We start from the raw sequence: 64,912 nt of genomic DNA, 5'->3' as shown, positions 1-64,912 counted from the left end.
AGGGCAAATTCACCATAACCTTCGAAAAATAGGGGCATGGACACAAAAGCCCCATTCTATATATGCTATCTTTAGGAGTAGGGATGAAAACGGTCAGAAACGGTCGGAAAACCCTCAACTGTTTTCTACTTCTACATTTGGATACGAAAACGAAAGTGAAAGCAGTAAAGCCAGACACGAAAATGAACGCAAACTTACGGAATATCGAGAATTTTGAAAACGAACCAAATCAAGTGGAATTATGTCGAACACGGTCGGTATACGTAAAATCAATACGGAATACCGACCCATAGGACAAGTTGTAACCCCCTGTGTTTTCCTCATGCTAAAATTCAATTAAAAAAAAATGAAGTTTTTAAAATTTTACAACAAATTTAAACTTGGTTAGCTTATTTTCTGCAAAACTGATTTGAAAATTTTTTCCAAAAACCTTCCATTAAAATCACCATATGCATTTCGTGTGTGATGTGCTTTATGGAATTTATTTGTGGCACCAAAAATATTTACCTTGAATCTCCAACCCAAACCCCTTCCTAGAATTCAAATCAAATCACTTCAAATCCCCCTCCTTGATTTTCTTGGAATTACAAAAGTTGTCACAAATACAAAATCCATCTTGGGCTAATTTATCCTCCCTCCTCTCCCTACGCTTGGCAAAACAGCTCACTTGCCCCGATGGCCGCTCAGCATGGCAGGCTGGCAGCAGCCAACTCGCACGCTGCAAGCTGCAAGTGCCAGCCGCCAGGCGCCAGGCGCCCTTCTCAATTTAGTCCCACCTCGCTTAGACAGATGGGAGTGAGGGAGCCTATGGTCTATATAATTACAACCAGGCGCATACTCGAAGCCACTGCATAGCGCTCCTTGCCTCGCCTGCCTTGATTGTGGGCTGTCTAGATTGGAATTCCTATTGGGCCAAAAACGGGATATTCCGTATTTCGAAAACGGGATATCCCGAATAAAAAGCGGAAAAGTAGAAAACGGTCAGAAAAACACCTAAACCGTTTTCGAATTTGGCATATCGTATTTCGTACCGATTTCGAATTTGTCCAAAAATACGAATTCGAGCGGATTAAATGTAGAAAACGACGCGGGACGGTACAGGATGTATTCCGACCGTTTTCATCCCTATTTAGGAGTACCGGCACCACCTAATTACCTAGACAAAAACACATAAAACATGACTCCAAAATGATTATTACGACTTAAAGGTAACTGCATGTTTTGGGGGCGAGACTGATCCCTATTTTCAAGGACCATACAACTGAAGCCCAAATTTGACAATAAAATTTGTGTTGCATCCGAATGGTTAAGATATTCCACTTCCAGTGCTATATAGAGTTCCAAATTCAGTTTTTAATCTGCAGTTAGGGCCTGTGTGGGTGGGTTGGGACTTGGGACTAGATATAACAGGATATAGACTTATAGAGGGAGGTGACATAATTTCCCTTTAAATACGATGGTATTGGTTCTGTTAGCTATAATCCTGTGTGTCCATGCATGTGTCTGCCGACTTCTCCTGAGTTACACTGGTTAGACCTTTGAAGTCCGGGGGTCAATGAAACCCCTGTCACCAGTCCAGGTTTGAAGGCTGGCACAAACTACTTAAGGGCAAAATCAGGGGGTCGTCTCTCCCCATGGTCGAGTCTTTGTCCATGCATGTGTCCAGGTTCATGATGTCTAGGTGCAGTCTTTAGTACTAGCAGATTTTCAGCTAGTAGTTAAGGAGAATAATAGGAAATTATAGGAGTTATGCCTGCAGTAATTAGGAGGATATCATGGACAGGTGTATATCAGCTATATATATGAGAAAATGGTTAGCGCTGAGAGCCGCATCAACCAAAAGAAGAGAGAAGGGAGTGATTTCCTAGTGTGTGTTTTTGATAAACACTGAAGACATATGGAGTGATTTCCATGTGTGTGTTTGTGATAAACACTGAAGAAAGAGAGGAGGTCATTTCCAACAGGCTCTACCAAATAAACAAGAGATTATTGTCTATATAGCAAATGTGCTTCTGTCAGTGTGAGTATCTTCTCCATACTCCCTTAGTCCCAAATTAAATCAACTTCTAGAGTTGTCTTATGTTAAGCTATTTTAAGTTTAACTGACTTTGTAGAAATGAGAACAAATATTTACAACACCAAATTAGTATCATTTAGATGCACCATGAAACATATTTTCATACTATACTTATTTGGTGTCATATATGTTGTCCTGTTGATAGTCTTCGTTATAAGGTTGGTCAAACTTAATATAGTTTGACTTAGGACAACTCTAGAAGTTGATTTATTTTGGGAAGAGGAAATAACTTAGGGCATGTCAAGGGCTAATTGCTAGCTAGCTAAAAATTAGCCAAAATTGGCTCTAGTGCATCCAAACAAGAGGGCTAATAGGTGGGCTAATTTTTTAGCCAAATGTTCAACTAGTTGTTAGCCTGTCATTGATATAGTTAATCTGCACCCTGTCATTGATAGTCCCAAACAAACAATTGGTCAGACTTCATGTGGACTCTAACGAAGAAGAAGAGTCCGCTCTGTACTGAGTACTGACAGCACAGTCCTTGTTTCCTGAGCACTTCTTGATTGGTCTCGTGTTTCCTATCGAAAACCATGATCATTTGCATAAAAAGGAAAACTACAATGTTCATAGAAATTGCTATGGTTATTCAGTAGTGATGTAAGCTACCTTTGGCACCTGATGTCACCAAATAATGTTAACCAAACTATTAAGTTGTAAATCACTGTGCTTTTGTATTCAATGTAATTGCCACTGTTTTTTTTCCAAAACACCCATTACTTGTTTGGATTTAGGGGTATGGGCTTGGGCTACTGGTTTCCAAATGATGATTAGGACTATCCCACTTCATGTGCAAGTTGTAACCCTGCCCCCTATCAGAAATAACGTATAAGCGGGGATTCTTGTTTTAATCTTATAAAAAAATTATTCTAGAATTGGTAATTTTTATCTTTGTAGCTACCTGGATTTCTTAGTACTACAGCAAAATAACTGCAACCTAATAAATACATGAGAAAATAAAAATTACTACAAATTGCTCGTCATACTTTTACCCAAAGATAAGCCGCTATTGTTTTATGATGTCCATTTCTGTTTTGCAGCATAAGGTGAACCATTCAGTTGAGGATTCTTGTTAGTGGGTAGAGTTGCTACTTCAGTTTGTCAGACAACAGTGAAGAATGTTCCATTTCATGATGGGTGGAATAAAAAGGAAAAGCTATTTATGTGGACACGAGCTGAACTGTGCTCCTGATGCAAGTCATTAAATCTCCTCCATTACTGAACCTCTGAACTATCTCATCTAATAATTTTATTTTACTCCTACTGTCTAAATGGCTCCACTTTTGAGTCATGGCTACAATCCTTTTCCCATGAGATTGTATCTGAATTTAGTACTCAGGTCAAATGGTATGTACACGCAGGTGGTGTAATCATGTCCTTCTAGATCAGGAGTCTTTCCTGCGCATTGCTGCAGGTCTGAACTTTGTTTTCCCTTTAGAATCTGTATAATAAATGAAATGGATCCATTGATGATTTGCTCAAGAGGTTCGTGATGAACAGATGACATTAGAAAAGCTTGACACCTTCTACGGATTACTAATCACTGCAACATAATCATGAGTTACGAAATTGGAAAACATTGTGCTTTGCTGGGGCAAAGCCGCCAACGATGGCTTAGAGATTTGTTCTGTTCATTTGGGAGATGGTTTACGGTTCAGTAGTGTTTGATTGGAACCAACGCAAAAGGAATCACACCGGAGAGTGGGCAATCACCTGAGTTCCAAACCATGGGGGTTCAGCGTCGGAGCGATGCGGCACGCTTGGCCGCCTGTCGTGCCAGTCCCCTGCTCCCAGCCCGGCGGCGGCGGACTAGGAAAAATCAAGTCTCAACTCTGTGCCCGCATCATGTCAGTGGCTCACCCCATCGTCCCTGCGACTTCCTCTTCCTCCGTGCGCGTAATGTCGCCGCTACCAAGCGACGCGCCGACGCCCCTCTCCGTCGTCTCCTCCGGTTTCGACAGCCCCTTTGAGAGAGGGTTTCTTCTCCAAATCCTCCAATGCTAGAGCTCCTCCGTCTCGACACCTGAAATTTTTTTGCTGTGGGGCAAAGGGCAACTACAGGTGCAGAGCCTGCAAGCGGTGAAGAGACCTGATAGCGGCGCAACCGCGCGCAAGTCCCCAGTCCAGCAGCCCCCAGCCTCTCGACGTTGCCATCTCCGGTAGGCTGGTAGCTGCAGTTGCAAACTTGCAACACTAGAGCATTTTTTTCTAATACAAAAACATCGAATGAGAATCCAATATCGAAATTTCTTTATTTGTTAATATAAACTACTACAACTTAGATTACAAGCATCATCTGAAAAATTTGTAGCCTAGGGTACATGAATTCAACATTATCCAATTGTTTTGTACCGTTTCGATAGATTTTCAAACAAAAAAGTCAGCATTGTATTTCAATAATAAATTAGAAGAAGAGCTGAACCTTTCCCTAAACTTAGAATCACCAGTCAGCACACTGCAGCCAATGTATCACCAATATGATTTTCTTCCATTCTCATATACAACATAGTGTTAAGCCGACCAAACATGTGATGATATGGGAATCAATAATATCTATAAGGCACGTAAAAAAAATCAAAATACATGGAGATGCTAGTTTGATCATAACATCATTTGCATGAAGTTCAATACAGAAGGCAAATGTCTCGAACAAACAAGTATTATTAAAGCAACTGAACCAACACAACTCATATATGGGTCTAACGAAGATACTCAAGGCAAGCGTTTTGAGTCTGCAAGTGAAATTCAGATGTAACAACAATTCATGACTTAATGGACGAAAAAGGGATTAAAACGTACAAAAAACATAGTTCTTTCACAGACACACCATACAAGCATAGTACTGCAGAAATAACCATCTGGCTGTCCCCCATCCTAGACGCGAATCTCTGGAACATGCTGCATCTTCTGGTGCATCCCATTCGTTAGCCACTGTGTTCTAAATTCCCCGTGCAGGTAGAGAAGCCAAAGCTTCTTGAGGGAGAGAAGGGATTCGATGCCTTGAGGGACCTTATCCAGCTGCGCTAGGGACATGATGTACAGACCTTCGATGCATGGAAGAGCACCATGTCCAATCTCCAGCTGCTCGACGTTAGGCATTTTCTTCAGGACGAGTGTTTTCAGGTGAGGAAAGCACCCTGCAGAAAGAACCAAAGTGCTTGCACTATTCACCCTGTTAAAGCTCAAATAAGTGAGGTTTGGCACGTGTGGAGCAAGGACCCCCAATGGATCTTCACCAAGCTGACACCAGCTAAGCGCTAAATATTTTAGATGTTTCCCATGGTTGCGAAATATTGGATATTCCAGAGTCTCATCAGCCCAGCGCCCCCTTACAATTAGTCTGTGGAGCTTGGGAAATTTCGGTGCAAGGGCTTGGAGGCAAAGTGTCTCATTCACATCACTTGCAGAGATTAGGAGGCTGGAAAGAAGTGGCATTGTCGAAATGGTCGCAAAAAGATTAGCGCAATCTTCAGCACTAACATTGTCGATCCATATGCTTCTGAGTTGCATCAGTTTCTTCAGCTGTTCAGCCAAGTCTTTGCTCGCCTGCACTGTCTCAAGAGTCTGTAGTTCTTCAAGGTTCAGCAGACCTTTAGGTGCTTGCACTCCAATGAAATATCTGAACTCTGACTGCTTCTCATCTGCAAACCTGTCAGCCAAAAGGTGCCTTAGTTTCTTGACCTTAACAATCCCTCGTGGCAGCTTTTCTATTTGAGTTTGTTTAATGTCCAGAGTGTGGAGGTTGAAGAGCTTCTCGATGGACTCTGGGAGTGACTTGACTTTGGTGCGCCTTAACCCAATATACCGAAGGTTAAAGAGGTTTCCTATAAATGCTGGCACCTCAGTGATCTCAGAATCTTGCAGCTCAAGAACTGTCAAATAGCTTGATTGAGACATAATTGAGGACAACATGTCAGGGGAGAATGAAATTATTCCCTGCGCCACAAGAGTTCGAAGACATGGAAATTGAACCTTAGGTGACGCATTGACATTCCACCCACATAATGACAAGCGACGGACATTCTTGTCCACCTGTACCAGTTCACCATATTCGTTTGCGGAACCAAACTTCTCTTCTTTGGCAACACAAAGTGCCAGGTCCCGCATGATATCATGCATCTTGCAAGTGCTAACCCTGCCAAGCTCATCATAGTCTACAACTTCAAGCATATTACGGTGGATCAGTTCCATGAGATTTCCCTCAGCCACTTCCTCTGGTGTATTCTTCTCTTTGCTCAGAACAAAACCTTCTGCAACCCAAAGCCGCACAAGGGTTTCGCGTGACATGGGGTAGTCTTCAGGAAACAAGCTGCAATACAAGAAGCAATTTCTGAGGTCTCCAGATAGATCATGGTAGCTTAGATTTAAGATTGCTCGGACATGATCATTGGTTGACAACTCACTCCGAAGCTGGTTGTATGTTTGATTCCAAATGTTTATTTGTGGTCTTGATGACAACAAGCTGCCAATTGTAACAACTGCTAGCGGCAGGCCATGACACCTTTTCACTATTTCACCAGCAATTTCCTGAAGCTCCTCGGGGCATTTGTGGTCCTTCCTGTTGTGAAAAGCCCTTCTACAGAAAAGTTCAAATGCATCAGGCCCACACAACGGTTGGAGCTCAAGATGGTGGTCAAAGGAAGCAATAGCACCAACATGGTCCTTTCGTGTTGTAATGATGATGCGGCTTCCTTGGAGCGCCTGGAAAGCATCATGTATTTTGAAGTATACTTCTTGCTCCCAAACATCATCCAGTACAATCAAGCATTTTCTATTTTGGAGTTTTCTCTTTATTGCTTCCTTCAAGTCATGTACGTCCATTTTGTCAATCTCTCTTGGCACTGGAGGTTCCATATGCCCAATCTTCCAGAGTAGCTTTCTCAACAGAGACTCGACTGTGTAGATCTGTGACACAACGATCCAAGCATGTACCGGGAAGTTGACTTTTTCACGTTCGTAAATATTTGTAACCAGTGTAGATTTTCCCAGCCCACCCATACCAGAAACAGTTATCACAGTGCTTCCCTGCTCTTCTGAGTAAACCCATCCAGTCAGCAATTTTCTATTTTCTTCAATTCCTACTAGATCTTCATCTTTGACAAATTCTGGGAAGCTATCTTGGGAACGCTGTCTTTCAATCTCAGCGAGTTGGTCGGGGTGAGGGACAAGCTGGGATGGCTGCAACCATTGCTCCTTCATCTGAATAACTTGCTGGATCTCCCCTTCTATCGCAGCTACCTCATCAGCAATGTCACTGAAAACAATGGCATAGTGTGTACCCTTGACGAAATACTTCTTCAGGAACCCTTCTTCCTCTAGTTGAAGAAGATGGTATGAGTACTTGTCTACTACATCCTCAACCCGGTAGGCCACCTTCCGGACCTCCCCAATCCAACTCTTGACAAGCTCATCTGTAAGGTAGACTGTGCCAATCTGCTGTATAATTTTGCCCATGAATATCAGTTTCATCCTTATTTGATCCACTTTCCATGGAAGTTCCTTCAGAGCTTGAACTTTTTCAGACAGCTTATTTATAAGGGCATTGGCGGGTCCATCCCCTAGACCAGAACCAATCTTAGTGACAGCAAGGAGCACTGCTTCTGCCATAAATTTGTGCTGAACAATAAAGACACAGTTTGTCATGTTGTAGGTAAAGCAAATTTGAATTGAAAGATATGAGCTGAACTCATAGGTAAAAAAAAAAAAATCCCCCCTGGTCCCCAGCGATTCTACTCTGCCTCATTATCTTTCAGCAAATGGGGTGTTGTCTCAGCAAAACTTAAAGCATATATGATAGGAAACTTTAAAATATAATGTATCGCACATGCAGTGTATCAATACCATATGCCATTGCCAAATGGACCTCGTCTAATACAATTTGGCATAGAACAGAGAAGTTTTGCTCATTTTCCTGAAGAGGTAACTAAAATAGTGGAATCTAATACTTTTATATATATATAATATCTATAAAGATGTAGCAATTATCAGCATCTAGAAATGAAAAATTATGCAACTGAATAATGGATCAGAACAAGGTAAAACTGTAGAGAGAGCCACTTGGTGGCACACTTGGACAGAAGATCCAGTTGCTACCCCATTTTCTAGATACCCACAACTGTAACATATTCGTTTATTTGCTTCCAGATTTTCTTTAGGCTAAACAGATCTGGGCAACCATGACTAACAATTGATGGCCGTGCTAGTTTCGTATTCGTAAAGTTGCTCCCGGGAGAGACTCAATTGACAGCATCAACTTGCATGCCAGCGAGTATAACACTAGCCTAATAGGATTGCCTGGAACATCAGGGCTACCACCACCGTGTTCAGGAGAGGAAGAACAAAACATAAATAGGGCAGTGTTGGCTAATTTGACTAGCAAATGCGCACCTGCTGGAGGCTTAGTCCAGAGAGGAACGAACGGGAGGACGAATCCGGCAGTGAGACCAAACCTGCGGCATTAAACAAGAGGTGAGCAGGTTAGACGCGGTTAGGGAATGAGAAGGGCAGTTCGGCTATCATGTATCAGTTTCCTTTCAACGCGCGCGCCGCCGCCCCCCGCCCCGCTTGGCCATTCCGGCGCTTGTCCGTAGACCATCGATGATCGATCTCGGCGGCGCATTCCGTCGAGCACATCGCGGGCACAGGATGACGCAGGAGTTTGGGAGTTGGGATGAACCGTGAACGGGTGGATGGAGCGGAACATGTGGTAGGATGGTCATCTCGTGCGCTAGCCAAGAGCTTGATCCGTTTAATTTGCAGTCAAGATCGAAAGGACAGTGATCTCGACTGTCGAAACAGGAGATAGATCTGGTGAACTAGTAGCGTTGACCCGACCGAGATGCAGACTTTGCAGTAGAGAACAGTGCTAGAACAGAGTCTGCAGACACGACCCGTGACCAATTAACGGCAGAAGCAGAACAACTAACAAAGACACGTCCAGCTTAACGGCAGATTGTATTCATCATCATCCATGACGCTGCTGAATATAATCTCGATGAGTTGCAGGCAAGAACTCGTACGCACCTGCAGTCGATCGCAGCAGATCTGCCGTGAGAGCTAGCGATGCCTCTCACGCTCGGAGTTCTTCACTGGTGACTGGTGAGGGAGGCACCATGACTTGGAGATGGGAGATGCATACAAGACAGCACAGCACCTAGAGTCTTGCGAACTCTACTGCTTTTTTTTTAATTCCTGATGAATTGTCTAGGAAGACCTGGCAAAGTCTACGGGCCAGACCAACCGCTGCTGCTGGTGCAGTCGCCATCGGCACATTTTCTCTGCACGTGCAGGCGCCAGTGATGTTCGATGCCTCGTGGGAGGAACCGGGTCCTACCACTCCTACCAACAGTTGCTTTCATGAACAACCCCTGATTAGGATGTGCTTCAGTGGCTTAACTATTATTAAAAATCAACTGGATGTTCTTATCGATTAGGATGTACTGTAGTGGCTTTATATTTCTGCAACTGTGGAATTATTTTGTGTACATAATATTGATGTTCCATCCGTATTATTATATCTTGTGTGTATTGTCTTTTAGATTTGCATCACTTAGGGCTGTTTGGTTGGACTACCAGAAGTTATCTGGCTCAGGCAAGATGTCCCATGCGTTGGATTTTGATATCCTAGGGTTCAGATCTTTGCTCCAAAAAGTCCCTTACTTCTTGGCTCTGGTTCGTGGGTTCATTTAGTACGTGTCCTTTTGAAAGAACTCTTCAATTCGGTTAGCGCGTGTTTAGTTGCCACCTTAAATTTCAAAAAAGTGCTACAGTAGCCATCACATCAAATCTTATGATATGTGTATGGAGCATTAAATGTAGACGAAAAAAAACTAATTATACAATTTGGTTGGAAATTACGAGACGAACGTTTTAAGCCTAATTAGTCCATGATTGAACACTATTTGCCAAATAAAAACAAAAGTGCTACAGTAGTCAAATTCCAACTTTTCCTCCAACTAAACACAGCCTTAGTTCATTATTTTTATAACAAGAACTCAATATTTTGGAGTTTTCTCTTTATTGCTTCCTAAGCCTGAAGGACCGGAAACGGCGACCAGAGGGGGGGTGAATGGGAGCCTCAAATTTCTTTCGAAATCTTCAACCACTGTCCCAATATCAATCCCCAAAAAGCATACACGATAGACTTGATGACCACAACCCTAGAGAAGGGTGGATGCTCCCTTAGAACACAGCGGGTCACCACAAAGCAAACGGAACACAGATCGGAGCCCAAACGAGCAAAGAACAGCACTGCCCCTGCAAATATCGGACACGTCCGGTATTATGTCGGACACGTCCGGTATGATCTCGGACACGTCAGGTATTTTCAGCAGCAAGCTGACCAAAAGAGAAAAATCCAAACCCCGTCAAACGGTGTCCAAAAATCATAAAATTTTAACCATAGCTCTTTAGACACCAAGGGAAGATCTCCACCAAATTTCAGCTCAAAACTCCAAAGTGAGAAATATCGGACACGTCCTAGATCATATCGGACGCGTCCGGTATGAGCGAGCAGTTTCTCGGGAAAAATCAAATCAAGCCATAACTTGATCAAATCAACTCCAAATGACTTAAAACTTTGCACAAGGGTTCACAAGCGAGTAGAAAGGCAACCTCTAAAGGATCATGGCCCGAGACAAACTCTAGCTCCGTGAATCGAAGGAATTGAAGAATCCCCCCAAAAATAGGTCAAGAACTAAAATTGTCCGGATCTGCGATCTCGTGAGGAATTAGTGGATTTTCTTCGGTGGAAAGCTTCTACTCATGTCATTGATCGATCCAAGGCAACAAGAACGAACCAAAACCATCACAAAACGAAGAAACAAGAGGGGAAACAAAAAGGGACAAAAGGAGCTCATGAAGAACACCAAAATCACATCAAGAACACAACTAAATCATGAATCCCGGAGGGCATACGGTGGTTACGGCCATCGATTCCTTCAAAACCAAGTCACAATTTGAGTTGTGGACCTCTCTCATACATGGAAGCAAACTAGAGGAAGAAACCCTAAAGGAGAAAATGAAAACTAAAGGAGGTGAGGGAGATGGGGACTCCCTCATCCTATTTAACAGGGCTATTACACATTCCCAGTTTTGCCCCTGGATACAAATGAGTTGAACCGCTAAGCCCAAGGGCGTTGTTGTCGAACCTAGTGTAATCTTGATTCGACGGCCACCGCGCCTTCTCACCGGTAGCTTCGCCTCGACGTGAACTCCCTGATGCCGCCACGTGCCGTCCGTCCCTCCTCGGAACCTCCGCCCGGGTTTTGAGGCCCAAACCCATAAACCGTCCGCGGGTAGCGTACTCCATACGCGTTCCCCGCCATCCGACGCGTGTCACCGCCGTCCTCGACCGGTCGGCCCGCCAAGTCCTCCTGAGCCTCGCTCGACTCACGCGTCCGCCGTCTTGACCCGATCAACACCGTCACTCCATGTCTTCTTGCACTTATCGATGTCCCAAGTGTCAGCCACCGCGGCTAGTCATCCAGCCTCTGGGTCCCTCGGTCCAAGCCTCACGTCCGTCCTTCACTGCTCCCGGTCTGTCGGCACGGCATGTCCTCCTTGACCTTCACCTCGCCGTCGACCACCGCATCCAAGCTCCACACCTGCACAACACAAGCCAAAAGACATGTCGCACACATAGCTTTCGCCATGGTAAGGTTAGTCACCACTCAACCCACTTCGTGGATCACATTGACAATCACTCATCATAAAACGAACACACAAGGGTACTTGTCAACCTTGTGTTCGCAATCTCCCCCTTGATGAGTGCATTGTCAACACTAATACACGAACAGCTTGAGCAAAAGAAAAAGAAAAAGAAGAGAAAAGAAAGAACTCACCCAAATGACCAAAAGCCAAAGAAAAGCCAAGAACTGGGTCATTTGAAAGTGAGCAAAACTTGGTCCCCAAAGACATGGGCAACGGCTCGACGCAACCAAGTAAAACAAAACTAGCCCTCAAGAAGAGGCAACGGGCTCAACGCCACTAGCAAAGCTCGAAAAGCCGAAAACTGCTAGACCCTCCAGAAGAGGCAAAGGCTCAACACATCTAGCAAAACACCTCAAATGCAAAACTGCTAGACCCTCCAGAAGAGGCAAAGGCTCAACACATCTAGCAAAACACCTCAAATGCAACTCACCCTGAACAAGTGCAATCTCTCTCAAATGAATGCATATCTCTCAACTTTAGGTGAATCTCTCTCAAATGAATGCATATCTCTTAACTTTAGGTGACATTGTGAGTGTGGAAACTTCTCCCCCTTGTTGACATATGCACTTATCAAGCTAGAGCCCAAGAATTGCAACTCCCCCTCAAAACAAGCTAGGAATGCAGAAATGCGCGAATGCAGAAGCTTCAAGATTATAGCAAGTAGATTGAAAGAATGCTCTAGTGGATGCTGTCATGTATATATAGCAACACATACAAGTGCTAGCAAAATGCTCAAGGTGACCAAATGAAACGAAATATGGCATTTAAGCAAGTTTGATCAAGTTTGAGCAATTTTAAAAGAGGGTTCACCACCAAAGGAGCACATAGCAAAAATAGACAGGAGATCGACCTTGTGCTACACATGTATGCAAAGTGAACTACCCCAAACAAAGTTCACACATCATGTCATGAGACAAACTTGTGGTTTGATCAAATTTTAGACACCAATTGAAATTTATCGGAGTTATGTAGCGTATTACCAAAGTTTGTTAGACAAGTGTGTGCGGGAGGTTATCTGTGCCATCAAAACCTGACTTAGCGACCATGTCAAGCCTATGCCAAAGGCAATCAGAAGCTTAAGACAATGATCTCGGTATCCATTACAGAGCTCAAGTTCACCAATAAGTGCAATTTGGAGCTGTCTCGATACTCTGACATAGGATAGTACAGACCCATCCCGATCTTTTCAAATCACAGAGTTTGATTTTCAAGTTTTAGCACAAATTCTAGTTTCTCAAGCAAGTGTGTAACTCAAAGTATAAGCCGTAGCAACTAAGCATATACATGAAGCAAGAAAAAGATCTTGACACATTCTACACATGCTAGTGCCACAAGTAGTGGTGAACACATTTCATGTTTCAACAAGTTTTAATCAAGTTCATAGTTTGGAAAACAAGCTTGGCTCATAATATGCATCAATTGATCAAAAGGAGCCTAAGCCAAAAGCACATCATTGTGTATTCATAACATCCCCAACAAGAGCATAGTGTCAATCTAGCTACTATAAGGATGAAGCTCAGGATGCAATATGATACATGATGATATGATATGCAAGAATGATATAAAAACAAAAACAAAGGCTAAACTATAAAGAAAAGCAAAACTAGAATACAACAACCAAAGTTCCCCTCCTCTAAAAAGGGAAACAAACTCCAAGCTCCCCTCGCAAGCGAGCAAACTGGGCTTGGTCAAGTGGTTTGGTGAAGATATCTGCGAGCTGGTTTTGGGTATCAATGTGGTGCAGATCGATATCACCTTTCTCATAGTGGTCACGCAAGAAGTGAAAGCGAACTTCTATGTGCTTTGTCTTTGAGTGAAGGACTAGGTTTTTGGCTACACTTATGGCACTGGTGCTGTCACAAAACAAAGGCACTCGCCTAAACTCTAACCCAAAGTCTCTCAGAGTAGCTATCATCTAAAGCAACTGGGAACAACAAGCAGCAGCAGCAACATACTCAGCTTCTGTGGTGGATTGGGCGACGCTAGACTGCTTGCGAGAAGACCAAGACACAAGAGAAGATCCAAGAAACTGACAAGTCCCCGAAGTGGACTTCCTCTCAACACGACAACCAGCATAATCCGCATTAGAATACCCGCAAAGAGAAAGAGAGGAGGAGGCTAAAAACCAAAGACCAAACTCAGGTGTGAAACAAAGGTACCTGAGGATCCGCTTGATGGCTTGACGATGAGACGTGCGTGGAGAAGACTAAAAGCGCGCGCACAAGCAGACTGCGAACTGGATGTCTGGTCTCGTCGCTGTTAGGTACAGCAGGGACCCGATCATGCTTCGGTATTCCTTCTGGTCCACGGCTTCTCCCTCCTTGTCCTCATCCAGGGCCATCGTGGTTGACATGGGCGTCGAAAGAGGCTTGGCCTCACCCATATCAAATTTCTTGAGCACATCCTTGGTGTACTTGCCTTGGTGCACGAACGTCCCCTCACGAGTTTGCTTGATTTGCAGCCCGAGGAAGAAAGTCAATTCACCCATCATGCTCATCTCAAATTCCCTGCTCATAGTATCTGAAAACTTGGCAACAAGAGCATGAGAAGAGCCACCAAAGATTATATCATCCACGTATATCTGAACCAAAAGGATATATGTGCCTTGCTTGAGGAGGAACAAAGTCTTATCTACGGAACCCATCCTAAAACCCTTATCAAGCAAGAAAGCTTTTAAACGCTCATACCAGGCTCTCGGGGCTTATTTCAAACCATACAAGGCTTTGTGGAGTTTAAAAACATGGTTGGGGTACTTTGGATTTTCAAAGCCAGGGGGTTGCCTAACATAAACCTCTTCCTCTATGTACCCATTCAAGAAGGCACTCTTCACATCCATTTGATACAGCTTGAACCCTTTCGAAGCTGCAAACGCTAAAAGAATCCTAATGGCTTCTAGACGGGCAACAGGAGCAAAGGTTTCTTCATAGTCTATTCCCTCTTTTTGGCAAAAACCCTGAGCCACTAATCTCGCCTTGTTTCTCACCACCACCCCATCCTCACTCTGCTTGTTCTTGTAAACCCACTTTGTACCTATGGGGTGGCACTCTGGTGGAGGTGGAACTAAAACCCACACTTGGTTCCGCTCAAAGTTCTCTAACTCCTCGTGCATAGCATTAACCCAATCGGCATTAGATAGTGCGTGTCCAATATCTCGAGGCTCAAAAGAAGCTACGAAAGCAGAATGAGCGAAATGGGAAATATGATAAGACTTGGAATGCGTTACCCTTTCGTCGATGTCGCCGATCATGGTCTGAGGAGGATGGCATCGCTGGATATGTCGAGGTGCACCCAAAGACGAAGTCGCCTCCCCCTCATCCACAGCTGGGGCCTCCTCAGTTGATTGAGGAAGCGGCTCGCACGGACCCCATGAAGTAGAGGTGGAGGGCTCGGGGCCGTGAGCCGAAGTGGTCGAAGCTGGTTCGATCGGGGCAGCCGGTTGAGATGGCTTGGGATCATCCCAATCGACGTCATCGTCATTCTCAACGAAAATGCTGTCACCCATCTCTTCATCACCTGCACGTTCAAAGACCGAAATAGAAGAGGGCATGGTTTCGTCGAAGGTGACTTCACAAGTCTCCATGACACGGTTAGTCTCAAGATTAAGCACACGGTACGCATGTGAATGAGAAGCATAACCGAGAAATATACCGTCCGAAGATCTAGATTCAAACTTGTCAAGATTACCTTGCTTAAGAATGAAGCACCTGCAACCGAAGACTCGAAAATGACTCACCTTGGGTGGACGCCCAAACCGCAACTCGTAGGATGTCTTCTTTAAGAAAGCACGAAGAAAAATGCGGTTTGAAACATGGCAGGCGGTGTTGATGGCTTCGGCCCAGTAACGCCTAGGAGTCCTATGCTCATCGAGCATCGTCCTGGCCATTTCAACCAAAGTCTGATTTTTGCGCTCAACAACACCATTCTGCTGAGGGACATAGGGCGAAGAAAACTGATGTTTAAGACCCAAGGAAGCATAGAAGGTGTCAAACTGAGAGTTTTTGAACTCAGTGCCATTGTCACTGCGGATAGCTCGTATGGCATTCTTTGGTAACTCAGTTTGCAACCTCAAGATCAAGTCATGAGCATGAGAAAACGCTTCGTCCTTGCCCTCCATGAAAAACACCCAAGAATAGCGAGAAAAATCATCCACGATCACAAGAACGTACCACTTCCCTCCCTCTAACCGAACCCGAGCCAGACCAATAGTGTCCATATGGAGTAGCTCACCGGGTCTCGTGGTCATGACCTGAGTCACTAGAGGATGGGAAGCAGCCACCATCTTTCCGTGGCGACAGGGATGGCATACCAAATCCTTCTCAAACTTGAGTTTGGGCAATCCTCGGATCATGTCAAGAGAACTCAACCTCACTAGGAGATCGAAGCTCAAGTGACCAAGTCTCCTATGCCACTTCCACAAATTAGAAGAAGATCCGGCAACCAAACAGCGAGAAGAACCGAAAGACTGAGAGAAATCAGCTCTGAAAACTCGACCGAAAGGAACGATCTGACAAACTAGATGTCCCTGAGAATCGAGCACACGAGAAAGTCCAGTCTTAAAGCGCACCTCAAACCCATCTTGAAGGAGTTGTGAAATAGAGAGCAAATTGAAATGCAGGCTTGAAACCAAAGCAACGTCCTTCAAGATAAAAGACTCATTGACCCGAATGGTCCCACGAGACAGCACCTTACCTTTGCTATTGTCCCCAAATGTGATGTACTCCTTGTATTGCATGGGGTCGAGGCTGGAGAACCATTTGGAACTTCTGGTCATGTGGCGCGAACAGCTGGAATCAACAAGCCACGTGTTCTCCAGGCCTTCGCTCTGCATCAATAGAAAGACAGGGGGTGAGCAAATGGCACAACACTGGGGTTAGTGAAATGAGGAGAATACCAGTGTTGAGTCATTTGCCCTGGAAAAGTGTTAGGAAAAACACCATACATGCCATGTCCCATTAGAGAGAAGCGATCACCACGTGGGGAAAACGTGGTCCGCTAGAAGTGTGGGACTGAAAGCCACCGTCGCGAGGTCCAGAGTCATATAGATCATGACTTGGGCCATGCCGGGCACGACCACCATGTGGTCTCGCCACCTGAGGCCTAGCACCTTGAGGCATTGCACCTCTAGGCCTAACACTGTGCCTCTGAACAGGCAGTACATGTACGCCATGGGGAGGACGGTACATGTTCTGGTTGTTCAACTCGTACTCGCGCCGCTCATCTCTCTTCCTCCTAAAGCAAAACTCAGCCAAATGACCATCTCTATGGCAATAGTCACAGTGGTACCTCACCTCTCTCTTAGGTGGTGGTTGACTCACTCTCTTGTGGATGTGGTTCACTCTCTGAGGCTTTTTGGCTTTAGGAAGGGGTGCACTAGAGATGTTGGGTAGAGTATCGAGTGAGTTCCGAAAGTGGTTCGGTTTGGGAACCCAAACTTGCTTGGATGGTGGAGCTTTTGGTGGTTCTTCAAACACACCATCTTTGATCATAGGCTTGGTAGGCTCTGGTGGAGGGATCTTGATCAATTTGGGAGTGTTGGTGGGTTTCTCACTTGGGTTCAAACCACTATGTTCACCAACCTTACCATAGACATGCTCACCTTTCCTACCTATAGCAAAGCCTACTCCCGATGAGTTAGTTCCCCGCCTGAACTGGCTCACCATCATGCCCAACTGGGGCTCACTACACGACACCCAGCTCAAGATGGACCGAAGTTGTGTGTTTTCTTCCTCGGTTCCCATCTTGTCGTGCCTGCAGGACTCAAGCTCCAACACCAAAGCTTCACATCGAACACATGTAGTGGTGGTGCTATCTGAGTTGGCCTTCTCAAACTCAGCAAGTTTGGCAACCTTCTCTGCCAACTTAGATTGCAAGCCTGAGCAGGACTTGCATGCACCGAGCAACCTAGAACGAGACTTCAGCTCATCACATTCATCAAGCAAAACAGCATACTTGGATTGCAAGTCAGAGAGGTTAGACATGTGTATAGCGCACTCATCGCACTCTTCCTCCTCTGACACCACTACACCACTCTTGGCAAGCTCCAACTCCTTCAAAGCAACCTCTAGCTGGTCCTTAAACTCTTTTCTCTCGTGGGCAGCACGCTTAAGCAACTTATCTTGACTTATCAATGTATCATTCATAGTATCAAGCTCAAGCATAAGTGAGTCAAGTGTGGGCGGTACCTCATTTTCGTCGTCGTTGACGTCGACGTCCTTTTTGAGCTTTGCTCCACCGTCAACCGCCATAGTGCAAAACCCACCATGGTTTGCACCGGCGACAAAGCAGAGACCGTTGAGCTTGTCATCACGCTTCTTCTCGGACTCATCGTCGGTCGAGGGAGAAGAAGAGTGATCATCGTCGGAGTCGTCGTCGAGGTCCCTGAGGGAGGCGAGGAAGGCGCGTTCTTGAGCTTTGGCCTTCCTGCGGTACGCCTTCTTGATCGCCTCCTTGTCGAAGCCGCCCTTGGCCTTGTGCTTGCCGGAGGTGTAGTCGCGCTTATCCTTGCGCTTGCCGGAGTCGTACTTGTTGGTGAAGGGCTTCTTCTTGGGGCAGTGCGCGTCAAAGTGGTCTGGATCTCCACATCCATAGCATCCCTCCTTCGGGCCACCACTGTGTCGGCGGTTCAAACGGTTGTTGTGAAACCGAGAGAACCGACTGATGACGAGTGCCAACTCATCATCCCCAAGAGACTCCAACTGCTCCTCTGTGACTGACATCAAGCACGACAAAGAGAAAGAAGCTTGTGAAGGGTTAGTCAATGAACTTGAACCACTACCTGAGACCAAAGCCATGGTTGGTGCAGAAGGATTCTTGAGCTTGGCTTGGGTTTGGTAGTCGATCTCTATGGACTTGAGCTTGCTGAAAAGCTCGTCGACGGTGAGGGTGTCGTAGTTGGCCGACTCGATGATCGCCGACACCTTCACATCCCATACCTTTCGATCAAGGGCATAGAGAAGCTTGAGCGCCCTCTCATGATCACTATAAGGTAGGTTGGCCTTGTTCGCTTTCATTTTGTTGACGATAGTCTGAAAGCGGGAAAACATGGCATCGATGGACTCGCCATCAAACTAAGAGAAGTTCTCGTACTCGCGCTTGTACGTCTCGTAGAGTCTGGTCTTGACCTATGCGGTCCCCTCGTGATAGCTCTGAAGCCTCACCCAGATCTCTTGAGCTGTAGTACAATCGGAGACACGCTCGAACTCAGAAAGCGAAAGACTCGAGAAAAGCACACTGCGAGCTTTGCTATTTGCATTGTGCCGATCCTTGTGATCCTGGGTGGTACGGGCCGCAACAGGGAGCACAACGTAAGTAGCATCCTCGCAAATTTCCCAGACGAGCCAATCAATCCCCTGGAGATGCGCAGACATGCGGATCTTCTAATAAGGATAGTTGGACCCATCAAAGTGCGGTGGTTTGCCGGAACCACGCTCCATGTCGCCTTCGTGGATCACGGACCGATTAAGGTGGAATGGTCCTTAACCGGCTCTGATACCAATTGAAGGACCGGAAACGGCGACCAAAGGAGGTGGGTGAATGGGAGCCTCAAATTTCTTTCGAAATCTTCAACCACTGTCCCAATATCAATCCCCAAAAAGCATACACGATAGACTTGATGACCACAACCCTAGAGAAGGGTGGATGCTCCCTTAGAACACAGCGGGTCACCACAAAGCAAACGGAACACAGATCGGAGCCCAAACGAGCAAAGAACAGCACTGCCCCTGCAAATATCGAACACGTCCGGTATTATGTCGGACACGTCCGGTATTTTCGGACACGTCCGGTATGATCTCGGACACGTCAGGTATTTTCAGCAGCAAGCTGACCAAAAGAGAAAAATCCAAAACCCCATCAAACGGTGTCCAAAAATCATAAAATTTTAACCATAGCTCTTTAGACACCAAGGGAAGATCTCCACCAAATTTCAGCTCAAAACTCTAAAGTGAGAAATATCGGACACGTCCTAGATCATATCGGACGCGTCCGGTATGAGCGAGCAGTTTCTTGGGAAAAATCAAATCAAGCCATAACTTGATCAAATCAACTCCAAATGACTTGAAACTTTGCACAATGGTTCACAAGCGAGTAGAAAGGCAACCTCTAAAGGATCATGGCCCGAGACAAACTCTAGCTCCGTGAATCGAAGGAATTGAAGAATCCCCCCAAAAATAGGTCAAGAACTAAAATTGCCCGGATCTGCGATCTCGTGAGGAATTAGTGGATTTCCTTCGGTGGAAAGCTTCTACTCATGTCATTGATCGATCCAAGGCAACAAGAACGAACCAAAACCATCCCAAAACGAAGAAACGAGAGGGAAAACAAGAAGGGACAAAAGGAGCTCGTGAAGAACACCAAAATCACATCAAGAACATAACTAAATCATGAATCCCGGAGGGCATACGGTGGTTACGGCCACCGATTCCTTCAAAACCAAGTCACAATTTGAGTTGTGGACCTCTCTCATACATGGAAGCAAACTAGAGGAAGAAACCCTAAAGGAGAAAATGAAAACTAGAGGAGGTGAGGGAGATGGGGACTCCCTCATCCTATTTAACAGGGCTATTACACATTCCCAGTTTTGCTCCTGGATACAAATGAGTTGAACCGCTAAGCCCAAGGGCGTTGTTGTCCAACCCAGTGTAATCTTGATCCGATGGCCACCGCGCCTTCTCACCGGTAGCTTGGCCTCGACGCGAACTCCCCGATGCCGCCACGTGCCGTCCGTCCCTCCTCGGAACCTCCGCCCGGGTTTTGAGGCCCAAACCCGTAAACCGTCCGCGGGTAGCGTACTCCATACGCGTTCCCCGCCATCCGACGCGTGTCACCGCCGTCCTCGACCGGCCGGCCCACCAAGTCCTCCTAAGCCTCGCTCGACTCACGCGTCCGCCGTCTTGACCCGGTCAACACCGTTACTCCATGTCTTCTTGCACTTGTCGATGTCCCAAGTGTCAGTCACCGCGGCTAGTCACCCGGCCTCTAGGTCCCTCGGTCCAAGCCTCACGTCCGTCCTTCACCGCTCCCGGTCTGTCGGCACGGCATGTCCTCCTTGACCTTCACCTCGCCGTCGACCACCGCATCCGAGCTCCACACCTGCACAACACAAGCCAAAAGACATGTCGCACACATAGCTTTCGCCATGGTAAGGTTAGTCACCACTCAACCCACTTCGTGGATCACATTGACAATCACTCATCACAAAACGAACACACAAGGGTACTTGTCAACCTTGTGTTCGTAAAGCCATGTACGCCCATTTTGTCATTCGCTTGTCTGAATTCTGGAGGAATCTGGATGGTTTAGAAGAATGCTGGAGGAATTTGTGAGAGAAAAACACTGTTCCGGATGAAAAAATAAACGGATCAAGCCAGATTTAAGGGCACGCGAACGGGGCACTGGAGGTTCCATATGCCCAATCTTCCAGAGTAGCTTTCTCAACAGAGACTCGACTGTGTAGATCTGTGACACAACGATCCTAGCATGTACCGGGAAGTTGACTTTTTCACGTTCATAAATATTTGTAACCAGTGTAGATTTTCCCAGCCCACCCATACCAGAAACTGTTATCACCGTGCTAGCCTGCTCTTCTGAGTAAATCCATCCGGTCAGCAATTTTCTATTTTCTTCAATTCCTACTAGATCTTCATCTTTGACAAATTCTGGGAAACTGTCTTGAGAACGCTGTCTTTCGATGTCAGCGAGTTGCTCATGGTGAGGGACAAGCTGGGATAGCTGCAACCACTGATCCTTCATCTGAATAACTTGCTGAATCTCCCCTTCTATCTCAGCTACCTCATCAGCAATTTCACTGAAAACAATGACATAGTGGGTACCCTTGACAAAAAACTTCTTCAGGAACCCTTCTTCCTCTAGTTGAAGAAGATGGTATGAGTATTTGTCTACTACATCCTCAACACGGTAAGCCACCTTCCGGACCTCCCCAATCCAAGTCTTGACAAGCTCATCTGTAAGGTAGACTGTGCCAATCTGCTGTATAACTTTGCTCATGACTGTCAGTTTCATCCTTATTTGATCCACTTTCCGTGGGAGTTCCTTCAGAGCTTGAACTTTTTCAGACAGCTTATTTATAATGACCTTGGCAGTTTCATCTCCAAGAACGGAACCAATCTTAGTGACAGCAAGGAGCACTGCTTCTGCCATAAGTTTGTGCTGAACAACAAAGACAGCAGGTCATATTGTAGGTAAAGCAAATTTAAATTGAAAGATACCAGCCGAACTCATGCAGTCACTCATAGGTTAGAAAAAAAACAACTCCCCCTGTTCTTGTTGATTCTACTCTGCCTCATTATTTTTCAGCAGATGGGGTTTTGTGTCGGCAAAACTTAAAGCATATATGACAGGAAACTTTAAAGTATAATGTATTGCACATGCAGGTAACATGTATCAGTACCATATGCAATTCCCAAATGGCTAAATGGACCTCATCAAATATAATTTGGCATAGAAGAGAGATGTTTCGCTCATTTTCCTGAAGAGGTAATTAAAACAGTGGAATCTAATATGTACTTACTCTTTTAGACATAATAATCTATTTATAAAAAGACATGTAGCAATTGTCAGCGTATAGTATAAATGAAACATTGCGCAACCAACGGATTATAACAACACAAAACCATATTAAGAGCCACTGGCAGGACGCGGGACACTTGGACAGAAGATCCAGTTGCTACCCCATTTTCTAGACATCCGCAATTGTAACATATATGTTTATTTGCTTGCAAATTTTCTGAAAGATAAAAAGATCCGGGCAACCATGGAAGGACCATCAATTGATGTCCGTGCTAGTTTCAGATTCAGGGCGACGTCTCCTGAAGTTGCTCCCTGCCTAGTGCCAAGACTCAGTTGATATGCGATCAGGAAAATGAACTCAACGTGTCTGACAGAGAGCATAAAACTAGCCTAATAGGATTGCTGAGAACATGGTCCCTATTGTCCATCAAAATTATCTCATTTGCATCCACAAAAAATAGGGATAGTGTTGGCTCGTTTGTCAAGCCAATGCGCACCTGCTGGAACCTTAGCCCAGAGCGGAACGAGGGGATGAATCCGGCGAACCTGCGGCATTACACAAGAGGACGGAGGAGGTGAGCAGGCAGCGAAAAGTGCAGACGTAAGAAGAGTAAGACGCGGTTAGGCATGAGAAATGCATGCATCTCCGGCTCTCCGCTACCATGTATCCATTTCCCTTCGACGCACGCGCCGCTCCCGCGCTTGGCCGTGCCGGTGCGCAGCCGTAGCCCATTGATCTCGGCGGCGCATTTCGTCGACCAGGCGCAGTGCAGGGACCGGATGACTGGAACTGGATGACGCAGGAGGACGGCAAGGGGTGGGGGAGGAATGGACTGGAAGGATGCTCATCTTGTGGGCCAGCAAAGAGCACAAGAGGCTGCCACAGGCCAGAGCACACAGCTGACCGCCTGACGTGCGTCGGTGCGCGCACTGCACTCCCACACTACACTACCGATTGGTATTTAACTAATTTAATTTAGATTTAGAAGTCTCAAGACAAAAAAAACTAATTTAATTTAGAACTCCCCCCTTTAAATTAGAGTTACTTTATTTAGGTTTTTTCTAAGGTAAACTTATATAACTTGGACCAACAAAATAAAAAACACGTCATTAACTACATCATCAAATTAGTTACATTAAATCCTTAATAAAAATATGTCTTGTTACCTGGTCAAAGTTAGAAAAGCTCAGGTTAAGATAAACTATTTCAAACATATAGTTTTCAAAGCATGTATCATTGCTAGATGCGTGTAAACCCATGGTGCAGTAAAAAAAACACATTCTAGGTATAAGGAGAAAAAAAACTTTGTCTTCAAACAGTGCCTAAGTACATCCTTCTTTTATGAGAGAATTCCTTATTTGACATCAGACAAATGACTCGTTCCTTTTTTGGCCCTCAAAAATTTTTTGTTCCCTATTTGACACCGAGTTCAACTTTCATTCCTTATACGACACTCCGTTAGATTTTCCATCCGGGAACCGTTAACTGCCCTGTGAAAAGACGATTTTGCCCATATGGTGTTGAGATGACAATTAGAAAACCTAAAGTTTTTTTTTTTGAAAAAAAAAGAAACAGAGGCTCCCTACAACAAGAGCCTCTGTTTCTTTTTTTTCAAAAAAAAAACTTTAGGTTTTCTAACTGTCATCTCCAACACCATATGGGCAAAATCGTCTTTTCACAGGGCAGTTAACGGTTCCTGGATGGAAAATCTAACGGAGTGTCGTATAAGGAATGAAAGTTGAACTCGGTGTCAAATAGGGAACGAAAATTTTTTGAGGGCCAAAAAAGGAACGGGTCATTTGTCTGATGTCAAATAAGGAATTCTCCCTTCTTTTATCTCCGTTCTTTCAACAACCGGTGGACATGATCAATTGATCGAAGACGATAAAACTTTATTAGCACAACCATAGCTAGCCATTCGTTCAGTGGCTGTCGGCTAATAACCATACCTTGTACAAGTCTACTTCTCATGCCGGCTCTAAGGTCAGGAAAGATGGGACTACTACCACGTCTGATCCGCGGACCATCGTAAGTACCCAAATCCACCAGGCGAAGTTTAGGATTTATCCGAGACACTACCGAATCAAGTAATAACAGAAAGGTAGGATGAACTCAAGAGTCAGAACCTGAACCTCTGGTCTGGTGTTAATTAAGTCGACCTAATTGCACGACAGCTACCGTTTGCAATCAAAGGTCACTCGAAAGGACAGTGATCTTGAAATCAGAGTTGCAGACTTTGCATTAGAGGACTAGGGAGTGAACCAACGGTGCTAGAGCAGAGTCTGCAGACACGACGACCCGTTGAAGCCGTGACCAATATATTAAAACAACAAACAAATTAAGGCATGCATGCGATGCTGAATTTCCATGAGTTAGCTGCAGGCAAGTACACGTACTACGCACCTGCAGTTGATCGCAGCAGATTTTCCGTGAGAGCTAGCGACGATGCCTCTCACGCTCACGCTCGGAGCTCACTCGTGAGGCGGGGGTGGGACGACGGACGATGGGAAGGGAAGACCATGACTTGGAGATGCATATAAGACAGCACCTACACAGTCTCGCGCACTCTACTTCTTTTTAATTTCTGGGCCAACAAGTCTTTTGCACCCAACTCCCATTTCGTAAGCTAAAAATCTATCCTGAATTGTTTAGGAAGACCTGGCAAAGTCTACGGGCCAGGGCCAGACGCCATCGGCACGTTTTCGTTCTCTGCGTGTGCAGCCGCCCATGATGTTCGATGCCTTTGCCTTGTGGGTGGAACCGGGTCGGTCCTACCACTCCTACCAACGCTTCCTTCCAGGAATAACCCCTGAGCTTTAGTGGCTTCATTATATTTCCTTTTAAAAACCAACTGGTTGTTCTTATCGGTTCATTCCTTTAATTTGTATTTCTGCCAGTGAAATTATTTTGTGTATATGTTGATGTTTCATTCGTATTATTTAGGGTAAAGTACACTTTTCAACCTCTAACTCGCATTGTAGTTCAATTTTCAACCTTCAACTATGAAACCGGGTAACAGACACCCTCCAACTGTCAAAACAGGACAAAATTGATCCTTACTGGTTTCAAAAGCGGTTTTCTATTTTCGAGAGACGCTGAAATTTTATATTATTTTTTTGAGCATCTTAACGTCCTCAAATAAAATTTTATATTATTTTTTTGTTTGCCAATCAACAAGATCTAAACTTGGTAATAAAATATTTGTTTCCACATGTTTGGCATCGTATGCTTGGAAGAATGGCAGGTGATAAGCCAATAACCAATATCAGCCAAATCGAATGATCTTGAAACCGCCTTGAACCACGAGTCTGCTCTCTTCTTCCTGCGCGCCTCATCCAATTTCGGGCGGAAGAATGTCGTGTTCTCCGTATGCAAGCCTGCAAATACCTGCTCTTTAGTCCAGATTCCTGCAGCTAACCCAGCAGCATATGCAGCTCCAAGGGCTGTGGTCTCTGTCCGCTGGTCTAATAACAGGGCTGCCTAATAAATCAACCTACAGTAGGAAGTAACAAGCTATCGTCAGTCATCCAATGCAAACTTTAACAGTTTTTAGTTTTTCACAATTGCAAAGAAAATAAATGAGAAAGATCAGTGCCAGGTAAGATCACACAAGAAGTTAAGAACACATATCGCTAACCAGACAAACGTGGATAATGTGATTTTTTTTAGAATTATTTTTGCTTGACAGTCCATACTTGTGTTCAATTTGCAAATGAACAAGACAATCAAGGATGAAAACATAGTTTGGACTTCATACAGCGTAAAAAGATTTTTGTACTACTTGAATCTGACAGTCTACTGCTGTCATGCATAATTTGTCACACCAGATTGAACATTCAATTTTATTGAAGAAACTATATAATTTGCACAATTTGCACATACCTTATAATCCAATGCATAATTTGCCCAGCTGCCCAAGCATAGCAGCATGCTGATCTCCAAGACACCCCAAGATGGGGACACCTGGAAAGGGGAACTCTTTGGCGACCACACCAATTTTCTCTGAATTACTGATAATCTTTGGCAAAATCTCAATAGGAACTCCTAATACGTCAAGTGTTGGCTTATCCCACCAGCAACACTTCCTGTACGGTTCCAAATCAACTCCTAATGCATGTTCTTAACATAAACTAATTTGCCTGGCCAAAAAGATTTATGGATCTTTAAATGAGCCTGAGGGCAGTAGTACCATGAAACAAACCACACTATCAGGCTTGTCGTTGACGCTACAACTTTTTACAAAAGATCAAAATTAACAAGTAATGAAATAACTAGAGGAAATTCCTTACTGAATCTACTATCCTGTACTAACATTTTCCTTCCATATCAGAAAGTTATGTACTAAATCGTTGCATAAAACACTACATTGCAAAATATCATTCCAGTACCTTCTCTATTAGCATAAACCGTTGGCACCTATCATGTGAGTACAAAAGGTCAATCGAGAAAAGAGATCTATTAGCATAAACCGTAGGCACCTATCATGTGAGTACAAAATATGAAGCAAAACTGTCTAGCTATAGTGCTCTATTGTGTACTGCTCTTATTCAGCAGCATTGTCCTTTTATTTTGCATATTTGAACACAAGATTTACCTTCTCTATTGGAAGAAAGGTTTCTTCGTGCTGCCTCTTAGTTACAGCTGGAGGAAACGAGTCATCTTCACCATTGGCTGAGGTGCTGAACCAACCATGCAAAAAAGTGTAAGCACGCATTACATGTGCAGAAACCCAAAGGAACAGAGCAGACTAATGTCTCAAAGAACTGTGAACATAGGTGTAGGTAGATCAAATGTGTCGAATACCTTGCATGCACCGAGCCTGTCTTCCATAGAAGCTACCCAGTCTATGCAAAAAAAATGGATGCAGCAGGCATCAGATTAAGCTAGTAAGAAATCAAACATAGCCCAAATCAATAATTGCTCCCCAAAACATCATCGACACGAAACATCAAGAAGCCCGCACACAGCTTCTAGCAAACATTTGCCGGTGAAGCCTCTGCATCACTGTAAAGAAGTTCACGCCTGGTACCAGCAAATACGGCCAAACAAAAAAGGGTCCCAAGAAAAAAAAGGGAAATCAAAATACCTCAATACTGCAACAGCACTGCTATGCAGGCAGCAGCGTCCATCTATTCGGCTGCCCAGCTTCTTCCTTGCTTCCGGCTGCTACGCAGACAACAGCCACCAATACATGTGCCACCCTCCTCGTAAAAAAACAATTCATGTGCCAAAAAGTGTAGGTGAAGAAAATACACTTCTATTCCCTATAAAAAAACATAGGCCCAGCTCACTACCTATCAACATTTTGGTTAACCATTTAGTGAACACAACTAATCCTTTCTAGAGGTGCAAGATTATAATGGGCTTCATTTTGTTGTGCTGTTCTGAACCTTCTCCACCTAATATAAGTAAGCTACAATCCCATAGGTGTCATCCAAGATTATGGAGCCAAACGCAAGTACACAAAAGGCAGATACAGAAAAAGAATTTACAAACCATAAGAGATGGAGCACTTACTGTCAGCACCAAGTAAACAAAAATGATTCAAGACAATGCACCCTGTAAACAAACTTTAACTAATACTAATATCAAGAAGATGCCTAAAAGAATATGGCAAGGAGAAAAAAAATACAAACTGCTCTTTCAATTCCTTAAATTGTTTAGATTTTGTTTCAAGATCTTTCATCCGGAACTAACTTCTGAATATCGCTTTTCAGCTTATTCAATATCAGCTGAAACCAAAAGCTGTTGAATTCTTGCTAGTAGTTGCCAAGACTATTCTGCAGCTGGCCATAAAATAACTTATTCTATGGTCACCTTGATTTACGATAATGTTTGTACCAATTTAGGATAACGACAATACACATTTACGATACATGGGTTACTATAATTCAAGATGATACTTACCATAATGCTATAGTAAATCACTTATGAGGGAGTTTCCATAATCTCGTAAATTAGTATATATATATAGTTCCCCTGCGCCAATCAACATTACAGGCTTGACATAGTCATAATGCCCCTAAAAAATATCATGACAAAATTTGTGCTTTTAGTTAATTATAGGCTTGATAACTTGGTCGTGTTATTTCACACATACGAACTTATGAGGCATCAACATTACAGACTTGATAACTTGCCAATAGCAGATTATATTATAACAAAACGGAAAGACATACGGGAGGTCCTAACCTAATCATCAATCTGCGTCTCCTCGAAGTGTGGGTGGCCCTTGAAGAGGTTGTACGCCGCCAGAAGGGTGCAGGTCACGATCCCGGCGTAGGTGATCTTCTCCCACTTGCCGTCTCATCTGCGAACGCGGAGAACAAAGGGCCCAAAACCCAAATCAGAAACTGATCGGGTCTCCCGTCTCGCAAACCACGGCGGCGAGATGTGCGCACAGGCGTCGTCGTGGATGGAGGATGACATGGCGGTGCCTCAACATGGCGGCGTGCACCACCAGCGACCGGAGGCCGGATCTCGCCGCCGCCGAGGCCATGGGTGGTGCTGCCGCCAGCGGCGCCGCCCCCGCCGCCATAGGAGAAGCAGACGAGCAGCTAGTCGTGCACGAGGCGGAGCACCCTGGTGATGACGGCGAGGCCTCCTCGTAGATCATATGGCGAGGCCTACGTAGACAACAGCCCATAGGATCGCGCGTGGGGGCAGTGGCGGACCCAGAGATTGAATGGAGCCTGGGCGAACCTCAAGAGAGCAGCGTTGCGGATAGTTCCAACCCAGAAACTAGGATGGATTCCATGGCTAAGGCCTGGTTAAGATTGTGGTTAAGAATCAGTATTCGACACTGTAGCATTTTCGTTTGTATTTGACAATTATTGTTCAATCATGGCCTAACTAGGCTCAAAAGATTCGTCTCGTAATTTACAATCAAACTGTGTAATTAGTTATTTTTTTATCTACATTTAATACTCCATGCATGTGTCCAAAGATTTGATGTGATGGAGAGAGAGTGAAAAAACTTGCAATCTAAACAAGGCCTAAAGAAGAGAAAGAAGAAAATTATTTCTTATATAATAAACTATGTGTCGGTGTTTCGAACAAACATAAATTTACATTTATTACGCGTTAGACTCGGATGATGTACTAAAAGACACAAGATTTATATTGGTTCGGACAGAATGTCTCTATGTCCACTTTTCTGCTGCTCGTGTTATTAATACCGAAAAAGGTTCGTAGTAGGTACAAACGGTCGAGAGAGAAACATGTTTCAAGTCTCTAATGGATAGGTTGAAAGGATGCCAAAAGTTCAGTTGCCGCTTGACTATGTGTTGTGTGTGGAATCGACCCCTCCCTTTAATGGGGCGTCCTGCCCTCCATTTTATAGACTAAGGGGGAGCATGGATTACAGATGAGAGAAAGAGGAAAAAACCAAAGATAGAGAAGGTCCTTCGAGGGTGCCGTGTCTTCCTTTTCCCTTGAGCCTGCCCTGCTGACATGGCAGACCACGCCAGGGATAGTATATTTCGCTCATTCTGATGGGGCCGGGCTCTAGCTTCATTTCAGCGAATGGTCACTGAAAGCATCTAGGCTCCTAGTTGGGTTTCGGTGATTAATGATAATACAAGATTACTATGACTAACGTGTGTTTTGCAGAGGCAATTAAGTTAGGTCATGGTAATGGAGATCAATTGGGCAATCAAGGTTGTCATGCCCCTACGATGGAAATCGTTTCGGTTTTCAAAGGATGGACGACAAGGTTAAGGATGACTAGTGCTAAGTGTCGATTGGAGTTGGAGAGACACTTAGAGTAGTTTAGGACTTTGTTTTTCCTTTGGTTGTACTATTAAGGGGGGTATGGACGGGTAGCTTGACCTAGGTGACTCTAGTGAGTTAGGTATGGTGCACACTTGTTAAAACTAGCACTAGGTAGCTCCTCAATATGCCTAAGATCCATTAGAGCAAACTTCATTCACATATATCGAGAGTTGGAAATAAATGGAGGGTCAAATGCTGACCGGACGCTGGCCGCAGGGTCCGGTCAGTTCATTTGATCAGGGAAATTGTGTTCGGTGCGACCGGACGCTGGAGAGGTCAAATGATCGGACGCTGATGTCCAGCGTCCGGTCGACTCCAGTAAGGTTCCAGAGAAGGGAATCTATGACCGGACGCGTCCGGTCAGTACTGACCGGACCCTGGGGGTTCAGCGTCCGGTCGAGTATAGTAAGGTTCCAATGAGGGTTTAATGCGACCGGACGCGTCCGGTCAGTGGTGATCGGACCCTGCCAGCGTCCGGTCAACACTTTATCACTGGAATGCGGGTTGAGCTGACAGGAGCGTCCGATCAACATGACCGGAGCGTCCGGTCACCCCGCAGAAGCTCATAACGGTTCGTTTTTCAGGCTGCCTTATAAATAGAAGCTCCACTCGTATGTGGAGTTACTTTTGCTCATTTCAACAGCTGAGAAATACGTTTGTGAGTGCCAAGAAGAGCAAGGTCCTAGTAAGGTGATTGAGATTCGTGAATCCAAGAGAGTAGCCTCATTAGTGAATCAAGAGTAGCAAAGTGTGCATCCACCGTTCTCATTAGGCTTCACGTGGTCAAGTGAGAGTTCGTGCTTATTACTCTTGGTGATCGCCATCATCTAGACGGCTTGGTGGTGATTGGGAGCTTGGTGATCACTCGGCGGAGTTTGTGGGTGACCCAACTCAAGTTGTGAGCGGTTTTGGGTGATTCGCCATGACGGAGTGTCGAAGAATCAACCCGTAGAGAGCACTTGATCCTTGCACGGATCAAGGGGGTGCTCCAACGAGGACTAGTGGGGAGTGGCGACTCTCCGATACCTCAGCAAAACATCGCCGCGTTCCTCTCTCTCTATTTACTTTGAGCATTTACTTTGAGCAATTCAATACTTGTCTTTACATTCATAGAATTGCCATGCTAGAGTAAGTTTGGAACATAGGTTGCAAGTCCGTTGTGCGTTAGATTAATAGAAACACTCTTCTAGGCACAAGGGGTTAATTGGGCTAACCATAGGATTTGATTATTGCAAGAAAATTTAGAATTAGCCCAATTCACCCCCTCTTGGGCATCTTGATCCTTTCAATTGGTATCAGAGCCTCGTGCTCATGTTTTTAAGCTTAACCGCTTAGAGCAAGATGTCTCACGGGGATGGACCTCCTCCTATCTTTGAGGGAGATGACTTTCCATATTGGAAAATCCGCATGGAGGCATACTTAGAAGCTCTAGACATTGGTATTCTTAGAGCCGCCTCACAAGGCTTTCCAAAACCTCGGGATGCTACTAACCTACAAGGCGATGAGGTTAATTATGAAAAATAGAATGCAAAGGCTCGCAACACCATCTTTAGAGGCTTTTGCAAAGATGTGTTCAACCGCGTAAGGAACCACAAAGACGCCCATGCACTATGGTCGGATGTTTGTGCGCTCCATGAGGGAACCAAGAGTGAGCGTGAGGAACGTTATCATCTTGTGATTAAAAAGCTAAATTCATTTGAGATGCTTCCCAAATAATGTGCTAATGAGATGTATTCACGTTTGAATGTTCTTGTAGAGGAAGTCAATGGGCTTGGACTTACTCAAATGTCACCATCCGACATTGTAAGAAAGATCTTGAGTGTCCTCCCCATTGACAAATATGGGCATATTGTGACCATGCTACACCAAGGTGATCTTTCCACCGCTACACCGACACAAATCTTGGGAAAGATCAATGCTTATGAGATGTACATGCACATCACGCCATAAGATGGCTCATCCTCTACCAAGAAGAAAGAGAAGGACTTAGCATTCAAAGCTAGCCAAGACAAGGGCAAAGCAAGACTTGAGTATGAGAGCTCAAGTGATGAAGGAGATGAAGATGAAAACCTTGCTCTCATGGTGAAGAAAGCCGCCAAGATGCTAAAGAAGCTAAACAAAAGTGGCATCAAGTTCGACGGCAAGAAGAAGAAGTTCTTCACAAGCTCTATAAGAAAGCCAATCTTTGAAATGGATTGCTTCAATTGTGGTGAACTTGGTCATCTAGCACATCAATGCCCCAAGCCCAAGAAAGACAAGTTCAAGAACAAGAACAAGGGCAAGAAAGATGACTCAAGTAATGAAGATGAAGATGAGAAGAAGAAGAACAAGCCATACAAGAAGAGAGATGGCAAAAAGAGGGACTTCTACAAGAAGAAGAAGAGTGGAAAGGCCTACATCGTCGGTGATTGGCTCATGGACATTGATTCATCTAGTGGATCATCCGATGATGATAGTGACAATGAGAAGGTGGCCGCCATTGCCATTGATCTTTCATCTTCACTACCACCATTGCCATCATCCTCTACACACCTATGCCTTATGGACAAGGGTGAATGCAAGGTAACTAAGAATGATGATAGTAGCGGTGATGAGCAAGCTAGTGATGATAGCGATAGCGATGATGATGATTCACCTTCATATGATGATCTTATCAAAATACTAAGAAAATACACTAAGATCATTAGAAAGAGTAGAGCTACAAATGAAAAGCTTGATGCTAAAAATGATTCACTCTTAGCAAAGTGCGATACATTGGAAAAGTCTAATGATGAGCTTAGAGAAACTAATGATGCTATATCATCCAAACTTAAGGAGCTCAAATCTTCTAAGAAAGAGCTTAAAGATAAACATGATAAACTTGAGTGGGTGTACAATGAGCTCATCACTAGCCACAACAAGCTAAAAGATGAGTATACAACTCTTAAGATCAATCATGATACTCTTGTTATTGCTTAAGAATTTTTACCAAATGAGCCACATGATGCTACTAACCATGTTGTTAAGATTGATATAGCTACATCATGTGATGATTTAATTGATGAGAGCATTGAGCAAGGATCTAGTAGCAAAGGCAAACAAGTGGTTGAGTGCAATGACTATGATGAGTATGTCAAGCTCAAGAGTGATAATGAGAAGCTCATGAAAGATCTTGAAGAGATGAAAAGCCACAACACCATTGTGCTAGAAACTCTTGATCATGACAAAGAGTTGATCCTTGAGAATGAGAAGCTCAAAGAAGAAAACAAGAAGCTCAAGGAAGAGAAGAAAGATGATGCTCTAAAGGAAGAAAATAAGAAGCTCAAGTTAGAGAAAGAGCATCTCAAGATTGGGTTGAGCAAGTTTGCTAGAGGGAAGCACCTCCAAAGTGAGCTACTCATGAACACCGTCATGAAGATGGATAGAAGTGGCATTGGATATGTGGCAAGTGTAGAGAAGAAGAAGGCTCAAGTTCAACAACAACAATCAAAGCCAAAGCCAAAGCCAAAGAGATGTTTTGAGTGTGGACAAGAAGGCCACTTTGCTCATGAGTGCCAAACTCCACCGCCACCACCCTTGCCCAAGCATGCTAGACCCTTTGCCTTTAATGCTCACTACATGCTTAGAAAGGACTCTAGTGGAAAGATGAAAGTCATGTTTTTAGGTCCCCCTAACAAAAATAGGCCTAAGAAGATTTAGGTGGCTAATTCACTTGTTGAGAAGGTGAAGGACCCTCAACAAGTTTGGATTCCTAAAGCTTGAATCTCTTGTGTGTAGGTGAACTACAAGACCGGTGGAAGTTATTGGGTTATTGATAGTGGTTGCACTCAACATATGACCGGTGATCCTCGTATGTTCACCTCACTAGATGAAGAGGTAGATGGACAAGAGAAAATAACATTTGGAGATAATTCAAAGGGCAAGGTTAAAGGATTGGGCAAAGTGGCAATATCAAATGATCATTCCATCTCCAATGTGCTCTATGTTGCTTCATTGAGCTTCAACTTGCTATTCGTTGGACAATTGTGTGATCTTGGCTTCCAATGCTTGTTCATCGAGAAGGAGGTTGTTGTATCCAAGGTAGATGATAATCAAGTGATATTCAATGGATTTAGATATAACAACTTATATATAGTGGACTTCACCTCCGAAGATGCAAATTTGAAGACTTGCCTATTCACCAAAACAACACTTGGGTGACTATGGCATAGAAGACTTGCTCATGTTGGTATGAGTTCACTCAAGAAGCTTATGAAGAATGACTTGGTGAGAGGGTTGAAGGATGTGAAGTTTGAAAAGGACAAGCTTTGTAGTGCATATCAAGCCGGCAAGCAAGTTGCAAATACTCATCCAACCATAGCTTTCATGTCAACCACAAGAGTGCTAGAACTCCTACACATGGATTTATTTGGACCAACAACATACAAGAGTTTGGGAGGGAATCTCTATTGTCTTGTGATTGTTGATGACTATTCAAGGTACACATGTGTATTCTTTCTTCATGACAAATCCAAAGTTGCATCTTGCTTCAAGAAGTTTGCCAAGAGAGCTCAAAATGAATTTGAAGTGAAGCTCAAGAAGATAAGAAGTGATAATGGAAAAGAATTTGACAACACAAACATTGAAGCATATTGTGATGAAGTTGAGATCAAGCATGAAGTCTCTGCAACTTATACTCCTCAACAAAATGGTGTAGTTGAGAGAAAGAACCGGACTTTGATCACTCTTGCAAGGACAATGCTAGATGAGTACAACACCCTCGAAGCTCTATGGGTGGAAGCAATCAACACCATATGCTATGCATCAAACCACCTATTCCTTCAAAAGTTCCTTGGCAAGACACCTTATGAGTTGCTCAATGGAAAGAAGCCAGACTCCTCCTTCTTTAGGGTGTTTGGTTGCAAATGCTACATCTACAAGAAGCGGCAACACCTAGGGAAGTTCCAAAGATATTATGATATTGGTTTTCTTATTGGTTACTCATCAAAGTCCAAAGCATATAGAGTATTTAATCATGCCACCGGCTTGGTTGAAGAAACATATGATGTGGAATTTGACGAATCTAACAGCTCCCAAGGAGCACATGAGATCTTGATGATATAGGTGATGAACCATTGAGGGAGGCTATGAAGAACATTCCGGTTGGAGACATCAAGCCAAAAGATGATGAAGATGATGTACAAGTCATTGATCAACCTTCTTCATCAAGTGCGCCACAAGATGGTGAAAAAGATGGGAGAGTAGAAAATGAAGATACTCATATCTCGCATGAGCAAATGGTGGTACAAGCACAACAAGTTGATGCTCCACAACCTCCTCCTCAAATGGTCAATAGAAGAAATACATCTCTCCTACAAGATCATCCACAAGATCTCATCATAGGGAGTCTATCAAAGGGTGTAATGTCTCAATCTCAAAAACTTGCTTCATTTATTGCTCATCACTCTTTTGTCTCTTGCTATGAGCCTACCAAGGTAGAAGAAGCTCTTAAAGATCTGGATTGGATCAATGCCATGCATGAAGAGTTGAATAACTTCACTCGCAATGAAGTTTGGACTCTTGAAGAGCGACCAAAAGGTGCAAGAGTCATTGGAACAAAGTGGGTGTTCCACAACAAGCAAGATGATCAAGGTGTTGTTGTGAGCAACAAGGCAAGACTAGTTGCAAAGGGATTCTCCCAAGTTGAAGGTTTCGATTTTGGAGAGACCTTTGCACTGGTTGCAAGATTAGAAGCCATCCGTATCCTACTTGCATATGCATCACATCATGAAATGAAACTATATCAAATGGATGTGAAAAGTGCTTTTTTAAATGGCTTTATTAATGAACTAATCTATGTTGATCAACCTCCTGGGTTTGAAGTCCCTAGATATCCTAATCATATTTATAGGTTGTCCAAGGCACTATATGGGCTTAAGCAAGCCCCAAGAGCTTGGTATGAGCGCCTTTGGGACTTCCTCATTGAGAAGGGCTTCACCATTGGGAAGGTCGACACCACACTATTCACCAAGAAGCTTGATGGGCATATCTTCATTTGTCAAGTATATGTTGATGATATCATCTTTGGATCATCAAATAAAGACTCATGCAAAGAATTTGGTGAATTGATGTCGAAGGAGTTCGAGATGTCCATGATTGGTGAGCTTACATTCTTTCTTGGTTTTCAAGTCAAGCAAATGAAAGAAGGCATCTTCATCTCTCAAGAGAAATACACAAAAGATCTTCTCAAGAGATTCAAGATGGATGAATGTAAGCCAATCAAGATACCAATGCCTACCAATGGACATCTTGACCTAGATGAGGGAGGTAACCCGGTTGATCAAACTCTCTACCATTCTATGATTGGTAGCTTATTATATTTAACCGCATCTAGGCCTGACATCATATTTAGTGTGTGTATGTGTGCTAGATTTTAAGCTAATCCTAAGGAAACACATTTAATTGCCGTAAAAAGAATCCTTAGGTATCTTAAGCACACACCAAGCATTGGCATTTGGTATCCCAAAGGAGCTATATTTGAATTAGTTGGCTATTCTGATTCGGATTATGCCGGTTGCAAAGTTGATAGAAAGAGCACATCCGGAGGGTGCCATTTGCTTGGTAGATCACTTGTGTCTTGGTCCTCCAAGAAACAAAATAGTGTGGCTTTGTCCACCGCCAAAGCGGAATACACTGCTGCGGGTGCTTGTTGTGCACAAATTTTATACATGAAACAAACTTTGCTAGACTATGGTGTAGTTCTAGAAAAGGTACCTCTTTTGTGCGACAATGAAAGTGCGGTAAAACTTGCAAATAATCCGGTTCAACACTCTCGCACCAAGCACATAGATATCCGCCATCACTTTCTAAGAGATCATGCTGCTAAAAATGATATATCACAAGAAGGTGTAAGAACCGAAGATCAATTAGCGGATATCTTCACTAAACCGCTAGATGAGGCTACATTTTGTAGATTGCGGAATGAGCTCAATGTACTTGATTTTAGTAACTTCACTAAAAATTGAGCTTGTGTTGTCCCTTGCATTCATTGTAATATACAACATGTTTGATTTTTGGTAATGCATATAGGGCTTGTCTAACATGGTTAAGATAACTGCCGAAAAGCATGTGAAGAAGCTTAACCTTGGATCAAACTTGACAAGCAACTAGATTTACTTACAAGTATTGCATCTGCATGGATGTTGTTTTTGTCGTTTTGTTCCATTTGCCCTCTTATTGCCTATTCTCTTAAAAAGAATTATAGCCTAAGGCAAAATATTTTGAAAAATATAAGGGTTTGAGAGAGGTCACTCACATCAGTCCCAATTAGTGTTTATTTGGATCTTATTCAAGTTGGGACTTGATTGGGAATAGGCAGCGTGAAGGAACATTGAAGATTTGCTGGAAAAGGGTGACTGAACGCTGCACCGGACTCTGCAGTCCAGTGTCCGGTTAGTTCACAGAAGGTGAACAGAAGCTGAAGCAGTGACCGTACTCTATGTTTGAGCGTCCAGTCAGGAAGGGTTCTAGCGTCTGGTCGATCTACATGGCATTGAAGGCAACTGACCGGACCCTGCGTGCGTCCGGTCATGGACCACCGGACGCGTCCGGTCGTGATTCCAGAGGATTTGGACCTCTCTGGAATTGACCGGACGCTGGGTGGTAGCGTCCAATCGCTACCACCGGAGCGTCCGGTCAGTAGAGAACATGCGGAATTAGATCTCTTTCCCTGTTTCCTTCTCTGTTACGCGTGGGGTCCTCATTTAACCGTAGCCGTCGCGAGCGTTCTTAACCTAACCCCATACGCTGCCTTCACCGAGCCTCCCGTACGCCGTGCCCTAGCTACCGTAGCTCTCCCGTGCCTGAGCACTGCACCGCCGTAGCCGTCGTCTCTAGCCGCCGCGCTCGCCATCGTCTGCCCTGCTCTTGCCCACACCAAGCACCTCGCCACGCCGTCTTCTGCTGCCCACGCCCCGCCATCTGCTCCCGAGCATCGAGCGCCACCAAGTCCTCCACCGCCATCCACTTCTCGCTCTGCCTTCACCTTGCCCAGAGCCACCGCTGTTGCTCTCTGGTAAGGCCATAGCATCCTCTTTGCTTGATCTTGATCCTTTCAATTTTCAATACATTGACCTAAATCATCTAGGGCCACCGATTCATCAAAGTGTTTCGTAAACCCTAACCCTAGCAGGTTCCGAGGTTCCCCGCGTGACGTCTCTTCTTTTCTCGGATCGCCGGTTCGTCAGGTAGAAAGCCCGTTGCCTCAATTTTGTACCTACATTGCTTGCTTCCTAGGGTTTTCGCATCTATTAGATATATTGTATTTATTTGTATATCCATCTATTCCATCGTGCAGTGAGTCGGTGCCGTTGAGGTTCTTGTGGCAGTTGTCAGTCAACTCGGAGCCAAGCTCACGAGTACGGATCGAGGCCAAGCCTCGGGAGTGTTAGTTTGCTAGTTGATCTTTGTCAGCGGCAGTTCATCTTCTTGTCAGATCAGATGGCTCGCACGAAGAATGTTGGGGGTGGTCCAGGAGATGACGATCGGAGGCCCCCACCTCGCTTGCCCGCAGGAACCAAAGGCAAGGTGACGAAGCAGGTTACATCTAAGAAGTGCAAGTACCCCGACGCAGAGACAGCGAGAGCAGCAGCAGTTGCTGAGGCCATAGAGTGTGCCGAGAGAGGCGGTGCTCGTAGTGGTGTTGTCACTGTAGATCCGCAGCTCACACCAGCACAGAGGGCAGTAGTTGAGGAGGCTGAGCGTCATCATGGTGGTCCACCTGGGACTGTCATGATGGCAGGACGTCGACTGGCTATTGAGGAGCCTCGACCTCAGGGGGAGTCCCAGCAGGAGCCACAGCAGCAGCCCCCACTAGCAGAGCCTCAGCCAGCTCAAGAGACTCAGGAGGGTCAGCAGGCTATGGAGACCGAGTAGGCACCCCAGCTACACCGCTCTAGTAGTACTAGTGCTATAGTTCCACCGAGGCCAGCTACATAGCGCAGGGGTTCACACTCACCGCCTAGACCACAGGGTCCACCTCTAGTGGTACATCTTGACTTGAGGGCTACCATGGCCAGGCAGGTTCAGGAGCTGAGATTTGTAGAGTTTGAGGTGTGGTTTCCTTCGAGGAGGGATGAGAGAACAGCAGAGGGTTTCTATACACCGCTCCAAGAGGATTTCTATAATGCTTATCTCAATAGTGGGGCAGTGTTCCGATCTCAGAGAGTCTGCAGTATTGAGGCTATTGTGGCAATAGCCAGAGAGCATATCTGCCCTTACTTATCATATTTGCCGGGGCTATCAGATCTGATTGGCCGGACTAGACTATATGTACTATCTCAGGTTCGGTAGTTTTATGCTTTGCTCTACGTTGACCCGCAGCCTAACTTCATACACTTTGCATTCAATGGCAGAGACTACAGGGTGATGAGTTTTAGGGCCAGGGAGATACTGAGACTATAGGAGCAGCCTGTCAGATTGCATGAGGTATGTTATGGACAGTAGGAGCCTCCCAGGCATCCTCATGGAGGTTTAGTGCCCCCTACTGATCTTGTGCGACATTGCTTCAAGGAGCCCTTTGGTGAGGGGTCGAGTAGGAACCCCAGTGACCTTACTCCTATAGCTCGAGTGCTAGAGGCTATCATTAGGAGGACACTACTTCCTAGGTTGGGATACAAAGAGGGTCTGACTCGCCTATAGCTCTAGCTCCTCAATGCCCTGATGCAGCAAACCGTGTTCGACATTTGGGACCTCCTTCTATCAGAGATGGAGGACACTATAGCTGTGGGTTTCAGGGTCGTAGGCAGCTCCCATATGCACATTGGATCACTTTCCCGATGCTTAAGGCTGTGCAGGTTAGGACCCCTGAGATGGTTGCAGAATACAAGGGTGCCACCATAGAGTTTCTAGTTTATAACATGGCACAGAGGATCAGGCACAGCACACCATAGGCACCTACTCAGCCTAGCCATCGTCCAGATGTTCCAAAGTCAGCAACTCAGTAGGACGAGATTATTAGAGGCATAGCCGCTACTAAGGAGCAGCAGCTTGAGGCACAACAGGAGGTGATAGAGTCCGGTGATAGTTCGGATGACGACTATCTATTGATTCCTCATATGCCTCCATGCAGACATGATGTAGAGGCTGACAGTTCTAGCTCAGCTCCACCTGCACCGCAGACTGACCCTGCTTTGATTGCCATTCTTGAGCAGATGCAGCAGGATCAGGCACGACAGGCTCAGGAGACCGCTGCCAACTTTGCATAGTTTCAGGCTCGTTAGGACGAGTTCCAGCGATAGCAGCAGCAGCAGTAGATGCATCAGTAGTAGTTACTCATACAGCAGCAACTTATGAGATTCATGCAGCATGTAGTAACAGCACTTGGGGCCCCACAGCCATAGCTTTTGCCCCAGCTTGCTTAGCCTACCACCACTACGACGACTCCAGCAGTACAGCCCAGTGGGCTTAAGAGTCAGGGATAGCCTCCAGCTCCGTTTGCTTCTCCCACAGTTCAGGTGTCCTAGTGGTTGTCCTCACTAGTAGTAGTCCCATAGTTCACACCATATCATACAGGCTTCTCATCGGATCAGTCATCCTTTCTATTTGTGCCGGACACGTCAGTCTCCAGGAGTCTTGGAGCATCCTTCAGTGAGTTGACAAGCATGCCTACACCACCACATATGCATACCGCTAGTCCTTCTATAGCAACCCCTATCACCATGACTACTCAGAGGCTCCCTTCATCTATCGCCTCTTCCGATCCTATGACAGATGTACCAGCAGCATCACAGGCCGCACCTGCCCTAGCTCAGACCCAGACCGCTTTAGAGACACTTGTAGCCACAGAGGGTCAGTCAGTACAGAGATCAGGGTCAGATGATGATGGTGCCCAGTTTCATCTTACTCCTCATACCTCAGCGCCCGGCTCGTCCGCTGTAGCCCCGTCGACCGACCCTTAGGTTTTGGTGTTTGACGCCAAAGGGGGAGAGGGTTCGAGTATGTAGACTCAGGGGGAGCAATGTTTAGGGGGAGCTAGTTATCTAGTATTAGCTTATCATATACATTTGGAGTTTTATTTGTGTGATACACTATTACTATTATGCATTCATGTGTTACTTTTATGCATATTATTATATCTATGTGATAGTGATATCTACATGATTGTGATTTATGACATGTGTGATCTCTACTTTGAATTCCTTTATATCATATCACTTGTGCAATGCTCATTTGCTTTGCTTCCGCATTTATACTCTGATGCAAATGAGCTTTATTACTTGTACTAATGCTTAATTCATATCCCTTGAGTACATTGTGTTGGCTTGGGTCATATAAGCTTGACTAACACTTTTGTTCTTATCGACAAAAGCTTATATGAACCAAGCCCGTCAAAAACCTCACTCTTTTACATACTCGAGGTGGTATTGTCATCAATCACCAAAAAGGGGGAGATTGAAAGCATCTAGGCCCCTAGTTGGGTTTTGGTGATTAATGACAATACAAGATTACTATGACTAACATGTGTTTTACAGATGCAATTAAGTTAGGTCATGGTAATGGAGATCAATTGGGCAATCAAGGTTGTCATGCCCCTACGATGGAAATCGTTTCGGTTTTCAAAGGATGGACAACAAGGTTAAGGATGACTAGTTCTAAGTGTCGATTGGAGTTGGAGAGACACTTAGAGTAGTTTAGGACTTTGTTTTTCCTTTGGCCATACTATTAAGGGGGGTATGAACGGGTAGCTTGACCTAGGTGAGTCTAGTGAGTTAGGTGTGGTGCACACTTGTTAAAACTAGCACTAGGTAGCTCCTCAATATGCCTAAGATCCATTGGAGCAAACTTCATTCACATATGATCGAGAGTTGGAAATGAATGGAGGGTCAAATGCTGATCGGACGCTGGCTCTGGTGCGGCCGGACGCTAGCCATAGGGTCCGGTCAGTTCATTTGATCAGGGAAATTGTGTTTAGTGCAACCGGACGCTAGAGAGGTCAAATGACCGGACGCTGATGTCCAGCGTTCGGTCGACTCCAGTAAGGTTCCAGAGAAGGGAATCTGTTACCGGACGCGTCCGGTCAGTACTGACCGGACCCTAGGGGTTCAGTGTCCGGTCGAGTATAGTAAGGTTCTAGTGAGGGTTTAATGCGATCGGACGTGTCCGGTCAGTGGTGATCGGACCCTGCCAGCGTTCGGTCAACACTTTATCACTAGAATGCGGGTTGAACTGACCGGAGCGTCCGGTCAACATGACCGGAGCGTTCGATCACCCCACAGAAGCTCATAACGGTTCGTTTTTCATGCTACCTTATAAATAGAAGCTCCACTCATGTGTGGAGTTACTTTTGCTCATTCCAACAGCTGAGAAACATGTTTGTGAGTGCCAAGAAGAGCAAGGTCCTAGTGAGGTGATTGAGATTCGTGAATCCAAGAGAGTAGCATCATTAGTGAATCAAGAGTAGCAAAATGTGCATCCACCATTCTCATTAGGCTTCGCGTGGTCAAGTGAGAGTTCGTGCCTGTTACTCTTGGTGATTGCCATCACCTAGACGGCTTGGTGGTGATTGGGAGCTTGGTGATCACCCGGTGGAGCTTGTGGGTGACCCAACTCAAGTTGTGAGCAGTTTTGGGTGATTCGCCGCGATGGAGTGCCGAAGAATCAACCCGTAGAGAGCACTTGATCCTTGCGCGGATCAAGGGGGAGCTACACCCTTGCGCGGGTGCTCCAATGAGGACTAGTGGGGAGTGGCAACTCTCCGATACCTCGGCAAAATATCGCCGCGTTCCTCTCTCTCTATTTACTTTGAGCATTTACTTTGAGCAATTCAATACTTGTCTTTACATTCATAGAATTGCCATGCTAGATTAAGTTTGGAACATAGGTTGCAAGTTTGTTGTGCGTTAGATTAATAGAAACACTCTTCTAGGCACAAGGGGTTAATTGGGCTAACTGTAGGATTTGATTATTGCAAGAAAATTTAGAATTAGCCCAATTCACCCCCCTCTTGGGCATCTTAATCCTTTCAGTCACGTCCCATCCTCCCTCGGCAGACGATGCGGTGTGTTAGGGCGTCGAGCCATGACTCTGCGGGAAGTAGACGGGGAAGTGACTATACGCCTGTTATTGTTGATGACGTGAGTTCTCTCTTGGATTGTAGTGGTTGTCGTATGCTTGCGTCAGGATATGTGTCCGAGGACTAATGGCGACGCCCACAACACTGTAAGACAAAAGTCGGTGCCTACAACACTGTTCTGGCTCAGTCAGGTCAAAAAGGGCTTAAAGCGCCCTTCCCATCATATCCTGACAGTACCTTTATGCAGGTGTGCAGGGCATGATCCTCGGTACTACGGTTGACTCGAATGTCCTATCATACCCTGTGCTCATCCTTATGAAGGAGCAGGGTGCAGTCGTCGGGCGAGGTGGAGCTAACCCTTAGCTATCGGGCAAGGTGGAGCTAGCCCTCAGACATCGGGCGAGGCGGAGCCAGCCCTTAGCCGTCGGGCGAGGCAGAGTCTGCCCTTAGTCGTCGGGCGTGGCGGAGCCGACCCTCAGTCGTCGGGCGAGGCGGAGCCAGCCCTCAGCCATCGGGCGAGGCGGAGCCTGCCCTCAGCCATTGGGCGAGGCGGAGCCAATCTTCAGTCCTCTGGGCAAGAAGTGTACCTGCATTTTTGTCTGTTTGGGAGCATCAACGTTTGATGGCTATTAGTTCCACCTCATTGGGTACCCTAGTATTAGGTCCCCGATAGTAGCCCTCGAGCCCCCGGGTGATTCGGATAGAATCACCCGGGGGACGATTTGACTTGCCAGAGGGTGTGCGCAAGTGCACCCGACGGGTGTAGCCCTGAGCCCCCAGGTGATTCGGGCAGAATCGCTAGGGTATTTTGATTCGCTAGAGGGTGCACGTGAGCGCACCCATCGGGTGTAGCCCCCAAGCCCCGGATGATTTGGATAGAATCGCCCAGGGCAGGGTAATTTCAGACCCTTCGTGGGTATGGCTGTGGGATTTGTTTTTTGTCAACTGGATAGTTTAAAGGAAACCCTGGTATCCTATTTGCGGGGATTCGTCTAGGGTCAGCCCCGTTGAGACTTGTTTGTGGATTGAGACTCCTTTGTGGCTCGTGCACCTAAATTTTGGCCGTTCATGGGCCCATCCCTCGTTAGGACGACCGTCAAAACTATTGGGCTAGCCCTCAAACATCTGGGCCTAGGCGGGCTAAAGAAATGCTTTTTGACCCGTATCCCCTCTATGGGAAAAGAGTCTCAGTCTGCTCGGAAAGACGAAACGTCCGACGCGATTTTGGTGGGAAAGGATAGGGATCATGGGCGCATATCCCGCGACATGATGTGGTGGTGGTGGAGAGGACCAGTGGGGTGTCACCCTTAGCCCTGATGTTAGGGGGCAGCTACTCACCCGCACAGGGTGAGCTGCCGCTCCAGTGGATGGATCCTCGAGACCCAACATCGACTCTCTTCTCGCTCGACAATGCTACCGAGAGCATAGAGCGGGAGAGTCTCGATGAAGGGATCTCGGCTATGATGGATGTCTTGAACTAGGCCAGGGGCGTCCTGCGTGATGTCATCATTCCTAATGGCCGGGTATCCGCTTGATCTCTCCACTCGCTTTTTTTCTTTCTTCATGTATGTTTGTATTTTTGACATTGGTCTTGTTTTCAGTCCCTCATTGCTCATAGCCAGGAGAAATTTCGGTTCCTCCTCAAGCAGAAGGTGGAATGGGACCGCCTCACTAAGGAGGCTCGGCTACATGGAGATGTGAGCGCTCAGCTTGCCACCGCCCAATAGCGAGAAGCCGAGGCGTGTCGGGACGCAGAGGAGGTCCATGGGATGTTCTAGGATCTATCGGTGAGGGTGCAGTAGGACAAGGAGGTGGCCGCTAGGGTCTGAAAGGAGCGGGACGAGCTGCTCCAAAAGGATGCCGAGGCCAGCCAGCGGGCCATCAACCTCCTGGAAGAGCTAGAGAGGGAGCGGGATCTCAAGCTGGAAGCCGAGGATAGGTCCATGGCCCTGCGGCAGAGGGCGAATCAGCATGCCAAGGTGATCGCTCAGCTACGCTAGGAGCGAGATGAGCTACGCTAGACTGCAGAAAGACTTTGCTCGGAGCATGGCACGGCCCGTGAGGAGCGTGACTAGGCCATCCAAGAGCGCGACGAGGCGTGTCAGGGGGTCAGCTCCCTCTGGGTGGATCTTGGAGCCACGGTGACCCAAAGGCTGAAGGCTGAGAGCATCTCTGTCGGGCTGGGCATGGAGCTTACCGAGGTGCGGGGGATTCTTCAGGCCAAGAGTGATGAGCACGATCTCCTACGCGCTGCCATCGGGGTGGTTTTCGATGACCTGGGGGTGGCGTGGCCGGAGGAAATCGGCTCACTCGCGGCCCGTGCCGTAGATTTTACAGCACGGGTGCTCCAGCTTGAGGAGAACGCCTTTCACGCCGGGACCACCCAAGCCTTTGCTATTGCCCGTGAAAGGATCAAGATGCCCAAGAGGGGGGGGTGAATTAGGCTAATTCTAAATTTCTTTGTAATAATTAAATCCTATGGTTAGCCCAATTAACCCCTTGTGCCTAGAAAGTGTTTCTAATTGTTTTATCGCACAAAAGACTTGCAACCTAAGTTCCAATCCTACTCTAGCATGGCAATTCTATGAATGTAAAGACAAGTATTGAATTGCTCAAAGTAAATGCTCAAGGTAAATGCTCAAAGTAAATAGAGAAGGAGGAACGTGGCGATGTTTTGTTGAGGTATCGGAGAGTCGCCACTCCCCACTAGTCCTCGTTGGAGCACCCACGCAAGGGTGTAGCTCCCCCTTTATCCGCGCAAGGATTAAGTGCTCTCTATGGGTTGATTCTTCGACACTCCATCATGGTGAATCACCCACAACCTCTCACAAGTTGAGTTGGGTCATCCACAAGCTCTCTGGATGATCACCAAGCTCCCAATCACTACCAAATCGTCTAGGTGATGGCGATCACCAAGAGTAACAAGCACGAACTCTCACTTAACCATGACAAGCCTAATGAGAAGGGTGGATGCACACTTTGCTACTCTTGATCTCACTAATGAGGGCTCTCTTTGGGATTCTCAAATCTCAATCACCTCACTAGGACCTTGCTCTTCTTGGCACTCTCTAAGATGTTTCTCAGCTGTTGGAATGAGCAAAAGTACCCCCACACACGAGTGGAGGTGGTATTTATAACATGGGCTAAAAAACGAACTATTATGTGCCTCTACGGGGTGACCGGATGCTCCGGTCATGTTGACCGGATGCTCTGGTCAGTACACCCCAAACTCTAGTGTTTACAGTGTGACCGGACGCTGGCTAGCGTCCGGTCAGCACTGACCGGACGCGTCCGGTCATGATTTTCCCTCTCTGGAACCTTACTGGAGTTGATCGGACGCAGGCTCTCAGCATTCGGTCACTTCACCTCTCAGCATCCGGTCACACCAGACGTTTTCACCTTGGTCAAATGAACTGACCGGACTCTGCGCCAGCATCCGGTCAACCTAGAACCAGCGTCCGGTCAGTATTTGACCCTCCATTCACTTCCAACTCTCGATCATATGTGAATGAAGTTTGCTCTATTGGATCTAAGGGCTGTTTTGGAGCTACCTAGTGCTAGTTTTAACAAGTGTGCACCACACCTAACTCACTAGACTCACCTAGGTCAAGCTACCCATCCATACCCCCCTTAATAGTACGGCCAAAGGAAAAACAAAGTCCTAAACTACTCTAAGTGTCTCTCCAACTCCAATCGACACTTAGAACTAGTCCATCCTTAACCTTGTCGTCCATCCTTTGGAAACCGAAACGATTTCCATCGTCGGGGCATGACCACCTTGATTGCCCAATCGATCTCCATTACCATGACCTAACTTAATTGCCTCTGCAAAATACACGTTAGTCACAGTAAATCACGTATTGTCATTAATCACTGAAACCCAACCAGGGGCCTAGATGCTTTCAATCTCCCCCTTTTTGATGATTGATGACAATACCACCTCGAGTATATAAAAGAGATGAGGTTTTTAACATGCTTGGTTCATATAAGCTTTTGGCAATAAGAACAAAAGTGTTAGACAAGCTTATATGATCCAAGCCAACATAATGTACTCCAAAGGATATGAAATAAGCATGAGTACAAGAAATATAGCTCATTTGCATCGGAGTAAAACGCAAAAGCAAAGGCAAATGAGCATAGCACAAGTGATATGACATATAAAAGATTCAAAGTAGAGAGCACACATGTCATATATCACGATCACGTAGATATCACTATCACATAAATATAGTTCAATGCCTGAAAGTGAACACACGATGAATGCATAATAGTGTATATCACACATAAAAACTCCAAATGTAGATTGATAAACTAATATAATAACTAAGCTCCCCCTAAATAGTCATTCCCCCTAAGACTATCATACTCGAACCCTCTCCCCCTTTGGCGTCAAACACCAAAACCTAAGGGTCGGTTGGCGGGGCTACAGCGGACAAGCCAGGCGTTGAGGTATGAGGAGCAAGCTAGAACTGGTCACCATCATCATCTAACCCAGAGCTCTGAGCTGTCTAACCCTCTATAGCTGGTAGTGAAGCTAAAGCAGTCTAGGTCGGATCAGGAACTAGAGCTACTGTAGGCTGTGCTGGTATAACTGAAGTAGCGGGCTCTAATAATGCCACTGACGAAGGGAGCGTCTCTGTAGTCCTAGTAATAGGTGCAACAAAAGAAGGACTGGGGACATATAGATATGGAGGAGTAGGTTGTCCTATCAACTCACTGAAGGAAGCACCAAGGCTCCTGGAGACTGAAGTGTCTAGCACTAGCAGCGACGACGCCTATGCTGGTGTGAAGCCTGTCTGAAGAGGTGTGAACTATGGGGCTATCACTGGCAAAGCGAACCACTAGAACACCTGCTTTGTAGGTGAGGCATACTATGCTGGTGGATGTCCCTGACTCTGAAGCCCACTAGGCTATAACGCTGGAGTCATCGAAGTGGTGGCATGCTAACCAAGCTAGGGTGAAGGCTGTGGCGGTGGAGCCCTAATAGCTATCACTACATGCTGTATGAATCCAAGAAGCTACTACTGCATGAGGAGCTGCTGCTAATACATGGCTTGCTGCTGCTGCTGTAGAGCCTACATCTGCTGTTGAATAGCCAACTGCTGCTGCTGGATCTGCTGCTGCTGGCGCTGGAACTCATTCTACCGAGTCTAGAATTGTGCAAATGTAGTAGCTGTCTCCTGAGCCTGGTGAATCTGATCCTGCCTCATCCCCTCAAGTATAGCAAGGAGAGCTGGGTCTGTCTATAGGGTAGGTGGCATTGAACTGGAGCTATCGGCCTCATAATCATGTCGTTGAGGAGGCATCTAAGGGATGGGCTGGTAGTCATCATCAGAACTATCACTAGGGTCACTCACGACCATCCCCTCCTGCTGAGCAAGCTCCTCCTCCTCTATAGCTGCAATGCCCCTAACAATATCATCCTACTAGGCTGCAGTCTCTGGCACCTCAGGACAACGGCACAACTAACTAGGTGTTGTGGGAGTACTATGCCAAATCATCTGTGTCATGTTATAAGCTGGGAACTCTGTCGTAGCACCACTGTACTCAGCAAGCATCTCTGGTGGCCTCACTATGACTGCTCTGTGGATAAGGAATGTGATCCAGTGAGCATAGGGTAGCTGCATGTGACCTCTAAAGCCCTTAGCTATAGTGTCCTCCATCTCTGACAGAAGAAGATCCCAAATATCAAAGACTGTCTGCTGCATCAGAGAGTTGATAAGCCACAACTATATGCGAGTCAAGCCCTCGCGATATCCCATCCTCGGTAGCAATGTCCTCCTCATGATAGCCTCAAGCACACGAGCAGTAGGAGTAAGATCGCTGGGGTTCCTACGTGCCCCTTCACCGAAGGGCTTGGTGAAGTAGTGGCGAACCAAGTCAGTAGGGGGTACCATACCACCATGTGGGCATCTAGGAGGTGCTGTCTGTCCATAGCAAACCTCATGCAATCTGACAGGCTGCTCCTAAAGCTTGAGTATCTCCCTGACCCTAGTGCTCGTCAGTCGATAATCTCTGTCTCTAAATGCAAAGTGAATAAAGTTATGGTGCAGGTCAATAAAGAGAGAAGCATAGAACTGACGAACCCAAGGTGGAACATATAATCCGGTCCATCCAATCAAATCTGTCAGCCCCAACAGATATGTGAGGTAGGGGCGAATGTGCTCTTCGGCTGCTACAATAATAGAATCAATATGGCACACCCTCTGAGATATAAAAACTGCCCCACTGTTGAGATAGACATTGTAGAAATCTTCCTATAGAAGTATGTAGAAACCCTCAGATGCTCTGTCATCTCTCCTCGATGGGAACCACACCTCAAAGTCCATGAACCTCAGCTGCTGTACCTGCTTAGCTGTGGCGGCCCTCAGGTCAAGATGGGTCACTAGAGGAGGACCCTATGGTCTAGGAGGTGGACGAGAACCCCTCCACTATGTATCTACCCTCGGTGTGACTAGAGCATGGGTACGACCAGAGCAGCGAAGCGGTGGCTGAGGTGCCTGCTCTGTCTCTTCTACCTGCTGTCCCTCCTGACCCTCCTAAGTCTGCTCTACTGGCGGTGCCTGCTGCTGTGACTCCCCCTAAGGCTGACCCTCATCAATAGCTTGATGCCATCCACCAATCATGAGAGTCCTAGCTGGACCACCATGTAGGCGCTCAATCTCCTGAAGTGTAGCCCTCGCATCTGGTGAAAGCTGATCTGCGATCTAGACTACACTGTGAGCACCTTCTCTCTCGGCACGCTCTGCGGCCTCAGGTACTGTGGCTGCTCTCGCTGTCTCTGCATCTGGATATTTGCGCTTTTTTGATGCAATCTTCTTCGTCGCCTTGCCTTTTGGATCTGCAGGCAAGCGAGGCGGACGCCTTGGATCCTCATCACCTGGACCACCTCCGGCATTCTTCACACGAGCCATCTAACAAGAGTTGCTGCCTCTAACAAAGATCAACTGTTAATCTGTCACTTCCGAGGCTTGGCGTTGATCCGTACTCGTGAGCTTGGCCCCGAGTTAACTAACAACTGCCACTGACACCTCAATGGCATCGACTAGCTGCACGATGGAATAGGTAGGATATACAAATAAATATAATATATCTAAAGATGCGAAATCCTAGGAAGCAAGCAATTTAGATATGAAATTGAAATGACTGGCTTGCTACCTGACAAATCCGATGAAACGGTGAGAAGAGGAATGACATGCGGGGAACCACCAAATCACGAGGTAGGGTTAGGGTTCACGGGTCGTCGGCACTAGAGATGCGATGGCAGAGCGATGCAGTGATGGTGAATCGACGGCTAGGGTTAGCACTAAGTGGCTCTCCGGTGATGAATGGCACAGCACGATGGTGCTAGGGCACTGTAGGGGTGGTGCTACGGCTACTGGTGCGAGGAGGGGTAGCATTGGACGGCATGCTGGAGGACACGGCGGCGCAAGGGCTCGACTACAGGTGGCGCGTGGTGGCATGGGAAGACGCGTGGAGCTACTGTGGTGGCGTAGGGAGCAGGCAGGTGTGACGGATCTGGTGGCTAGGGCAAATGGCGGTGGAGGCGAGCTCTAGAGGCGCCGGCTAGGGCTTGCTACGGCACAGATACGGGTAAGGGAGTACGGTGGCTCGCGTTAAAAAGGGGTCCCGATGTGATGGAGTAGGAAAGGAGAAAAGAGTCCTAAAAACGCACATTCCCCATTGACCGGACGCTTCGGTGGCAGTGACTGGACCCTGCCACCCAACGTTCGGTCGATTCCAGAGTGGTCCAAATCCTCTAGAATCATGACTGGATGCGTCCGGTGGACACCAACCGGACGCAGCCAGAGTCCGGTCACCTAGCCTTGATGTCTTCATGATCGACCGGACGCTGAACCTCCTTCTGACCAGAAGCTAGCAAAACATGGTTTCAGTATCCGGTCACTCCTACTCGGCAGCTGTTCACCTCCTATGAACTGACCGGACGTTGGACTTCAGAGTCCGGTGCAGCGTCCGGTCACTCTTTCTTCAGCGAATCTTCAATGTCCTTCGCGCTGCTTGTTCCCAATCAAGTCCCAACTCTAATAAGATCAAAATAAACACCAATTGGTACTGATGTGAGTGACCTCTCTCAAACCCTCATATTTTAAAAATATTTTGCCTTAGGCTATAGTTCTTTTTAGGAAAATAGGCAATAAAGGGCGATTTAAGATAAGTGACAAAACAACATTCACGCATATGCAATACTTGAATGTAAATCTAGTTGCTTGTCAAGTTTGATCCAAGGTTAAGCTTCTTCACATGCTTTACGACGGTTAACTTAACCATGTTAGATAAGCCCTATATGCATTACCAAACATAAAACATGTTGTATATTACAATGCAATGCAAAGGACAACACAAGCTCATCTTTTAGTAAAATTGCTAAAACCAAGAACATTGAGCTCATTCTGCAATCTACAAAATATTGCCTCATCTAGCGGTTTAGTGAAGATATCCGCCAATTGATCCTCGGTTCTTACACCTTCTAATGATATATCATTTTTTGCAACATGATCTCTAAGAAAGTGATGGCAAATATCTATGTGCTTGGTGCGAGAGTGTTGAACCAGATTATTTGCAAGTTTTACCGCACTTTCATTGTCGCACAAAAGAGGTACTTTATCTAGAACTACACCATAGTCTAGCAAAGTTTGCTTTATGTAAAGTATTTGTACACAACAAGCACCCACGGCAATGTATTCCGCTTCGGCGGTGGACAAAGCCACACTATTTTGTTTCTTAGAGGACCAAGACACAAGTGATCTACCAAGCAAATGGCACCCTCCGGATGTGCTCTTTCTATCAACTTTGCAACCGGCATAATCCGAATCGGAATAGCCAACTAATTCAAAAATAGCTCCTTTGGAATACCAAAGGCCAATGCTTGGTGTGTGCTTAAGGTACCTAAAGATTCTTTTTACGGCAATTAAATGTGATTCCTTAGGTTTAGCTTGAAATCTAGCACACATGCACACACTAAACATGATGTCGGGCCTAGATGCGGTTAAATATAACAAGCTACCAATCATAGAACGGTAGAGAGTTTGATAAACCGTGTTACCTCCCTCATCTAGGTCGAGATGTCCATTAGTTGGCATTGGTGTCTTGATTGGCTTACATTCATCCATCTTGAATCTCTTGAGAAGATCATTTGTATATTTCTCTTGAGAGATGAAAATCCCTTCTCTCATTTGCTTGACTTGAAAACCAAGAAAGAATGTAAGCTCTCCAATCAGTGACATCTCAAACTCCTTTGACATCAATTCACCAAACTCTTTGCAAGAATCTTCATTTGATGATCCAAAGATGATATCATCAACATACACTTGACAAATGAAGATATGCCCATCAAGCTTCTTGATGAATAGTGTGGTGTTGACCTTTCCAATAGTGAAGCCCTTCTCAATGAGGAAGTCCCGAAGACGCTCGTACCAAGCTCTTGGGGCTTGCTTAAGCCCATATAATGCCTTGGACAACCTATAAACATGATTAGGATATCTAGGGTCTTCAAACCCGGGAGGTTGATCAACATAGACTAGTTCATTAATAAAGCCATTTAAAAATGCACTTTTCACATCCATTTGATATAATTTCATTTCATGATGTGATGCATATGCAAGGAGGATACGAATGGCTTCTAATCTTGCAACCGGTGCAAAGGTCTCTCCAAAATCCAAGCCTTTAACTTGAGAGAACCCTTTGCAACTAGTCTTGCCTTGTTCCTCACAACAACACCTTGATCATCTTGCTTGTTTTGGAACACCCACTTTGTTCCAATGACTCTTGCACCTTTTGGCCGCTCTTCAAGAGTCCACACTTCATTGCGGGTGAAGTTGTTCAACACTTCATGCATTGCATTTATCCAATCCGGATCTTGAAGAGCTTCTTCTACCTTAGTAGGCTCATAGCAAGAGACAAAAGAGTGATGAGCAATAAATGAAGCAAGTTTTTGTGATCGAGTCATTACACCCTTTGATGGACTCCCTATGATGAGATCTTGTGGATGATCTTGAAGTAGAGGTGTATTTCTTCTATTGACCACTTGAGGGGGAGGTTGTGGAGCATCAACATCTTATGCTTGTACCACCATTTGCTCATGGGAGACATGAGTGTCTTCATTTTCTACTCTCCCATCTTTATCACCATCTTGTGGTACACTTGATGAAGAGGGTGGATCAATCACTTGTACATCATCTTCATCATTTTTAGGCTTGATGTCTCCAACTGGAATGTTCTTCATAGCCTCCCTCAATGGTTCATCACCTACATCATCATGATTCTCATGTGCTCCTTGGGAGCCGTTAGATTCATCAAATTCCACATCATATGTTTCTTCAACCAAGCCGGTGGCATGATTAAATACTCTATATGCTTTGGACTTTAATGAGTAACCAACAAGAAAACCAATATCACAACATCTTTGAAACTTTCCTAGGTGTTGCCGTTTCTTGTAGATGTAGCATTTGCAACCAAACACCCTAAAGAAGGAGACGTCCGGCTTCTTCCCATTGAGCAACTCATAAGGTGTCTTGCCAAGGAACTTTTGAAGGAATAGGCGGTTGGATGCATAGCATGCGGTGTTGATTGTTTCCGCCCATAGAGCTTCGGGGGTGTTGTACTCATCAAGCATTGTTCTTGCAAGAGTGATCAATGTCCGGTTCTTCCTCTCAACTACACCATTTTGTTGAGGAGTATAAGTTGTAGAGACCTCATGTTTGATTCCAACTTCATCACAATAGGCTTCTATGTTTGTGTTGTCAAATTCTTTCCCGTTGTCACTTCTAATCTTCTTGAGCTTCACTTCAAATTCATTTTGTGCTCTCTTGGCAAACTTCTTGAAGCAAGATGCAATTTTAGATTTGTCATGAAGGAAGAATACCCATGTATACCTTGAATAGTCATCAACAATCACAAGACAATAAAGATTTCCTCCCAATCTCTTGTATGTTGTTGGTCCAAATAAATCCATGTGAAGGAGTTCTAGCACTCTTGTGGTTGACATGAAAGCTTTGGTTGGATGAGTATTTGCAACTTGCTTGCCGACTTGACATGCACTACAAAGCTTGTCCTTCTCAAACTTCACATCCTTCAACCCTCTCACCAAATCATTCTTCATTAGCTTCTTGAGTGAGCTCATCCCATGAGCAAGTCTTCTATGCCATAGCCACCCAAGTGTTGTTTTGGTGAATAGGCAAGTCTTCGAGTTTACATTTTCGGAGGTGAAGTCCACTAGATATAGGTTGTTGTATCTAAATCCTTTGAATATCACTTGTTCATCGTCCTTCTTAGATACAACAACTTCCTTCTTAGTAAACAAGCATTGGAAGCCAAGATCATATAATTGTCCAACGGATAGCAAGTTGAAGCTCAATGAAGTAACATATAGGACATTTGAGATAGAATGATCATTTGATATTGCCACTTTGCCCAATCCTTTAACCTTGCCCTTTGAATTATCCCCAAATGTGATTCTTTCTTGTCCATCTACTTCTTCATCTAGTGAGGTGAACATACGAGGATCACCGGTCATATGTTGTGTACAACCACTATCAATAACCCAATGACTTCCACCGGTCTTGTAGTTCACCTACACACAAGAGATCAAGCTTTAGGAACCTAAACTTGTTGAGGGCCCTTCACCTTCTCAACAAGTGACTTTGCAACCCAAATTTTCTTAGGCCTATTCTTATTGGGAGGTCCTAAGAACATCACTTTCATCTTCCCACTAGAATCCTTTCTAAGCATGTAGTGAGCATTGAAGGCAAAGGGTCTAGCATGCTTGGGCAAGGGTTGTGGTGGTGGAGTTTGGCACTCATAAGCAAAGTGGCCTTCTTGTCCACACTCAAAGCATCTCTTTGGCTTTGGCTTTGGCTTTGATTGTTGTTGTTGAGCTTGAGCCTTCTTCTTCTCTTGATTTGCCATGTACCCAATGCCACTTCTATCCATCTTCATGACGGTGTTCATTAGGAGCTCACTTTGAAGATACTTGCCTCTAGTGAACTTGCTCAATCTAATCTTAAGATGCTCTTTTTCCAACTTGAGCTTCTTGTTCTCTTCCTTGAGTGCATCACTACTTTTATCTTCCTTGAGCGCAACATTGTTTCTCTCTTCCTTGAGTTTCTTGTTGTCTTCTTTTAGCTTCTCATTCTCAAGAATCAAGTCACCATCATGATCAAGAGTTTCTAGCACAATGGTGTTGTGGATTTTGAACTCTTCAAACTCTTTCTTGAGCTTTTCATTGTCATGCTTGAGCTTGACATACTCATCATAGTCATTGCACTCAACCACTTGCTTGCCTTTGCCACTAGATCCTTGCTCAATGCTCTCATCAATTAAATCATCACATGATGTAGCTATATCAATCTTAACAACATCGTTAGTAGCATCATGTGGCTCATTGGGTTAAAATTCTTGAGCAATAACAAGATTGTCATGATTAATCTTGAGAGTAGTATATTCATCTTTTAGCTTGTTATGGCTAGTGATGAGCTCTTTGTGCACCCACTCAAGTTTATCATGTTTATCTTTAAGCTCTTTCTTAGAAGATTTGAGCTCCTTGAGTTTGGATGATATAGCATCATTTGCTTCTCTAAGCTCAACACTAGCCTTTTCGGCTATATCACATTTTGCTAAAAGTGCATCATTTTTAGCCTCTAGCTTTTCATTCTTAGCTCTAGTTTTTATAATGATCTTAGTGTATTGTTTTAGCAACCTAGCAAGATCATCATAAGAAGGTGATTCATATTCATCATCATCACTATCGCTATCATCATCACTAGCATGCTCATCATCACTACTATCATCATTGTTAGATACCTTGCGGTCACCCTTGGCCACAAGGCATAGGTGTGTAGAGGATGATGGCGGTGGTGGCGATGAAGATGATGAAGAGTTGATAACAATTGCAGCCACCTTCTCGTTGTCACTATCATCATCGGATGAGGCACTAGATGAATCAATGTCCGTGAGCCAATCACCGACAATGTATGCCTTTTCACTCTTCTTCTTCTTGTGGAAGTCCCTCTTCTTGCCATCTCTCTTCTTGTATGGCTTGTTCTTCTTCTTCTCTTCTTCTTCTTCATTACTTTAGTCATCTTTTCTGCCCTTGTATTTATTCTTGAACTTGTCTTTCTTGGGATTAGTGCATTGGTGTGCTAGATGACCAAGTTCTCCACAATTGAAGCAATCCATCTTAGAGATTGGCTTCCTTCTAGAGCTAGTGAAGAACTTCTTCTTCTTGCCATCAAACTTGATGCCACTCTTGTTGAGCTTCTTTAGCATCTTGGCAGTCTTCTTCACCATGAGAGCAAGACTTTCGTCATCAACTTCATCATCACTTGTGCTCTCATACTCAAGTCTTGCTTTGCCCTTCTCTTGGCTAGCTTTGAATGCTAAGTCCTTATCTTTCTTCTTGGTAGAGGATGAGCCATCTAGTGGCGTGATGTGCATGTACATCTCATGAGCATTAATCTTTTCCAAGATTTGTGTCGATGTAGCGGTGGAAAGATCACCTTGATGTAGCACGGTCACAATATGCCCATATTTGTCAATGGGGAGGACACTCAAGATCTTTCTTACAACATCAGATGGTTGCATTTGAGTGAGTCCAAGCCCATTGACTTCCTCTACAAGAACATTCAAACGTGAATACATCTTATTAGCACATTCTTTAGGAAGTATTTCAAAAGAGTTGAGCTTTTTCATGACAAGATGATAGCGTTCCTCACGCTCACTCTTAGTTCCCTCATGGAGCGCACAAACATCCGACCATAGTGCATGGGTGTCTTTGTGGTTCCTCACTCGATTGAACACGTCTTTGCAAAGGCCTCTAAAAATGGTGTTTCGAGCCTTTGCATTCCACTTCTTGTAATTCACCTCATCGCCTTGTAGGTGAGTAGCATCCCGAGGTTTTGGGAAGCCTTGTGAGGCGGCTCTAAGAATACCAACATCTAGAGCTTCTAAATATGCCTTCATGCGAATTTTCCAATAAGGAAAATCATCTCCCTCAAAGATAGGAGGAGGTCCATCCTCGTGAGACATCTTGCTCTAGGCGGTTAAGCCTAAATACGTGAGCACGAGGCTCTGATACCAATTGAAAGGATCAAGATGCCCAAGAGGGGGGGATGAATTGGGCTAATTCTAAATTTCGTTGCAATAATCAAATCCTATGGTTAGCCCAATTAACCCCTTGTACCTAGAAAGTGTTTCTAATTGTTCTATCACAAAAAAGAATTGCAACCTAAGTTCCAATCCTACTCTAGCATGACAATTCTATGAATGTAAAGACAAGTATTGAATTGCTCAAAGTAAATGCTCAAGGTAAATGCTTAAAGTAAATAGAGAAGGAGGAACACGGTGATGTTTTGCCGAGGTATCGGAGAGTCGCCACTCCCCACTAGTCCTCGTTGGAGCACCCGCGCAAGGGTGTAGCTCCCCCTTGATCCGCGCAAGGATCAAGTGCTCTCTATGGGTTGATTCTTCGACACTCCATTGCGGTGAATCACCCACAACCGCTCACAAGTTGAGTTGGGTCATCCACAAGCTCTCCGGATGATGGTGATCACCAAGAGTAACAAGCACGAACTCTCACTTGACCACAACAAGCCTAATGAGAAGGGTGGATGCACACTTTGCTACTCTTGATCTCACTAATGAGGGCTCTCTTTGGGATTCTCAAATCTCAATCACCTCACTAGGACCTTGCTCTTCTTGGCACTCTCTAAGGTGTTTCTCAGCTGTTGGAATGAGCAAAAGTACCCCCACACACGAGTGGAGGTGGTATTTATAACATGGGCTGAAAAACGAACAGTTATGTGCCTCTACAGGGTGACCAGACGCTCCAGTCAGTACACCCCGAACTCCAGTGTTTACAGTGTGACCGGATGCTGGCCAGCGTCCGGTCAGCACTGACCGGATGCATCTGGTCACGATTTTCCCTCTCTAGAACCTTACTAGAGTCGACCGGACGCAGGCTCTCAGCGTCTGGTCACTTCACCTCTCAGCGTATGGTCACACCAGACGTTTTCACATTGGTCAAATGAACTGACTGGACTCTGCGCCAGCGTCCGGTCAACCCAGAACCAGCGTCCGGTCAGTATTTGACCCTCCATTCACTTCCAACTCTCGATCATATGTGAATGAAGTTTGCTCCATTGGATCTAAGGGCTGTTTTGGAGCTATCTAGTGCTAGTTTTAACAAGTGTGCACCACACCTAACTCACTAGACTCACCTAGGTCAAGCTACCCATCCATACCCCCCTTAATAGTACGGCCAAAGGAAAAACAAAGTCCTAAACTACTCTAAGTGTCTCTCCAATTCCAATCGACACTTAAAACTAGTCCATCCTTAACCTTGTCATCCATCCTTTGAAAACCAAAATGATTTCCATCGTCGGGGCATGACCACCTTGATTGCCCAATCGATCTCCATTACCGTGACCTAACTTAATTGCCTCTGCAAAACACACGTTAGTCATAGTAATCACGTATTATCATTAATCACCAAAACCCAACTAGGGGCCTAGATGCTTTCAGCCTGCTCTCATTATGATCAAGAAATCAACTTGGAGGCAATGAGCCTTGGCTTCACGCCTGGCTACGAAAACTCTGAGCTAGATGAGATTGAGAAGGCGATGACTCCTATTGCGCAGAACCTGACGAACAGGCTAAAAGACATGGTTCTTCCCCCGAGGAAGTAGTTAGTTGAATGAGTCTGATAAACATTTACCTATAATCTATAGACAAGTGTCGGTACTTTTGTGTCCAAAAATAGTTTTGTAATTTTGTTTCGTTTGGTTGAACTTTACTTTCTTCCCTTTTGCATTCAAGAAAAAAAGTTTTATGCGATCCGACCCTTCCGTTCGTTAAGACCTTAGGGCCCGAGGTGCATAAGGGGGAAATTTTAATTATGCTAGTGAGCAAAGTTACCATAGCCGTCGAGGCGTGGGTTTTTTGTAGTCTCACCAGGCATGCTCGTTTATCTGTTCCCATAAACCTTGCTGCTAACCTTGGTGCGAGGAAAAGGTCTGATGCAAGGACTGTTTCAAAAAGGATGTATTTATACCTTTATCAGGCCCCGAGTGATATCCAACCCCTTGCGGTTGCTGGGGCCAGATGTCATTGAAGACTGAAGCAAGGGTAGCGAACTTACTCTTGTATTCGCACGTACCCCTTACTTAGGATTGTAACGATCATTCCATGATCGTGAGTTTGGTCTCATTGCTAGCCCGGCCTTCCCTAAGCCCCTGCACGTGGTGAGGATTCGGTCAAGGGTCGGCTTGATGTTGTGACTGTCGCCCCATCCACGGTTTCTACAACTGGAGGGGTTGAGGCGACGTCACTTGCCTCGACGGCTTGAGTGACGTGCTTGATGAGCTCGCTAACAGGGATGTTCGAACGGAATCCGATCCCGTTGGTTTGCGATAGGGTCGGCAAAGCCCTCGGTTGGCATTCCGTTGCTCCTTGACCTGTCTTCCAACAGATTCCCCCTCAATGGGGATTCTATGGGCTCGGTAAGAGGTTGGATTGAACTAGAAGGTTGAGATGACCCTACCCGCCTCAATGCGGGTTGGGCAAAGGCCACTGAGGCTCATCTGTGTTTTTCTCCCCTGGCTTTTGTTGGACATGAGGTGGCCTTGGATCCTTCATGGGTCAGCCTTTGAACCTCATTCTCTCTATCTCGAATCGAGTGGCTCGAGCCCCTGAGCCCCTTGGGGTCTGATAGGGGTTGGCCATGTTTCGCGCATCACCCCATCCTTGGTTTCTGCAACCGGAGGGGCTGAGCTAACGACACTTGCCTCGATGGCTCGAGTGTTGCGCTCAATGAGCTCGTTAACAGGCATGTTCATGTGGAATCCGAGTTTGTCATTCGCTGGTGGGGTCGGCAGAACCCTCATGTGGCATTCCACTACTTCTTAACCCACCTCCTGGCAGATACCCAAGCCGTTCAATAGGCTCAGGTGGCCCATTGGACTCTCCTCGATGGAGATTCTATGGGTTTAGCTTGAGGTTAGAATCAAATGAGAAAGGTCGAGATGTCCTTGTCCGCTTCTGAGCGGGGTCGGGCAGGGCCGCTGGGGCTCATATTGGTTTTTCTCCCCTAGCTCTGTTTGACATGAGGCGGCCTTGAGCCCTTCACGGGACGGCCTTCGAACCTTGGTCAGTTGCCGCTCATATCAAATGAGGCGACTACTGCTTCGTGGCGCGTCACAAAGCATTGAGATGCGACGATCGCATATGCAACGTTTGGATTAATGGGTTTAATGTACGATTTAATTAGAACGAAAGTGGGGGTCGGTAATGTTACCTTGGTGGTATGAGCGACGAGAAGCTCTTGACGGACATGTTCATGCGGGGTTTGAGTCCGACATTCGTGATGAGGCAGTGTAACCTGCACGAGCATCGCAATTTTTCATTTCTATCTCCCGGCGGTGATTCGAGCCATTTGATTGATTTAGGAGACCTGATGGCTTCTCCTTGAAGGAGATTCTACAGGAGGACCCCTCCGAACCCTTCTCGAGAAGGTGGACGCTAAAGCTTGGGGTGCGGGGAACTGTGAATTCAATTATGTTGGTGAACAAAAATACCGTAGCCGCTGGGGAATAGGGTCTAGCGGTTCGTCCAGTTTTACTCAAAGTTTTACACCCACACCCCATGTCTCTGGTTTTTAATGTAAGGAGGGGTCAGGTGAAGAGGATGTCTAAACAAGTAGACACTCTCGGCAGCCCCCGAATGATGTCCGTGCCCCTACCGTTGCTGGGGTCTAAGTCTCGGTAATGAAATTAACACACAAAGTAAGTAAACAGAGGTGATTATCTTTGAGTGGTCATTCATTCATTGTTTTACCTAGGCCATCCGATCGACCCAGGAGGCCCATTGCCCCCCTAGGCAGGGGTTCCGTAGTTGGATCGTTTCGTGATCCTGCCTAGGGAAGCGGAGAGTTGCCTGCATGTGGATGCACCCTGATTCTTGCACCCGACGTGCAGTAGTGGTGGGCCATGCCTAGGCAATGTCCTGTTTGACCAGGCGATGTCTCGTCGATTATAGCATGCCCCGTCGATCCAGGCGTGTCCCCTCGGATTCCCGTCAGCATTAATTTCCCATCTGCATTGAATAGGGGAAGGGAGAGGGTTTTTAATCCCAACCTTTCGCCTTTCTTCCGCTGCTACGTCTCCTTCTTAAATAGGGGGAGGGTGGGGGTTCTCATTCCCATTCCTTTGCCTATTCTTGAGCTGCTACCTTCTCCTCCTTCCTTTTCACCGAGCGCGTTCGCATGTCGTGGCGGTTACTAAGTGAGAGGTTAATGCGAGGGGGAGGAGAACTCACAGATCCATTTGTGAATCTAGAGTGCGATGTCGAGCTAGAGGTCATCCAATGTAGATGAGATGGTGCTGGCCACCTTTGCCGAGAAGGGGCCACTTCTGTCGAAGGAGGAGGTGCACTGGAGGTTGGTGAGCGTCGTCGGTTTCGCCATCGTCCGCGAGGCCTTCATTGGGATGGAGCCATATGGGAGGCTCTTCTGGTGAATCTTCTCCGAGCGAGTCTTATTGGTGGGGAAGCCGCTTAGGACTGTGTCGATGGGGGGCTTTGCCCTTGCGGCCGCTCAGAACGGCCTGTTCATGAAGCTTGATGAGATGTCAGAGACATCCATTAGCCACGGTGGCCTTTCTTCGGCGGGAAGCGCCCCCCGTCTAGGCGTTGTTGTCAGGGTTGCGTCTGATCACGATGGCATAGTCCCTAGACACCCTAGCGAAGGCACCATAGTCGCCGATGTGGTGCTCGACATGGCAGACGATGGTGCCCTCAAGGATCCCGTGGAGCGGTAGGACGTCACTGATGGAGAGTGTGGCGCAGCGACTGTAGTAGTACTCATAGTAGAACTAGTCAGAAACTATAATCGAATAAGTTGTGGGGGAGCCCCCAAGTGAACAGTCTTTTGTATTTATCAATACATTAGTCCTTTTTATGATGAAATCACTTTGTAAGCGATGAATTTGTGCAAAAATGAATAAGTTCTTAAATTTCGTTATGGCAAATAGCTTTTTAGCTCTTCTCCCTCTTTTTGTAAAAGAGGTTTAAGTGCCTTCCAACCCTTCCCATAGTTAAGGTCGCAAAAAACTTGGAGTGCAGGCGAATCGATTCTGATCACGCTGGTGAGCAAGGAGGCCATAGCCGCTAGGGCATGGGTTTCCCATAGTCCTACTAGTTGTACTCAGATTTTGTTCCTAAAATTCTAGCCTTTAGGACTTACCATGAGAAAAGAGGGAAAACACAAAGAATGTTTACAAGATAACACAGAGAGTGTTTGTAAGATAAACGTACTTATATTAGCCCCCGAGTGAGGTCCGACCCCTCTCACTTTGCAGGGGTCGGATGTCACTAAAGATCAAGGATTTTTTAAGACAAAAACTGATATGAAAAAGTATGTGTTTATTTAAGGGTAAAAACGACGTAGCTGCTCAATGTTCTAGGCATTGGTGAAGACCTCGTCGACGATGGTTTTCAACTTGTAGGTGCCTAGCCGGAGTACTTCTATGACAATGTATGGTCCCTCCTAGGGCAGGGAGAGCTTGTGACGGTCCTTGTTGCTCTGCATGAGGCGGAGAACCAGGTCCCCAATGTTGAAGGCTCGGTCCTGCACCCGTCAGCTATGGTACCAACACAGCGCCTGCTGGTACTTGGCCGAACAGAGGAGGGTGATGTCGCGAGCTTCGTCTAGCTGGTCCATGGTGTCTTCATGGGATGGCTCGGCTCCCTATTCATCGTATGCTCTGGTTCTTAGCGCTCCATAGTCAAGGTCGGTTGGGAGGACGGCCTCGGAACCATAGACCATGAAGAAAGGCGTGTAGCCGATGGCTCGGCTGGGAGTTGTCCTTAGGCTCTAGAGCACCATAGGGAGCTCAGCAACCCAGTATGCACCGAACTTGTTCAACCGGTTGAATATCCTAGGCTTGAGGCCTGGTAGGAGCATGCCGTTTGTGCGCTCGACCTATCCGTTCGTTCGGGGGTGCGCAACGGCGGCCTAGTTGACCCGGATGTGTTGTTCATCGCAGAATCGAAGGAATTTCTTGTCGGTGAACTGTGTGCCGTTGTCCGTGATGATGGAGTTCGGTACTCCAAAGCGATGGATGATGTCGAGAAAGAACAACACGGCTTGCTCGAACTTGATCATAGAGATCGGCTGAGCTTCGATCAATTTTGTGAACTTGTCTAGGGTGACAAGCAAGTGGGTGTAGCGCTCAGGCACATTTTTGAGAGGCCCAACTAGATCGAGCCCCCAGACTATGAAGGGCCATGTGATGGGGATCATCTGGAGTGCCTGGGCCGGGAGGTGAGTTTGCCAAGCGTAGTACTAGCACCCTTGGCAGGCGCGTGCGATCTGCTCGGCGTTGGCTACTACAGTGGGCTAGTATAAGCCCTATCAAAATGCGTTCCCCACTAAGGTTCTAGGCACGGCATGGTGACCACAGACCCCACCATGGATATCGCTCAGCAGAAGCTTCCCCTGTTCGACGGGGATACAGAGCTATAGGATCCTGGTGTGGCTTCATTTGTAGAGTTCGCCTTCTACAAGAATGAAGGACTTGGCGCGATGTGCGAGCTGTCGAGATTCCATCTTGTCCGTCAGCAGCATGTCACAGAGGAGGTAGTCGAGGTAGAGTGTTCTCTAGTCGATCAGAGGGTCTGGCTCTGTCACTGGATCCTCTTCAAGCTCGATGACCTTGGGGATGGACAGAGCCGTCGATTGGTCAGCCCTTGGGGCTGGATCAGATGGGCCATCATCGGCCCATTCTAACCCTTCATAGCACATCGAGGGTTTGTGTTGGTCGCTGGCGAAGACACCCGTTGGCACCGGCTCTTGACCGAATGCTGCTTTCGCTAGCACGTCGTCCGCCTCATTGAGGCACCTTGGGATGTGATTGAGTTTGAGGCCGTTGAACTTGTCCTCTAGTCATCGAACTTCTTGGCAGTACGCAACCATCTTTGCATTGTGGCAGCTTGACTCCTTCATGACTTGGTTGATGACCAGCTAAGAGTCGCCCCAGATGTCGAGGCGTTGGATGCCCAACTCGATGGCGATGCGTAGGTCGTTGATGAGTGCTTCATACTCGGCTACATTATTTGATGAGGGGAAATGGAGATGAACCATGTACCTCATGCGGACCCCAAGGGGTGATACAAAGACCAGCCCCACACTGGTGCCCTTCTTCATTAGCAATCCGTCGAAGTACATCGTCCGGTACTCTTGTTCGATGACCACCGGTGGCGTTTGGACCACGGTCCATTCCGCAATGAAGTCTACCAACACCTAGGACTTGATCGCCATTTGGGAGGCATACGTGATGCCTTGATCCATCAACTCGAGTGCCCACTTCATGGTTCTTCCCGTGGTGTCTTGGCTCTAGATGACATCACCGAGGGGGAACGACGTCACGACCGTCATGGGGTGTGACTCGATGTAGTGGCGTAGCTTCCTCTTGGTGATGAGTACGGCATATAGGAGCTTCTAAATTTGGGAGTAGCACATCTTAGAGTTAGATAGTACTTCGTTGATCAAGTACACAGGGCGCTACACCCTAAGGGCAAGCCCCTCTTCCTCCCGCTCTGCTACCAGGGCGGCGCTGACCACTTGCGTGGTGGCCGCTATGTATAGCAGGAGGGATCCTCTGTTGCTTGGAGGAACCAGGATCAGGGGCCTTGTCAGAAGTAGTTTGACCATGTCAAGTGCCTCCTGGGCCTCGGATGTCCACTCGAAGCGGTCAGCTTTCTTCAAGAGTTGATAAAGGGGAGACCT

General features: G+C 45.9%; 3 protein-coding genes and 2 long non-coding RNA genes across 6 annotated transcripts in view; 1 reads left to right on the top strand and 4 right to left on the bottom strand.

Moving 5' to 3' along the window:
• The window catches only part of LOC136479742 (disease resistance protein PIK6-NP-like), a 4,765-nt gene extending 1,615 nt beyond the window's left edge, over positions 1 to 3,150 (top strand). Inside the window, exon 3 of the mRNA XM_066477509.1 lies at positions 3,115 to 3,150. Coding sequence (XP_066333606.1) covers positions 3,115 to 3,150 — 36 coding nt within the window. The remainder of the gene's footprint in view (positions 1 to 3,114) is intronic.
• A 1,520-nt stretch (positions 3,151 to 4,670) lies between these two features.
• LOC136483677 (disease resistance protein RPM1-like) lies at positions 4,671 to 9,283 on the bottom strand. 2 transcript variants are annotated; one of them, XM_066480807.1, is made up of 3 exons: positions 9,098 to 9,283; positions 8,462 to 8,523; positions 4,671 to 7,690 (listed from the first exon to the last, which is right to left on the bottom strand). In XM_066480807.1, exon 3 carries the CDS (start codon positions 7,679 to 7,681, stop codon positions 4,949 to 4,951), a length of 2,733 nt encoding a protein of 910 aa, XP_066336904.1. In that variant the 5' UTR covers positions 7,682 to 7,690; positions 8,462 to 8,523; positions 9,098 to 9,283; the 3' UTR covers positions 4,671 to 4,948. The 2 variants fall into 2 exon arrangements, with proteins under 2 accessions (XP_066336904.1, XP_066336905.1); XM_066480808.1 differs by lacking the exon at positions 8,462 to 8,523.
• A 10,871-nt stretch (positions 9,284 to 20,154) lies between these two features.
• Positions 20,155 to 23,187, bottom strand: LOC136483678 (disease resistance protein RPM1-like). The gene is made up of 3 exons (XM_066480809.1): positions 22,974 to 23,187; positions 22,810 to 22,858; positions 20,155 to 21,952 (listed from the first exon to the last, which is right to left on the bottom strand). Exons 1-3 carry the CDS (start codon positions 23,159 to 23,161, stop codon positions 21,044 to 21,046), a joined length of 1,146 nt encoding a protein of 381 aa, XP_066336906.1. The 5' UTR covers positions 23,162 to 23,187; the 3' UTR covers positions 20,155 to 21,043.
• A 2,263-nt stretch (positions 23,188 to 25,450) lies between these two features.
• LOC136481831 (uncharacterized) lies at positions 25,451 to 27,623 on the bottom strand. The gene is made up of 4 exons (XR_010764865.1): positions 27,117 to 27,623; positions 26,908 to 26,992; positions 26,196 to 26,452; positions 25,451 to 25,806 (listed from the first exon to the last, which is right to left on the bottom strand). It is a non-coding gene; the product is annotated as an uncharacterized lncRNA (long non-coding RNA).
• A 908-nt stretch (positions 27,624 to 28,531) lies between these two features.
• Positions 28,532 to 29,357, bottom strand: LOC136481830 (uncharacterized). The gene is made up of 3 exons (XR_010764864.1): positions 29,309 to 29,357; positions 28,715 to 29,072; positions 28,532 to 28,623 (listed from the first exon to the last, which is right to left on the bottom strand). It is a non-coding gene; the product is annotated as an uncharacterized lncRNA (long non-coding RNA).
• Positions 29,358 to 64,912: the final 35,555 nt, after the last annotated feature.

This window comes from Miscanthus floridulus, chromosome 9 (assembly GCF_019320115.1).
Source record: "Miscanthus floridulus cultivar M001 chromosome 9, ASM1932011v1, whole genome shotgun sequence".
NCBI classification, from domain to species: Eukaryota; Viridiplantae; Streptophyta; class Magnoliopsida; order Poales; family Poaceae; genus Miscanthus; species Miscanthus floridulus.
This window is presented reverse-complemented; position numbering and strand designations above follow the sequence as displayed.

Bases quoted from the DNA above. Each gene is read 5' to 3' on its own strand.
- LOC136483678 (XM_066480809.1), bottom strand. From the start codon at position 23,161: ATGAGCATCCTTCCAGTCCATTCCTCCCCCACCCCTTGCCGTCCTCCT. The intron at 22,859-22,973 runs GTAGCGGAGAGC...GTAATGCCGCAG, and splicing joins CGAAGGGAAATGGATACATG to GTTCGCCGGATTCATCCCCT. The intron at 21,953-22,809 runs GTGCGCATTGGC...TTTGTTGTTCAG, and splicing joins CTGGGCTAAGGTTCCAGCAG to CACAAACTTATGGCAGAAGC.
- LOC136483677 (XM_066480807.1), bottom strand. From the start codon at position 7,681: ATGGCAGAAGCAGTGCTCCTTGCTGTCACTAAGATTGGTTCTGGTCTA.